The sequence below is a fragment of the Panthera pardus genome, unplaced genomic scaffold (assembly GCF_024362965.1).
Source record: "Panthera pardus isolate Hobbes unplaced genomic scaffold, ASM2436296v1 HiC_scaffold_12, whole genome shotgun sequence".
In the NCBI taxonomy this organism is placed as follows: domain Eukaryota; kingdom Metazoa; phylum Chordata; class Mammalia; order Carnivora; family Felidae; genus Panthera; species Panthera pardus.
The window spans coordinates 102,633,481-102,705,569 of NW_026526677.1; the positions used below are offsets into that span (position 1 = coordinate 102,633,481).

Consider the following 72,089-nt stretch of genomic DNA (forward strand, 5'->3'; position numbering starts at 1 on the left):
TCTTAGAATCAGTTTGTCACTATATACAAAGCAACTTTCTGAGATTTAAGATTGCACTGAATCAATAGATCAAGCTGGAAAGAATTGATGTAACAATATTGAGCCTTTCAACCCATTAACTTGGAACATCTTTTTATTCCTTCCATCTGTGTATTGTAGTTCCTCATACAGATCGTGTACATATTTTTTAGCTTTATACCCAAGTACTTCACATTTTTTTGGTGCTATTGTAAATGGTATTTTTTTTATTTCAAATTCCAATTGTTAATGCTAGTATATAGAAAAACAAATGAATTTTATATCTTTCATATTCTCCCACCATGCTATATTCACTTGTTCCAACATTTATGTAGATTCTTTAGGTATTTTTTTTTTTACATAGAATAACCATGTCATTTGTAAACAGTTTTATTTATTCCTTTCCAATTTGTGTGTGTATGTTTGTTTGTTTGTTTATTTATTTATTTCTGCACTCTTGGACCTGAAAGAGAGCACTCTTTCCTGTTTTCAGTTTTGAAAGAAAATGTTCAATCTCTCATTATTAAGTATCACTCTTATTTTTTACTCTTTCTGAATTTTCGTTTCAGGTGGGTCTTATATAGACCATAGTGTTGAATTTTGCTTTGTTAAACAATCTGAAAATAGGTTTTTGGGTTTTTTTTTAATTTTAGTTGACACACAATGTTAGATTAGTTTCAGGTGTATGCCACAGTGATTCAGCATCTCTATACATTATACTATACTTTTCACAAGTGTAGTTAGCAACTGTCACCATAGAATGCTATGACGATATCATTGACTATATTCTCTATGCTGTAACTTCTATTCATTCCACAACTGGAGAGTGTATCTCCCACTCCCCTTTACCCATTTGCTCATTCCGCTACCCCCTTCCCTCTGGCAGCCATCAGTTCTCTGTATTTATACAACTGATTCTGCTTTTTGTTTATTGGTTTTTTAGATTTCACATATAATTGAAATCATGTTATTTGTCTGAGTCTGACATACTTCATTTAGCATAAGTCCTAGGTCCACCCATGTTGTTGCAAATGGCAAGATCTTCTCCTGTTTTATGCTGCCTAATATTCTAACGTGTGTGGATAGATGTATCCATTCATCTATCTATTGACGCTTTGGTTGCTTCCATATCTTGGCTATTGTAAATAATGCTGCCATAAACATAGGGGTGCATAGATCTTGTTGAATTAATATTTTAATTTTCTTTGGGTAAATACTCAGCAGTGGAATTATTGGATCATATGGTATTTCTATTTTTGACTTTTTGAGAAACCCCCATACTACTTTCCACCGCATCTGTACCAATTTACATTCCCACCAACATGCATGAGGGTTCTTTTTTCTACATCCTTGCCAAGGTGTTTGTTTTTTTGTTGTTGTTTTTTACTTTAGCCATTCTGACAAGTGTAAGGTGATATCTCATTGTGGTTTTAATTTGCATTTCTGTGATAGTGATACCACCTTTTCATGGGTCTATTGGCCATCTGGATGTCTTCTTGGAAAAATGTCTGTTCAGGTCTTCTGCCTATTTTTGAATCAGATTGTTTTTAGTGTTGAGTTGAAGTTCTTCATATATTTTGGATATTAACTCCTTTTTGGATATATCATTTGCAAATATTGAACAATCTGAAAATTGTTGTTAGGACAAATCCATTTATATTTACTGATGCAATTGATATGTTTGGTGCTAACTTTGGCATTGTTTTAGGGTATAATTATATATATTTACATCTTTATAATATCTATTTGCTCTTTTATTTTTGAATATTTTTCTGTTACTTAGAGATGTTTCTGTTTTTGTTCTAATGGTTACTTTTATTCCAATCCTTGTGTATAACCCTTTTTGTCACTTGGTTAATGTCTATTGGTCCCTTACCATCAGCAATATTGAAATTAGCTAGTAACATCATTTTTTCCCAACCCTGACTCTTCCTTATCTGACTTGAAGTAATACCCTTTTACTTCAGTTAATGACTCTCAGTCAGCTACCTAATTCTGCTTTTTCCATCTCTTCCCATTCTCCAACTTTTTTATAGTTTTACTGCAATTACATTAGAATACATAGCCATTGCATACCATACCCTATATCATGTAATCATTAGATTTATGTCTGTGAGTAAATATATATTTTTTCTTAACACAAATCGTTATATCAAATTGTCCAGTCATTTTGGTTATTTGAAGTTCACTCTGTTTAATAAATTCCTTAGGAAAGACCTTAAGGGAAATAGTTCCTAAATTATAATGTGTTAAAAGAAATTGTGCTTTTTAAATTGAAAGTCAAATTGTTTTACTTTAAAATTTCTGGCTCATATTTCCTTCCTTTGAGTTTCTTAAACATTTTACACCATTGACTTCTGGTGTAAATTGTTGATGTTAAAGAGCAAAGAAAAGACATAAACATAAAATGAGATGCTACATAAGGAACAATCTACAAAAAATGTATAATAATCACACATTTGGATGATCCTAGCAAAAACAGAATTATAAGCTAAAATTGATATCACCACAGCCATAGTGGGAAATTGTATTATATCTTTCAGAAACTTATAAACCAAACAGACCTGAAGTTAATAAATGTATATAAAGTCTGAATACAATTGATATGCATAACCTTGATCTAATAGAGAAACACTGAGAAGTGGGGAGGCAATTTAGTAAAGTGGATTAAGGAGTGTATTTTTATTTCAGATACTGTTTTTTGTTGTAATTCTGTTTGGTTCTTTAATATTTCTGTCTTTGCCGAGATTCCTTATTTTTCCATTCATTACAGTATCTTTACTTCATTGAGCATAGTTATAATAGCTGTCTCAAAGTCCTTGTCGGATCATGCCAACATCTAGATTATCTAAGGGTTGGCTTCCATTAATTGTCTTTTCTTTTCAGAATGATTACATTTTTTCTGGTTCCTTCAGTGCTGAGTAATTTTGAATTGTATCCTGGACATTGTGATAGTTATTTTATGGAGACCTAGATTCCATTTTACTCCTCAGATTGTGTTGAAATTTTTGTTCTGGCAATCAATTAACTCGGTTCAACTGAAACTGCAAATACTGTTTCACCTGTGGTTGGAAGTAACTCAAATCTCAGGTGAGTTTTTTGGCTTTAGCAATAAATTGCTTTGTGTCTACCCCAAAGGCATGCTTCAGGGATCAGTAGAGATTTGAGTACCATTCATACTCACAATTTGGGGCATGCCCTTCTCTGGTTCTTACTGTTCTGGGATTTCATTCTCTTTCAGTGACTGTGGTTGCTGCAGACTCTGCTCTCAAATTGTTGAAGCCATTTTAAAAAATAGTAGGTTTCTATTGCATTTCAGTACTCCATGCTTCTCTGTAAACTGTTCTCAGGTGAAAGCTTCAGAAACAGAAAACTTGCCTTTTCGTGGCTCCTTCTTCCAAGTTTCATCTTTCAAAATTTGCCTGCCCCTGTTCACTCTACATAGCCTGCAGGTACTTGTTTTTAGTATTTTCTCAGAGTTGATTATTGTTATCTGAAGGAAAGTCAATCTATCTTAAGCTACATGGCCGTATATGATTTTTTTGTTGTACTTTTTTCATTCATTCTCCATACTCTCATTCCCTTTTTCCCATGGTCACCCATTACATACTATTGTTCCTCATAGCATTCCAGTTTTTATTCAACACATATATTTAGGCATGTATGTGACCTTGAAAGGCATACAGTATTGTGTTAGTATTTTTATTTTACTTACATAAATGCTTTAATTTTTTCATTCAAAATTATTCTTTGATGTCTAATCACATTGCTACATGTAAATATAATTCATGATCTCTGAGAGCTGCATGTATTCTACTGTATGTACATGCAAAGTGTAACTTATCTATTCTCCTAAATGAAATGCATCTCTTTCCTAATGTGCCCAATAAGGTGATAAACATTTTGTCTATTTTTCTGCTGAGCTTACCGACATGTTCTTTATTTTCCGTAGTAACTCTTACATTCTACATAATAATTCTTCATTAGTTTTAAATGTTCCATATATATTATCCCAGTCTGTCATCAGTGAATAAAACTTTTAACTTTGAGTAACTGAATATATAACTACTTATAGTTTCTGTTTTGAGATCTTTTTAAAAAATACTTCCTAATTTGAGATCATAAAGAAACTATAAACTTCTTTATATTGCATTTTCATTCATAGTTAGGTTTTTATTTCATTTGAGCTTCTCTGCATGCAGCATGAGATAGGAATCTTTGTTTTTTCCAATTTGTCACAAGTGAGACAACTTTTCCATTATGGTTCACTAAATATAATTTTCTGATTTGTGATGTTACCAATGACATATAGCAAACTCCCATCTATAAGCAGGTCTGTTTCCAGAGGACCTATTCAATTTGATTGGTTTATTTGATACTACAATACTGTTTTATTACTATAACTTATGGTAGGGGTAGTCATATTTTTTAAATGTTTCCCAGGTATTCACAGACTATTACATTCTGCAAGATTTTACAATCAGGTTTTCTCTCCCAACCCAAGAAATCCTCGTGGGAACTTAATTTGAAATACATAGAATTTTTTTTTAAAACATGGACACAGTTGGCAGATTTATTCTTTCTGGTTTCAAGACTTATATAGTGGTGCCTAGGTGGCTCAGGTCACGATCCCATAAGATAGATCCCTGCATCAGGCTCTGTGCTTATAGTGCGGAGGCTGCTTGGGATTCTCTCTCCCTCTCAAAATAAATAAACGTGGTTTTTTTAAAGCCTTCTTATAAAGCCACAGTAATTAACAAAGTGTGGTATTGGCACAAAGGCAGACATAAAAATAAATCGAGCAGAACAAATAGTTCAGAAATAAACATTAATATACAGGACCAATTGATTTTCAATTTAAGTGCCAAAGAAATTCAGTGGTGAATAATCTTTTTAATAAGTGGCCAGAACACATATGTATATCCATCTGCAAAAAATGATCCACAAACATTCCCTCATACCATAAACAAAATTTAACTCAAAATGGAAAAAAAGTTGGTAAATATAAGTGAATGATTGCTTCAAAAAACAAAATAATATGCTGTTGATTTTAAAATATACATAGAATTAAAATACTAGACAAAAATAACAAAATACAAAAAGGGTAAGTAGTGTTAAAGAATTCTAAGTTTCTATCATAATCAAGGATGCAAGGTGTAATTTTTAAGATAGCCAATAAAAGATACTAAGATAATGTAAAACCCTTAGTTAAATAGAGGAATAAATGGAATAATTTAAACTATTTGATTAATCAGGTCCCTGGGTGGCTCAGTTGGTTAACTATCCAACACCAGCTGAGGTCATGATCTCACGGTTCATGAGTTGGAGCCCCGCACAGGGCTGTCAGCACAGAGCCCGCTTTGGATCCTCTTATCCCTCTTCCTCTTCTCCTCTCCCACTCGTATGCTCTCCCTCTCTCTCAAAAATAAACCTTTTTTAATTTAAAAAAATACTTGATAAATCCAAAAGGAGGCAGTAAAATAGGTGGGTCCTGTAGGGAAAAAAAAGATTAAATATACTAAAAACCAAGATTTGTCTCACCATATTAAAACAATAAAACTTTTATGTTGATTACAAGTGCCATATTATAAAGAACTTAATGTTTGAAAGTAAAAGAGGGAAGCATTTACCATTTCTCCTCCATCCCCAAAATAAACCAAACACTAACCAAAAAGAGAGGCAAACCAAGAAACAGACTCTTAACTATGGAGAACAGATAGTTACCAGATGGGAGGGGGTGGTGGGAGATGGGGATCAAGGAGTGCACTTGTTGGGATGAGCACTATCCTGAACACTTGAAACCAATATGATACTGTATGCCAACTGACTGGAATTTAAACAAAAACGTTAAAAAAAAAAATGCTTCTTTTCTCAAAGCCTCTTTTGCCTTTTGTTATTGTAACTACACAAGCTTTTTTTTAGTTTATTTCAAGAGAGAGGGAGAGAGCACATGTGCATGCATGCAGGATAGGAGCAGGGAGAGAGAGAATCCCAAGTGGGCTCCATGCTGTCAGCAGAGAGCCCAACATAGGGCTCAAGCCCAGGAACCATGAGATCATGACCAGAGCTGAAATCAAGAGTTACCTGCTTAATCAACCGAACCACCTAGGCGCCCCCAAACAGACCTTCTTAATGATAATATACCAAGAAAATATAATCAGGAAGATAATATACTCAGATAATCCACCAAGAAGTTATAATGATGCATGTACTAATACTATGTCCTCAAAATATATAAAGCAAAAATTGATAAAAACAGAGACAAATCTACAGCCATATTAATAGACATTAACCTCTCTAAGTAATTTTTAACAAATGAAACCTATGTGAAATACAATTGTGAACTGCATATTCTTGTAGGTGCACCTAGATCATTTATGAAATTGGACCATAGCCTTCACATAATGTAAGTCTCAGTTTCTAAAGGTTAAAATTGTTGAGCGTATGCTTTCTGATATAGTGAAATTAGACCAGAAATCAAAAACTGTAAGTAGAAAGGGGCACCTAGGTGTTTCAGTCGATTAAGTGTCCGACTTCGGCTCAGGTCATGATCTCACTCACAGTTCATAGGTTTGAGCCCCTCATCCAGCTCTGTGATGACAGCTGAGAGCGTGGAGGGTGCTTCAGATTCTGTGTCTCCCCAACTCGTGATCTCTCTCAAAAATAAACATTTTAAAGAAACTTTAAGTAGAAAGCCATCAACAGTTTGAGAACTAAATACATCAAGAGAAATACATAGAATTTTAAAGTTATTTAAGGGAAAATTAACAAATTTATAATATTAAGCCACCCTATTTTTCAAAGTGTTAGAGTTTTTCACTCAGGTCTTTTCAAAATGCCTCCATCAAGTTCAGAACCTACCTTCTATTATATTGTTTTGGTGATTATTACTGGTATAGGTAAGTGCTATTGATTTTTGCAAGTTTATTTCGTATCCAGTTCCTTACTGACTCTCTTAATGCACATAATTTGCTATGTTTGGTCTTCTTTGTGGACAATCACAACATCTGCAAAAATAAGGACAGTTTGCTTTTTCTCTTAAAATTCTCATACCTCTGATTTTTTGTTTTATTCAGGGTTTCTAAAATTGCTAACCTCTTTGTCTTCTTCTGACCTCAAAAAGAAGGTATTTAGGGCTGTGTGGGTGGGTCAGTCGGTTAAATGTCCAACTTGGGCTCAGGTCATGATAACACAGTAATGTAATTGGAGCCCCACATCAAGCTCGGTGTTGACATCTCAGAGCCTGCTTCAGATTCCGTGTCTCCCTCTCTCTTCCCCTCCCCTACCCCACTCACACTCTGTCTCTCAAAATCAAACATTATTTTTAATTTTTTAAAAGTATTTTACTTTTTAAATTGAATTTTAATGTTACATTAGTTTCGAAATATAGCAAATGTGATTTTGGCAACTGTACTCCTAATTTGAGAACAGTAAAAAACATGAAATGTTTGTCTTTAAACCACTAAGAATAAATTATATTGTAAGATTTTTCTCTCTGGGGCCATTTGTTAATCCTAAATTAATACATAATTGACCATGATGAATAAACACACATACATACTCAGGCTACATCTGTATCTACATTGATGGATATAAAAGAATCTTAAAGCCATGTTCAACATATTCAGAAGGGAAGGAAATAGGCCTATATTTTTCTTATATTGTGCTTGTGAAGTCTTAGCATAAAACATATTTCTAACTCATAATATTAATTGGACAATTTTTTCTCATTATGTAACCTAGGGATATCTGCACCCACTGATAAAATAATCTCAGCCTGTGACTTCTAGAAGTGGGGAAAATGGTAACATGTTTATCATTATCACAATTACATTATTATTACTGTGATTATTATTTATGTGTATTGAATGGTTATTCTCCATCCAATTTTTCTATTCCCTTTTGTGCAAATTAAGGTTTTTAAAATTTTCCAGAAGTACATGAAAAGATTCTTGTTTGGGGTTTTATTTATTTGCATCTCTATTTCTTCATTGATCTTGTCAGAGGTTGAATCTTGGGTTCCTTTAAGCTTTATTTTTTATAACATCTCATCTCCTTGGGTTTTTGTTTGTTTGTTTGTTTTTGTCCCTTTTGGTTTGCTCTACTGCTTTCTACCAGCCACAAGGATTTTATTGATTGTTGCTGGGGTGGAGACATATTTTGGTTAAGCTTTATGTGTGTTGTTAACTTTTTTTTTCTTCTGGTTTGTTAGTGTACAGGAATGTAAAGATTTATGTAATTTTCTACCCTGCAACTTTAATGAATTCATTTATTCTGTTTGGGCTTTTTTCTTTTTTTTTCACAGGGTCTATTTCCTCTATACAGTCATATGTCATCTGGAATTAGTTAAGGTTTTACTTCTTCCTTACCAATTTGGATGCATTTTATTTCTTTTTCTTTTCTGATTGTTGATGCTAGAACTTCCAATAGAAGTGGTGAAAGTGGACATGTGTGTCTTGTTCCAGATCTTAGAGGAAAAGCTTTCACGTTTTTACCACTGATTATGATGTTAGATGTGGGTGTGTCATATATGACCTTTATTATGTTGAGGTACGTACTCTCGACATCCACTTAGTTGAGAGTTCTTATTGTGAACACAAGTTGAATTTTGTCAAATGCTTTTTCTCCATCTGTTGAGATCATATAATTTTTAATGTTTTTATTATTGGTAATGTGGTATATTACATGGATCAATTTTGGATGTTAACTCATCCTTGCATCCCTGGAGTAAATCCAACTTGTTCATGGTGAATGATGCTTTTAATATATTACTGGACTCAATTAGTTGCTGAGAATTTTGGCATCTATGTTTATTAGGCATATTATGTAGTTCGGCAGATTTTTTTTATAGTGTCTTTAGCTGTGGTATCAGAGAATAAATTTGGCATCACAGAATAAATTTGGAAAATTTGTAAAGAATAAGTATTAACCCTTCTTAAAATATTTGGTAGAATTAGCCTGTGAAGCCATCTGGTCTTGGACTTTTGTTTTTTGGGGAGATTTTTGGATTACTGATTCACTTCTGTTACTAGTAACCAGTCTGTTCTGATTGTCTATTTCTTCCTGATTGAGTCTTGGAAAATTTTATTTTTCTAGAAATTTTTCCACTTATTCCAGTTTCTCAGCATGTAGTTTTTCATAGTAGTCCTTTATACTCCTTTGTATTTGTGTGCTGTTGTTATTTCTCCTCTTTAACTTCTGATTTAAGTCCTCTTTTTTCCTGTTGAATCTGGCCAATGGTTTATCTTCTTGAATTTACTGAGAATTACTTTGTAGCCTAACATGTGATCTATCCTAGAGAATTGTTCCATAGGCATTTGAAAACTGTACTCTGCTGTGTGGGGATTGGAATGTTTTGTATATAATTGTTAAGTATATCTGGTCTAATGTGTCATTAAAAGTCAGTGTTTTTAATTGACTTGCTGTCTGGATGATCTATCCATTGATGCTGGGATGTTATAGTACCCGACTATTATAGTATTCTGGTCAATTTCTCCTTTTATGTCTGTAATATCACTTTATATATTTAGGTGAGTCCATGTTTGGTACATAAATATTTACAACTATTTATACTCTTGTTGAATTGATCCCTTTATCATTATGTAATTTTCTTCTACCTCGTGTTACAGTATTTGTTTTAAAGTCTATTTTGTCTATTAATATTTCTACCCTGACTTTTTGTTTCCTTTTGCCTGGAATATATTTTTCCATTCCTTCACTTTCTTTCTGTATGTCTTTAAGACTGAAATAAGCTTCTTGTAGGCAGCATATAAATGGGTCTTTGGGTTTTGGTTTTTGTTTTAATCTCTTTAGTCTCCCTTTGTCTTTTGATTGGAACATTTAGTCCATTTACATTAAAGTAATTATTGATAGGTATGAACTTACTGCTTTTTTGTTAATTGTCCTCTCGTTATTTTTGTAGCTCTTCTCTGGTCCTTCTCTTGCTTCCTTCCCTTGTGATTTGAAGGCTTTATTATTATGGATTCCTTTTTCTTTATTCTATATCTATTAGAAGCTTTTATGTTTGGTTATAATATAGTTCATATATAGCCCCTAAGTGTATAGCAATCCATTTTAAGTGGATGGCCACTTAAAATGTGTTCCAACTTAAAAGCACTATATTTTTCTAGGTCTCTGAAAGTTTAATATATATTTCACATCTTATTTTCTGTAGCTCTTAGTTATTATGGATATAATTGGTTTCACTACTCATGCTATCAACATTCATATGTTATTGATCTATCTTCATTATGTTTCCTTTTGCCAGTGAAATATTTTTGTCATAATTTTCTTACTATACTTATGGCCCTTTGTTTTCCCCTTTGAAAAGTGTCATTACTATTTCTTGTAAGGTCAGTTTAATGGTGATAAACTTTCCTACAATTCTGAATCATTTTGCCGGTTAGAGTATTTTTGCTTGTAGGTATTTTCATCATGTTGAATATACCATGTCAGTCTAGTCGGGTCTGAAACATTTCTGTTGAATCTCTTCTAGGGTTCTCTGTAAGTAACTAAGATCTCCCTTCACCTTTTTTTGTTTTTTGACACTTTAATTATTATGTGTCTTTGTGTGGACATCTTTGTGTTCATCTTGTTGAGTTTTCTGGTCCTTAATATCTGTTTCATTGCCCAGGTTTTCAAGTAAATTGTATGCCCCTCTCTTTCTCTGTCTCCAGAGGGGTCTGTAATGTGAATGCTACTATACTTGACGCTGTCCCAGATCCCTGAACCTATTCCCATTGTTCTCTTTTTGTTATTCAGCTTGGGCAATTTCCTGTCTTCTAGATCACTGATCCATTCTTCATCCTCTAATCTGTTGATTCCTTCTACTGTATTTTTTGTTTCAATTGTTATTCTATTCTGCTCTGATGGGTTGGGTTTTTATTTCTATCTCTATACTAACTTTCTCACTCGAGTCCTGTGAGCATCTTTTTGACGGTTATTTTGAATTCTTTCCCAGGTAGATTACCTCACTTGTTTGTTTGAAGCAATTTCGTCTGCCTCTCCGTATTAGGTAGGTCAGCTCTATTTCCTGTTCTTGAAAGTAGCAGCCTTGTGTAGAAAATGTCCTGGGAGGCTCAGTAGATTCTGATCACCAGGGGTGACTCCTGCATGTGCCCTCCTGTTGTAATTCAGCAACTATTGGGGGGTGGCTGCCCACCAGCATGCCCCCAGTAGTCATGGCTATCAGCTTGCCAGGAGGTGGGGTTAGCTCCCAGCATAGCTGGCTCCCTTCCCCCACCACTATGACAGGAGTTATTATGAAAGGACACCTGCAGTGGGGGGCAGCTTGGGTGATGTAGATCAGCACAAAAATACCAGGGTGGGGTGAGAACTAGTAGCAAGGTAGATGGAAAGTGCCTGAACTGCCTCCTGCAAGGCTAGGCTGAAGGAAGGAAATGGCACTCCCTGATATTCCCAAAAAAGCTCCTACAGATTTCTGCCCCTCCAGCACATGCCCTAAAATTAGTCAGTGAGCCTCCTTCACATATAATCCAGACATGTTTCAAAGTGCTGCTTCTGTGCAAGTGATAGAGTGTGCTTGTCCTTTAAAAGAGGAGTCTTTATTTCCTATAGCTCCCTCAGGATCTGCCAAAGCCGGACATTATGGGTGCTTATCTTTTTAGTGAAAGCTTTCCAGGGCTGTGGGCACCTAATGTGGAGCTTGATCCTCTTGTTCTTCAGGGAGTAAATGCACACCTGTGATATTTCTACTGCAAGGGGTCACCACATTGGGAGTTTGGTTCACGACCACCTCCCTCCCCCTCCTATTCTTGTCAACGTGACCTTCTCTTTATACCTTCAGTTGTGGAGATCTATTCTGCCAGTCACAGGTCATTTTCAGAGTGAGTTGCATTATATGTAGTTATTGCCTCGGTGTGTCCCTGGGAGGAAGGGAGCTCATTTGCCATCTGCCAGACCAATAATCTTTTAGATTCAATATATTTACCCACAACTGTTCAAGCCTTCCATAAAATATGGAAGTTAAAATATATATCGCAGAGAATACTGATGAATAATTAATTGACTCAGGTGCATTTACTCTTCCTTTACTTATACAACTCATATCCTGCCATAACTAAGTTCTGTTAGTTCTACCTCAATCTAGTTGTTTTTTTTTTCTTTTACCTATGTCTAATAGTCTTTTACTAGTCAAGAAGAGAAGTGAAGAATCCGAGCTCAATTCCTCCTGCAGACACAAGGCTGCAACGGCATATAGTATACCTCATTCTGAGAAAAACCCGAAGACTGTGCAGGACAGCTTTTCCACAGTTAAAGATACGAAGACAAAGCTACATCTAGAAAGGTACGATGGGCAGAGATGCAGTCCTGACAAAACCCGCAGTGACCAACCAGCAGGAAGGATATCACAGGGGTGGAGGTCCTCCCTGAAGGATGAGGGTTTGAAGTCCCTCATTGGGCACCCTCAGTCACAGGGATCTGCATTGGCTTGATGAGCCCATAACATCAGGCTTTGAAAATAAGCAGGGGGTTAACTTCAGTAAGAGTGGAGGGCTATCAGAAAGAGGGATATACCCTTAAAGGGCTCAAGTACAATGAGACCACAGAGGCAGCAGTTTGAAAAGTGCCCAAGCTACACATGTAGGACATTTATAGACTAGGACATGTGCCAGGGGGGCAGGAACTATCTCCAGGTACAGAAGTGCTGGCAGGTACCACTTTTCTTGCCCCTCTTGAGCCTAGCTGGCCTGATACAGGTAGGTGCCAGTTGGTCATTCGACATCTATCCTGTGGACTTACCATTGCAGGTGTTCCACCCTGCCATGCCTTGGGTCAACCCGGTCCAGAACCAGCACCACTCCAAAGCAAGTCTTGCCCTAGTGAGAGAAGGAGGCAGCCCTGCTTACCACCAAACCCGTGGCAAGTTGTACCCAGGACTTTCACCCAGCTGCAAACATAGGAGACACCACTGGAACATCTGGTTCTACTAAACAGTAAGTACTGCACTAAAGGAAACCCCAAGATTTCTTCTATATAGGGCCAGTAACGTTAAGACCAGGAGACGTAGCTGACCTAATACATAGAGACAAACAGAGTCAGACAAAATGAGGAAAAAGAGGAGTATGTTCCAAATGAAAGAACAACACAACTTCAGAAAAACAATTAACAATATGGAGATAAATGACCTACCTGATCAAGAGTTCAAAGCAATAGTCATGAAGATGACCACCATACTTGAGAGAAGAGTGGATGAGCAGCTTGAAAACTTCAGCAAGGAAGCAGAAAATATAACCAATCAGAGCTGTAAAGTACAACAACTGAAATGAAAAATATAGTACAGAGAATCAACAGCAGATAACAAGATGCAGGACAGATCAGTGATCTAAAAGAAGAAACCTCTAGGACAACATCAAGGATAATGCAATTCACATAGAAAACTTAAAGAAATAATCACTGAAAACTTCCCTACACTGGGAAATGAAACAGACATCAAGCTCCAGGATCGACAGAGAGCTCCAGTGTGAACCCAAAAAGGCCCACATCAGGACAGATACTAATTATGACATAAAAATTAAAGAGAATTTTTAAAGGAGCAAAAGAAAAGCAATTGCTTACTTGCAAGAAAACCCATTTCAAGCTTTAAGTTGATTCTTGAGCAGAAACTTTGCAGGCCAGAATGCAGTGGTATGGTATATTTGAAGTACTGAAAGGAAAAAACCTACAACCAAGTATACTGAAACCAGCAAGGTTAGCATTCAGTATTGAAGGAGACATAAAGAAGTTTCCAGATGAACAAAAGTTAGAGTATATTACCACTAAAATGGCCATATATTAGACTTCTTTGAAAGGAAAAAGCCAATAGAGAAAAAGCAGACCAAAAATACCAATTTTATATAGTTAGTTAAGAGATACAAAAAAGATAGGAAATATTTCATATACATGGAAGAGGGAGTAAAAAAATAATTCTTTTAGAATGTGTTCAAACTTAAGCAACAGTCACCTTTACATGAAGTGCTATATGCATAGGATGTTATATACGAACATCATGGTAACCACAAATCAAAGAAAGGAATCACAAGAGAAGAAAAAAGGAAAAGAAAATTAACAAAATGGGAACAAGCACATCTATATTAAATAATTACCTTAAATGGACTGAATGTTCCAATCAAAATAGACAGACTGAATGGATTTCAAAAAGAAAAAAAAAAGATCCACCTATAGGTTGTTTACAAGAGACCCACTTCAGACCTAAAGACACATACAAACTGAAAGTTAAGGAATATATAAAGATATTCCATGCAAATAGAAGCAGGGGGAAAAAGCCAGTGTAGCTATACTTATATCAGACATAATAAACTAAGAAAAAGACTATAGCAATATACAAGGGCAATGAATAATAATAAAGTGATAAACAAGAAGATACAATTGTAAATATCTGTGCACTTATCATAGACACACCTGAGTATATAAAAAAAATATTAACAGACATAGGGGAGAAAGTGACAATAACACACTGATAGTAGGGAACTTGAACACTCCACTTATAGCAATAGAAAGATCATCCACACAGTCAATAAGAAAGAGTGGCTTTAAATGATACATTAGACCAAAGGAACTTAAAATATACACATAAAACACTCTCCAGGATAGATTATATGTAAGAACACAAATTTAAATAAATTTAAAAAGATTGATCTTTTCCAAACACAATGGTATGAAACTAGAAATCAATTACAAAAATAAAACCAGAAAAACAAGAAAACAGGGATGTTAAACAACATACTACTAAACAACCAATGGGTTAATTAATGGAGAAAACAAGAAGGAACTTAAAAAACTGGAAATATCATGGTCAAAAATCTTTGAGACACAACAAAAGCAGTTCCTAGAGGGACATTTATGACAATAGAGCCATCAGAAACAACACTTAATGGAGTTAGAAAAATAAAAAACACACCCAAAATTAGTAAAAGGAAAAAAACAATGAAATACTTTAAAACAGAGTTCATTATTTGAAAAAAGAAACCGGGGATAAAAAAATGAACTCTTACCTTTTGCAACAATGTGGATGGAACTAGAAAGTATTATGCTAAGCCAAATAAGTCAGGCAGAGAAAGACAAATAACAGATGATTTCACTCATTTGTGGAATTTAAAAACAACAGATGAACATAGGGGAAGGGAAGGAAAAATAATATAAAAACAGAGAGGCACACCATAAGAGTCTTAAATATACAGAATAAACTGAGGGTTGCTGGGGGGGAAGGATGGGCTAAATGAGTGATGGACATTGAAACTTCAGACTGTTTTCCAGAGTGGCTGCACCAGTTTGCATTCCCATCAACAGTGCACAAGGGTTCCCCTTTCTCTACTGTTTCCTGAGTTGTTAATTTTAGCCATTCTGACCAGTGTGAGGTGGTCAGAATTGGTTTTGATTTGTATTTCTCTGATGATGAGTGATATTAAGCATGTTTTATAGGTCTGTTTGCCATCTGGAAATGTCCATTCATTTCTTCTGCCCATTACTTAACTGGATTATTTGGGCTTTGGGGGTGTTGAGTTTGGTAAGATCTTTATAGATTTTGGTTACTAACCCTTGATCCAATGTGGCATTTGCAAATATCTTCTCCAATTCCATTGGTTGCCTTTTCGTGTTGTTCCCAGCAACTGCACTACTAGGCATTCATCCAAAGGACACAAAATACTGATTTGAAGGGGCACACTCATGCCAATGTTTATAGCAGCACTATCCAAATTCGGGTAAGAGCCCAAATGTCCATCAAGTGATGGATTAAGAAGATGTGATATACATATATATCTCACACACACACAATGCCAAATGATGAAAAAGAAAGAAGTCTTGCCATTCGCAACAATGTGGATGGAACTGGAGGGTATTATGCTAAGCGAAATAAGTCAGAGAAATAATATCATATGATTTCACTCATGTGGAATTTAAGAAACTCCACAGATGAACATGGGGGAAGGGTAGTAAGAATAAGATAAAAACAGGGAGGCAAACCATAAGACTCAAATATAGAGAACAGAGGGTTGCTGGAAGGGAGGGTGGGTTAAACGGGTGGTGGGCATTAACATGGGCACTTTTCAGGATGAGCACTAGGTATCATGGAAGAGATGAGTCACTGGATCCTACTCCTGAAACCATATAAAGCACTTGACAAAATTCAGCATTCATTTATGATAAAAACTCTTAACAAAGTATGTGTACAGGGAATATACCTCAACATAAGAAGGGCAGTACATGACAAATCCTCAGCCAACATCATACTCAGGGATGAAAAACTAAAGCCTTTCTTCTGAGATCAGGAACAAGAAAAGGATGTCCAGCTTCATGTCTTGTATTCAACATACTACTAGAAGTACTAGCTGCAGCAATTGGAGAAGACTAAGAAATAAAGTTATCTAAATTGGTAAGGAAGATGCAAAACTGTTACTATTTCTAGATGACATGATACCATATATGGAAACCCTAAAGATTTCAACACACTGTTAAAACTAATGAATTCATCAAAATTCAGGATACAAAATTAAGAATATAATCCCACTTAAAATTGCATTAAAAAGAATAAAAAACCTAGGAATAAATATAACCAAGTTGGTGGAAGACCTATACTTGAAAACTATAAGACCCAGAGGAAAGAAACCATGCTCATGGTTTGGAAGAATTAATATCGTTAAACTGTACCTTCTACCCAAAGCAATCTATAGGTTCCATGCAATCCTGATCAAAATACCAACAGTTTCTTTTCCCACAGAACTAGAACATACAATCCTAAAATACTCATGGAATTACAAAAGTCCCCAAATTGCAAAAGCAATTTTGAAAAAGAACAAAACGAGAGATCTCAGAATCACAGATTTAAATATATACTACAAAGCTACAGTAGTCAAAAATATCAACACATATCAAGGGAACAGGGTAGAGATTCCAGGAATCTACACATTTATGGTCAATAAATATATGACAGAAGAGGCAAGAATATACAAAGGAGAAAACATAGTCTCTTCAATAAATAGTGTTGCAAAAACTGGACCACTTTCTTACACCATAAACGCAAAATGGAAGATATGAAACCACAAAACACTTAAAGAATAACCTGGACACTAGCCTTAGCAACATTTTATGGACATCTCCTCAGGTAAGGAAAACACAGCAAAAATGAACTACTGGAACTATGTCAAACCAGAAGATTTTGCCCAGTGATGGGAATTTTCAACAAAATGAAAAGGCAACCTATTCAATGGGAGACGATATTAGCAAATGATATATCCAGTAAGGTATTAATATTCAAACTATATAAAGAACTCACACAACTCAACACCAAAAATAACAACCTCATTTTAAAAATGGGCAGAGGACTTTTTTTTCGACAGTCATTTTTCAAATAAGTCAGACACATGAAAAGATGCTCAACGTCACTCATCATCGGAGAAATGCAAATCAAAAACACAATGAGCTATCACCTCACAGCTGTCAGAATGGCACCGAGACAAGAAACAACAAGTGTTGGCAAATATGTGGAGAAAAAGGAACTCTAGTGCACTACTGGTGGGAATATAAATGCATCCTGTAGGCAAAAACAATAGGAAGATTCCTTGAAGGTTAAAAATAGTAATACCTTGGGTCACCTGAGTGGCTCAGTCCATTGAGCATCTGACGCGGCATAGGTCATGATCTCGCGATTTATGTGTGTGGGCACTGCATCAGGCTCACGGGTGTCACCGTGGAGCTGTCTTGCCTCTCCCACCATTGGTACCCTCTCTCTCAAATAAGCTTAAAAAAAACATAGACAAGCCATCCAGTAACTGTACTTCCGGGTATTTACCTGTAGAAAATGAAAACCCTCATTCAGAAAGACATATGCACCCTTATGTTTACTGAAACATTGCTTACATGAGCCAAGATGTGGCTAAGTGTCCATCAATTGAAGAATGGATAAAGAAGATACAGGGTACATACAAAATAGAAGATTACTCAGCCATGAAAAAGAATGGAATATTGCCATTTGCATCAACATGGATGGAACTAGAGGATATTATGCTAAATGAATTAAGGCAAATACCGTATGATTTCATTTATATGTGGAATCTAAAATATAAACCAATAAAGAAAAGCAGAAATCGACTCAGAACTATTGGTTGCCTGAGTAGGGATAACCGTAACACATAAAGGGGATTAAGAAGTACCATCTTCCATTTATAAATAATAATAGTATAACAACTTTGTATAGCGACACAAGGTTACATTGACTGTGGTGAACATTTTGTAATGTACAGAAATGGCAAATCGCTATGTCATATACCTGACAGAAATATAACAATGTATATCAACTAAAGTTGAAAATAAATATTTAAGATATTTATATGTCTTTCAAAATTATCAGTTTAAATAATACTGATTATAGGCAAATAAACATTACAATTCATAACTAAAATGACTTGAAGAGGTTCATTTCATTATGTCACATACCTGGTAATGTCAGCTTGGGTCTGGTCTAAACTTAGTGATCTCATTCTATCAATGGAACACTTCAATGAAATCCTTATACCCTGAACTATCACTGATACTGTTAAAGTCACCAACAGAGACTGAGCAAAGAATAAAGGGAATCAGAGAGAAACTAGACCCGCTGACCCCACTCAGATCTTTCACCCGCATGAACACCACCCCTAGTGCTGCACACAAAACAGCACCGTTCTCCACGGTGGGGGGAGGGGGCAGTTAGACATCCTAATGGAGGTGAGGGACCCCTGGGGATGCAGGAAGGAAATTGGTGGTGATTCCCGGAGGGCTGGGATATGCTCCCCATCTCAAAAAGCAGGCACGACACGAATGGAGGCAGACTTCAACAACAGCACCTACCTTGTCAGCTTCAGTCTGTTCTGGGAAGGCCAGGTCTCCATCTCTCCTGATCATCCACCCCAGTGAAGGAGTATTCTGGAGGGCAAGGAGCCAAGGCTACGACAGGGTTATTTTCAATGGTAAATTTGTTAATGGAACTACTCATGTCTTCATTGAATTTGGCCTGACCCCAAACTCACGTATGAGCTGTGGGAGTACTTGTATACCCAAGACCAAGAAGCCTTCTACTACCTGAAACCTCAGCACACACACTGTGAGGCTCTGACTCACAGGGCCACCAGGAATTGAGAAATGTCTTATCCTGCTGTGAAGGAAAAAAGCCTTTTTGTACACATCAATATACTTTTAGATAACCAGGAAGTTCTGTGGGCAGAGCTACATTCAATTAATATTGAACATAACACTTTCAGATAGCTGTCCTACTCGATATGTGGAGTGTTTAGGAGACCTCTTTTTATGATTTCCACTCCCAAGGTTGGCATTCTCACCAAAATGTTCCTGCCCAAAGTGGAACTCCGTATTATATGTACCTGTACTTTCCCATGAAAACACACATCCTTTACCACAGACCTAGGTCTTACAAAATATGTTCAGTGTAAAGGTATTCTGATATGTGTTTAAAATGTTATGCCAAAAAAAAAGGATTCTTTGATGAAGTATGGAACGTCCATGTACGTTCATCCCCTGTATCAAATTGTGTAAATTCTACCTCTTAAATATCTTTTGCATTTATCCACTTCTCTCCAAGCCTAGTGCTGCTGAGTTCAGATCATCATCATCTCATCTAGATTGCTTGTCACAGCTTCCCTCCCACCAACTCTACCCCCCTAATCCGTTGTCTATACTGCATCCTAAGTAATCTTTCCAAAAATCCAACTTCTACTGGTCATCTCCATTTGATCTCAAGATCAGATATTCCTCAGCATGTACTGCTCAGGCTGAAGGAGTCCATACTCCCCAGGTTGCAATGGAGTGATTCTTAAAATCCCTCAAACAGTCCTCCACAAACTGGGTTGAAAGCCTATTTCTCCTATCAGAGCTGCATCAAGGCCATGCCTTTCTTCCCTTACTCACAAACAGATGCTCACTTCCTGGCCTCCTGGATCTCTATTAAGCTGGAAAATGTCATTGCTTAGAATGAAGTATCAGGGTCTCTTCATAAGCCACTTTGCGAAGGGTAACTAGGTACCACCACAAATCCTTGAACTTGGTCCAAGCCCTGAGAAAACCTGTCAGTTCCAGACTCCTTTGCTCCTTTAATAACTTCCTGTAAGTTTCAAGGGCTCAGTCCATTTCCTCTTTTCATTCCTGGGGATTCACTTTTCCTAAAGTTGATGACAGACTGTAATGTTAGCTTCTCAACAACACCTTTCTTGGTGGTTTTCAAAGTCAAGTTTGCAGTTTTCCTCCCTTACACTTTCAAAAAATATGCTGAGAGGAAGTAAAGTATGGATAGCAAACACGGAAAAACAACACACATTTCAGGTCTTACGTACTTTTCCAGGTGTTGATCTGTAGTCTCTGAAAGAAGTAAAAGTTCAATTGGGTTTCTGGTCTTTCCCTTTTATCTCTGATGGTGTACCTCACCAAATCTTTTCCTACCCACTAACCATCCTGAGGCCTAAAGTCACAGTAATGGATGAAAATGTGATCTCTTCCTTTTTCTGACTTGAACCTAAGGAGTCATCCACAGCAGAAAATTAAGTACCACTTCTATCCATTGTACCTAGCACCTGGATCCCCGTTCCCCCTTTATCCCCTTTCTGCTTGCTATCACTTACATACACATGTACACAGGTTTGAAACAGTGAGTCAAAGGGAGGATAAGAGCTTTGAAGCAGGAAGGTAGTCTTTCATCAGCTGGAGGAAAGAAATACAATGTACATTGATTCATGCATCAGACTAAACACCACTTTCTGCCAGCCACTTTGATAGATAATAGGGAAATAGCAGATCAGAAAAATGCATTACCTTCCTTGATAAGGTTTACGATTGTCAGAAGGTAAATTTCTAGGAAAAAATGGGAGGTAAGCACAGCAAGAAACATGTATAAAGAAATAAGCAGCAACCCTGTGACAAAAGGTCTGCAGACCATGCTAAAGAGCCTGAACTCCTCAAGGAAGAGGTTGGGATTTTAAAGAGTAATGAATACAGTTACATTTGCAACTAAAAAGGGTGTTCTGGAAGTTGTGTTGAAAATTTAGGTGGGGTAAAACTGAGACAGCTTGGTTAATTAGAGGCCCACATTAATCCAAGAAAAATATTATGTGAACTTCAAAAAATGATGTGGAAACGAGAGAAGATAACTTGCATATCAGGTAAATATTTTGAATCACAAATTTCGAGGACACACTGATTGCATGTGGCAGATGAGCAGAGTGGCCCTGGACTTGACATGCTCTCAGACAGGGAGAGAATTTTCCAAAATGCTAATCCACATACAATGCCCAATATATGCAAAATTCACAACAATAATAGTTGTCAGTTGTAGAAAATTTTAAGTTATTTCTTACAAGCAAAAGAGTTCTATTACCTGTATTGTGTGGACAGACAGAAGGCCAATTTATGATCTTATTTTTTGAAGGTCCAATGTGGCAGTTGAAATGATGAAACCTCCTAAAGTCATTGACATCTCCCAGTGTAACAGTAAGTTTGCTCTGTCCTATGGTAGGTGGTGCTTGTCCTGGATCTTCCAAGAGTCATTCTTACACAGGGGGATGGTGATCAGTACCAGTCCTAGTAATCATGGATGTCCTGGAGCTCAAGTCCTAGCAGGTGTCTGTGGTATCAATCACCTTGTATTTTAAAGAGAGAAATCAGTTCAAAGAAATTATTTCCAACTTGTTTTATAGCAGATTTCATAGCCATTTTTCCTAAAGGGGAAAGTATCAATATTCTACATTCATATTTAAACATGGTAGTGCATCTCCTAGAGTTGGTGATTCTGTCTGGGGCACTGTGCAAATGTCTTTGATGGTTACCCACGGCTTCAGAGTTGGAACATTTTGGTTTGGTTGGCCGAATTCTCTGTTGGCATAACTTCCTAACCTTTAGTTTATGCACTTAGCAATTTTAGATGGAGTTTCCATTTTATTAAATGTGTTTTAGTGGCAACTGTAAAGCCATGTTACTTAGAATAATGTTTATACTAGGCTTTAAAATAACTTTCTTTAAAGCTTATCTGAGTTTACCAATAACATTCATTTTGAGATTTATTTCAACTAATGATTTATTGCCTAATATTTATTCATGTATTCTGCAAATGTTTATCAAGGTTCTAATAGATATGAGGCATTATGGGCAAATGGAGAAAAATAAATGTTCAGCAAGGTTGCAGTCTGAAAGACATTCAATGTAGCAATTCTATAAAGAAAGTAAAAGGTAGAGGGCTTATGTTAAAGTTTATATTTGACTTAGCCCTGAAGGATCTCTGTAGACAAAGAATGAGGCAAAAGAGAAAACTCATAAGGATCATGAGTAGGATTTCCAGGCTTAGCAAATAATAATCTAGGATATAATTTAGATTTGAGTAATTTTTAATTTTTTATGCATATTACATGAGATAAAGGGTAAACACTGCATGGGAAATTACTAAAAAAATTTATTGTTAAAAATAATTCAAGTTTAATTTGGTATCAATAGGCCAATGGAGTGGAAGTGTTTGAGGAAATACAGCAAAGGAAGAGACTAGAAAAAAGAAACTAAATCATGGAGGTTCTCATATACTATGCTGAGAACTTGAGGGTTCATTCAGAAGGCTTTTGAAAGCTACAAAAATCAACTAAGGAAGAAAGTGATACAATCCACTTTGTGCTTTAAAAGGCCATTTCACAAATTTAACAAAATGTGTATGACCTACAGAAAAAATGTTTTAATGTTACTAAGGGATATAAAATAAGGGTGGTTTTTTTTCTTCTATTTATATAAATTTTGTTGTTGGACGGGATGATTTGATGTTGAAAAGTGTCATAGTGGCTTAAAATAATACAAATATATCATCTTGCAGTTCTGTAGTTCAGTAGTCAAATATCTGTCTCACTGAGCTAAAACAAAAGTTGAGCAGGGCAGCATTCCTTTCTGGAGGCTGTAGGGCAGAATCAGCTTCCTCACCTTTTCCAGCTTCTAGAGGTGCCCTTGTTCTGCACAGCCCCCTTCCTCCATTTTCCAAAGCTACAACAGTAGGCCAAGTCCCCCATAACATCTTTGTGATCCACTCTTCTGCCCTCCGTCTCCCACTTTTGAAGACTAATGAGATTTAGGTTGGTCCCACCTAGATCATCCAGGATTATCTCTCATCCCAAAATCCATACCTTTCATCACATTTGGAAACTCCCTTTTGCCATGGAAGGTAACACATTCACAGGTCCCAGGAATTAGAATGCAGATATCTTAGCAGAGGGGGGGATGCTAGTCTCCCTGCCATAATCTTTAATCAACAAGTCTAATGGAATCTTAATAATTCTGGAGTAGGCTTAACAGTATATTGATAATAATGTTAAGTAAAATAAACATTAAGACTAATCATAAGAAAATTTGTCATAGGGGCACCTAGGACCTCATTGGACCTTCAAGAGTCAGTTGAGCAACTGACTCTTGATTTTGGCTCACGTCATGATCCCAGGGTGGTGGGATAGAGCCCCACAACAGGTCTACCCTGAGCATGGAGCCTTCTTAGGAATCTATCTCCCTTTCTGTCCCTCTCCTGCTTGTACTTTCTCTAAAATAAATAAAATGAAAAAAAATTTTAATTTTAATTAAAAAAATTCGTTATGTATTTGAGATAGTCTTTCAAAGCACTTAGTTTGACACATGGCAAAATGAATACTCTGACATATATATATTGTACAAGATATGGTTTACAATAATAAGCACAAAGGCTATATCTTCCTACCAAAGTATGCCAGTACATTAGGATTATTAAGATTCCAGGGTTATGATCGTCAGTCATCCAGGCGCAATGCTATCAAACCTCATAGAACCCCAAACATGTCACACTGAAGTTTTGATATAATTATAGGATTATGGAAACTCTCATGAGCAAGCCTAATCACTATGACTTAACAATTCTTTCAGGTAATCCTGGAATAGTTCAGAATTTTCCAATTCTTCCACTAGCACCATTTTTCCACTTTGTCTGTAGGTTACAAACACAGTACAACCATGCTTATGAATATTCTGTGGAGACAGACAGCCAGAGACTGCAAGGCCTCTGGGGGTGCTAAGCATGCAGAGTAAAGCAAAGACTGGGTGTGGTCTTCCACTTCCCATTCTCCCTTCCCTCTGTGGTAATAAAACACTGCAATTTTAGCTAGGCCCGTGATCACCCAACTACAGGCTGTCTTCCTTGAAGCTGGTGGTAGCCATAACTAGATTTTTGACTGGATTATGAGTGCAAGTGATATGGGAAACTTCTGGGTCATGCCTTTAAAAGTAAAACACCTTGACCTCTGCTTCCTACCGGCTGAACTCTCAATATAATGCTGAGAGATGAAAGATCCATGTTAGACGATGAGACTGAAGTCATAAGTTAAGAATAGCACCTCCATTGTGACGGTGGTATCATGGGTGCATGCATATGTTCAAACTCGTTCAGCTGTGTACATTAAATACATGCAGTAATTTGTATGCCAAGTATATCTCAATATAGCTATAAAAAATTAAAAAGTTAAGATTATCATACCTTCTCAAAAAAAAAAAAAATTAGCAGAACAAGACAGAAAGTGTCCTTGAAAGCATGTAATGTCATATCAGCCCTAGCTTGCTCAAGTTAGGACTGTTTTGTGAGGGATAAATAAATGTATATGCTTAAGTCATTATTATTTGCTTTCTAGATAATACAGAATATGATATCAGTATAGAAATGCTTTGTAACAAACCTAAAATACAAGGCATGAACTCAGTGGTGGGGGAGGGGGGCATGTACTGAGTGAAAAGGAAACAAGACAGGTAAAATATCTGAGGATTTTCATTATGCCATAGCAAAACTTTCGGTGCATTGCTACCTGCAATGCCTTGGAAAGCAGACTATGTGCCAACAGAGCCTCTAAATCTAATGGAACTTGCTGGAAAATCTCAGAATATTGCTTAGCACTGTCGGCTGTATGTTAGTTTTTGTGAAATCCTATCTAAATATATCCATTCAAGCTACGTATTTCATAGTGTTTGGACTTTTTAAAATGCAGACATACTATATTTTAAGCTATTTTGTTAACAAAAAAAAAATATTCCTATAAAAATTTCATAGAAAAAATAAGACCACTGCTTCACTAATGGAACAAAGGTAAGTAATTTGGTGCAAGGACACCAACTGTCAGATCACTAATATTCAGGTTAGAGACAAAAGCCTAAGTCACTAAAGAGTCTGCAGTGATGGCAAAACTTCAAAACTTAGCTAACAACCAGATTTGGGAGAAAACGAACAAGGAGGAGTCAAGATGACTCAAAATCTTAAAGAAATGCATACAAGTGGCTAAAACAAAGCTGGTGATCAAAGAATAGTAGGAGGAAGGAATTAGGAAACAGGAGTATGAGAAAGAAATCAAAAAGTGAAGGACAGAGAAAGATTAGATATTTAACTTACGCCAATAAAATCACTTACCACAAGTGTCTCTGTTATTAGAGTGAAAAATTAAAAGGATAATGCCAAGTCAGAATGAAGACTCCTGTCCCTGGTGGTTATACTTCAGAAGGAAGGTGGATTACATTTTGTAACCAGATTCAGTTAAATACAATGGAGATAAATGGCTCTTTGAAAAGAACATTCATTTATCTCCTGGGAGACTCTACCTTGCATCACTGGATCGAATACTTACCCAAACTTGTAAAATAGTATGTAATTATGTTATATTATTTTAGAAATTCAGGCTGATATTAAAGTACTATTAATGAGATCTCTATTCTCTCACTTTGTCTTATTTTCAACTTCATTTCACTTTCTAGGTTTGAGCCTTTTAATTTAAAACGTTTTATTCCCATTTTCACAAGAAATGGTGTTTCTCCTTATGAATTCCAATGAAAACTTTACATTTTGATTGATATTTCACACATACGAACAGATAATCTACCCCAAAGCGTAGGATGTTCCAGTAAGAAATAATCTAGATGGATGACTATTTTAAATGATAGAATAATCATTGCCTTCAAGTTAAAATTTTATTTTTTTATAAACTTTTTTCATCTTCCTGGAACTGGAATTTTTGAGAAGCATTTATTCTTGGGTGCAGAAAGACACATTCAGATTCAGTGGCAAAAAACATAGGTACTCTTTTGTCACCCTTCAGCTCTACTCTGGGATAGACGAGGGTTATATTCCTCAGGAAAATGATGGGATATCAGATGACAAAAGCACAGCCATCGTCATCACACGTGGCCAACACTTCAGGCCCTTCCCCAGTGACATTTTCATTTGCAGGGCCATGAATGCCCGAGAAGCTATTACACTACTATTCCTAAGAAGCCCAGCCACTAAAGTGACCTTTAAGACAGAAAACAGGAAGATGCACATACACACAGTCAGGTTTGGAAACTTCCGTGGTTACATTCAATATCGTACCATGAGGACATTTTCAAAGATCTCGGTGTGTATGTCACTGATGCCTGGGACATGACTATTACACAAGGCACTAATATTGTCTACCCACATGACTATGTAATTAGAAATCAGATCAACATGTTTTTAAACTCCGTTTGCTAAAGCATAAATATACAGGGAAGATGGCGGCGTAGGAGGACGCGGGGCTCACAGCGCGTCCTGCCGATCACTTAGATTCCACCTACACCTGCCTAAAGAACCCAGAAAACCGCCAGAGGATTAGCAGAAGGGAGTCTCCGGAGTCAAGCGCAGACTAGAGGCCCACGGAAGAGGGTAGGAAGGGCGGCGAGGCGGTGCGCGCTCCACGGACTGGCGGGAGGGAGCCGGGGCGGAGGGGCGGCTCGCCGGCCAAGCAGAGCCCCCGAGTCTGGCTGGCAAAAGCCGAGGGGCCGGACGGACTGTGTTCCGACAGCAAGCGCGACTTAGCGTCTGGGAGGTCATAAGTTAACAGCTCTGCTCTGAAAGCGGGAAGGCTGGAGGACAAAGGGAGGGAGAGCTGCTGAGCCCCCCGACGGCAGAGCTCAGCTTGGCGGGGAACAAAGGCGCCAGCGCCATCTCCCCCGCCCATCCCCCAGCCAAAATCCCAAAGGGAACCAGTTCCTGCCAGAGAACTTGCTCGCTCCGCGCAAACACCCAACTCTGTGCTTCTGCGGAGCCAAACCTCAGGCAGCGGATCTGACTCCCTCCCGCTGCCACAGGGCTCCTCCTGAAGTGGATCACCTAAGGAGAAGCGAGCTAAGCCTGCCCCTCCAGCCCCCGTGCACCTTGCCTACCCACCCCAGCTAATACGCCAGATCCCCAGCAACACAAGCCTGGCAGTGTGCAAGTAGCCCAGACGGGACACGCCACCCCACAGTGAATCCCGCCCCTAGGAGAGGGGAAGAGAAGGCACACGCCAGTCTGACTGTGGCCCCAGCAGTGGGCTGGGGGCAGACATCGGTCGGACTGCGGCCCCGCCCACTAACTCCAGTTATACACCACAGCACAGGGGAAGTGCACTGCAGGTCCTCACCACGCCAGGGACTCTCCAAAATGACCAAACGGAAGAATTCCCCTCAGAAGAATCTCCAGGAAATAACAACAGCTAACGAACTGATCAAAAAGGATTTAAATAATATAACAGAAAGTGAATTTAGAATAATAGTCATAAAATTAATCGCTGGGCTTGAAAACAGTATACAGGACAGCAGAGAATCTCTTGCCACAAAGATCGAGGGACTAAGGAACAGTCACGAGGAGTTGAAAAACGCTTTAAACGAATTGCAAAACAAAATGGAATCCACGATGGCTCGGCTTGAAGAGGCAGAGGAGAGAATAGGTGAACTAGAAGATAAAGTTATGGAGAAAGAGGAAGCTGAAAGAAAGAGAGATAAAAAAATCCAGGAGTATGAGGGGAAAATTAGAGAACTAAGTGATACACTAAAAAAAAATAATATACGCATAATTGGTATCCCAGAGGAGGAAGAGAGAGGGAAGGGTGCTGAAGGGGTACTTGAACAAATTATAGCTGAGAACTTCCCTGAACTGGGGAAGGAAAAAGGCATTGAAATCCAAGAGGCACAGAGAACTCCCTTCAGACATAACTTGAATCGATCTTCTGCACGACATATAGTGAAACTGGCAAAATACAAGGATAAAGAGAAAATTCTGAAAGCAGCAAGGGATAAACGTGCCCTCACATATAAAGGGAGACCTATAAGACTCGTGACTGATCTCTCCTTTGAAACTTGGCAGGCCAGAAAGGCTTGGCACGATATCTACAGTGTGCTAAACAGAAAAAATATGCAGCCGAGAATCCTTTATCCAGCAAGTCTGTCATTTAGAATAGAAGGAGAGATAAAGGTCTTCCCAAACAAACAAAAACTGAAGGAATTTGTCACCACGAAACCAGCCCTACAAGAGATCCTAAGGGGGATCCTGTGAGACAAAGTACCAGAGACATCACTACAAGCATAAAACATACAGACATCACAATGACTCTAAACCCATATCTTTCTATAATAACACTGAATGTAAATGGACTAAATGCGCCAACTAAAAGACATAGGGTATCAGAATGGATAAAAAAACAAGACCCATCTATTTGCTGTCTACAAGAGACTCATTTTAGATCTGAGGACACCTTTAGATTGAGAGTGAGGGGATGGAGAACTATTTATCATGCTCCTGGAAGCCAAAAGAAAGCTGGAGTAGCCATACTTATATCAGACAAACTAGACTTTAAATTAAAGGCTGTAACAAGAGATGAAGAAGGGCATTATATAATAATTACAGGGTCTATCCATCAGGAAGAGCTAACAATTATAAATGTCTATGCGCCAAATACCGGAGCCCCCAGATATATAAAACAATTACTCATAAACATAAGCAACCTTATTGATAAGAATGTGGTCATTGCAGGGGACTTTAACACCCCACTTACAGAAATGGATAGATCATCTAGGCACACAGTCAATAAAGAAACAAGGGCCCTGAATGATACATTGGATCAGATGGACTTGACAGATATATTTAGAACTCTGCATCCCAAAGCAACAGAATATACTTTCTTCTCGAGTGCACATGGAACATTCTCCAAGATAGATCATATACTGGGTCACAAAACAGCCCTTCATAAGTTTACAAGAATTGAAATTATACCATGCATACTTTCAGACCACAATGCTATGAAGCTTGAAATCAACCACAGGAAAAAGTCTGGAAAACCTCCAAAAGCATGGAGGTTAAAGAACACCCTACTAACGAATGAGTGGGTCAACCAGGCAATTAGAGAAGAAATTAAAACATATATGGAAACAAACGAAAATGAAAATACAACAATCCAAACACTCTGGGATGCAGCGAAGGCAGTCCTGAGAGGAAAATACATTGCAATCCAGGCCTATCTCAAGAAACAAGAAAAATCCCAAATACAAAATCTAACAGCACACCTAAAGGAAATAGAAGCAGAACAGCAAAGGCAGCCTAAACCCAGCAGAAGAAGAGAAATAATAAAGATCAGAGCAGAAATAAACAATATAGAATCTAAAAAAACTGGAGAGCAGATCAACGAAACCAAGAGTTGGTTTTTTGAAAAAATAAACAAAATTGACAAACCTCTAGCCAGGCTTCTCAAAAAGAAAAGGGAGATGACCCAAATAGATAAAATCATGAATGAAAATGGAATGATTACAACCAATCCCTCAGAGATACAAACAATTATCAGGGAATACTATGAAAAATTATATGCCAGCAAATTGGACAACCTGGAAGAAATGGACAAATTTCTAAACACCCACACTCTTCCAAAACTCAATCAGGAGGAAATAGAAAGCTTGAACAGACCCATAACCAGCGAAGAAATTGAATCGGTTATCAAAAATCTCCCAACAAATAAGAGTCCAGGACCAGATGGCTTCCCAGGGGAGTTCTACCAGACATTTAAAGCAGAGATAATACCTATCCTTCTCAAGCTATTCCAAGAAATAGAAAGGGAAGGAAAACTTCCAGACTCATTCTATGAAGCCAGTATTACTTTGATTCCTAAACCAGACAGAGACCCAGTAAAAAAAGAGAACTACAGGCCAATATCCCTGATGAATATGGATGCAAAAATTCTTAATAAGATACTAGCAAATCGAATTCAACAGCATATAAAAAGAATTATTCACCATGATCAAGTGGGATTCATTCCTGGGATGCAGGGCTGGTTCAACATTCGCAAATCAATCAACGTGATACATCACATTAACAAAAAAAAAAAAGAGAAGAACCATATGATCCTGTCAATCGATGCAGAAAAGGCCTTTGACAAAATCCAGCACCCTTTCTTAATAAAAACCCTTGAGAAAGTCGGGATAGAAGGAACATACTTAAAGATCATAAAGGCCATTTATGAAAAGCCCACAGCTAACATCATCCTCAACGGGGAAAAACTGAGAGCTTTTTCCCTGAGATCAGGAACACGACAGGGATGCCCACTGTCACCGCTGCTGTTTAATATAGTGCTGGAAGTTCTAGCATCAGCAATCAGACAACAAAAGGAAATCAAAGGCATCAAAATTGGCAAAGATGAAGTCAAGCTTTCGCTTTTTGCAGATGACATGATATTATACATGGAAAATCCGATAGACTCCACCAAAAGTCTGCTAGAACTGATACACAAATTCAGCAAAGTTGCAGGATACAAAATCAATGTGCAGAAATCAGTTGCATTCTTATACACTAACAATGAAGCAACAGAAAGACAAATGAAGAAACTGATCCCATTCACAACTGATCCCATTCACAATCTCCATCCCTGGAGATTGTCTACATGTGATAATAAATGTTCATATTCCTTAAGCAGGTTTGGGTCATACTTTCTGTTACTTGTGGCTGAAAGCATCCTAACTTGACACTTTATTAGGGTAAAAGAGAATAAACATGTGATCGTCTTGATGGTCTAAAACATACATTATCTAACATTTTCTGTAAAGGACTAGATAATAAATGTTTTACACTTTGTAGTCCATTCATCTCTCACAACTGCTCAATTCTTCCATTGTAGGGTGAAAACAGCCATAGACATGTAAATGAATGAGTATGGCTATATTCCAATAAAACTTTATGACAACGAAAGCCAAATTTCGTATAGTTTTATTCTTTAGATTTTCTCCCAGCTTAAAAAAAAATACAAAACCATTCTTAAACTTCCAGGGAAAATGGCAAAGTAGAAAGATCCTAGGCTCACCTTGTCCCATGGATACATCTAGGTAACACTCACATCAGTATAAATAACCCAGAAAAGGACCCAAAGACTGGCAGAACAGACGCTCCACAGCTAAATGTATAAAAAAGGCCACATCAAAGAGGGTAAGAAGGGTGGAAACACAGGAGCCAAACTCACCAATGGGAGAGGGGAAAAGAACAGATCCCACACCGGGTACCCAGGCATAGGGAACTACACTGGGAAGATGAATCTCCATATTTGGCTTTAAAAACCAAAAGGCCTAACTTTGTGAACTCCCTCAGTCAGTGGTGTTAACACATGGAACTTTAAACATCAGCAGGCTCAGCTCAGGGAGAGCCAAAGGGTGACAGGAAAGGGAGTCCCTGCCTTTAAAGAGGCAGCACAACACACAGCCCTTTTGAGATACAATAGACAAGCAGCAGTTTGAAAAATGCCTGGGGTATACAGGAGAGAAATTTGTTTACTAAACTCAGAGTATGTGCTGAAGGGGTAGAGATCTTTGGGAGACTTCTCTAAGACAAAAGAGCTGGGAGATGCCATTCCCTCTCCCACCACCCAGCTTAGATACACAGACATCTCCCAGAAACAGCCCAGCATGAAAACCCTCGACCTAGCTTGCTAACAGCATGCCCTACGCCCACACTCTTCTGTGGACTCACACCCTGCAATCCAGCATCAGTGGGAGTTTTCCCAGGTGGCTGCAGATCGCCTCTTGTGGCAGAACAGGCACGCCCTGTTGGTACCTTGTCTTCTGCCCCTGTGTTCTCCTGTGGATCCATCTCCTCCAATGTGCCCTTGGCAGGAGTCCATCCAAAGCAGTGCTACCAACATGGCAGTGTACAAGCAGCCCCAAGAAGGAGCTAGCACAACACCAAAGTGATTCCTGCCCCAGCAAGAGGGGAAGATAACCACACACACCTCTCCAGCTGTGGACCCAGTAGTGGGCTGGGGGTAGACATCTGGTCTCACTACAGGCCCCACCCACCAACAAAAGCTTCACAGGAGGATGACACAGGAACAGCACACTGCATTTTGGTTCTACTTCAGCTCTGGCAAATGCCTGGTCTGACTCAACTCAAGCCCAAAGCAGCCCCAGACTGGCCCACTAATAACACAGGAGTAAACTCCGCTTACAATGAGCAAAGAGAACAATTGCAGATAACTGGACTAAAGGCAAACATACATCAGCCCAACAGTAAGGTACACACAACACACACAAGAAACATGACTAAGTGCCAGGTTCTGGTGAATGGGAACACTACACTGCAGGACACTGTAGGATCTCTTTTTTATTAAGGCCACTACTTTCAACAGCAAGAGAATGTAGCTGACTTCCCTAACACATAGAAACAGAAGCAGTGAATTAGAAGAAACGAGGAGGAGCGGGGCGCCTGGGTGGCTTGGTCGGTTAAGCATCCGACTTCGGCTCAGGTCATGATCTCACGGTCCGTGAGTTCAAGCCCTGTGTCGGGCTCTGTGCTGACAGCTCAGAGCCTGGAGCCTGTTTCGGATTCTGTGTCTCCCCCTCTCTCTGCCCCTCCCCTGTTCATGCTCTGTCTCTCTCTGTCTCAAAAATAAATAAACGTTAAAAAAATTAAAAAAAAAAGAAACGAGGAGATAGACAAATATGTCTTAAATGAAAGAATAGAACAAAATCACAGCAAAACAGCTAAATAAAACAGAGATGAGCAATACACCTGATAGAGAATTTAAAGTAATGGTCCTAAAGGTACTCATTGGACTTAAGAGTGGAGGATCTCAGTAAGACCTTCAACAAAGAGACAGAAAATATGAAAGAGAACCAACCAGAGTTGAAGAACTCAATAGCTGAAATTTACAATACACTGCAGGTAATAAATGGTAGAGTAAAGGAAGCAGATCATATCAGCAAGCTGGAAGACAGAATAATGGAAAGCAACCAAGCTAAACAGGAAAAAGAAAAAAGAACAATAATAAATGAGAATAGGTTAAGGGAACTCTGCAACACCATCAAGCATAATAACATTTGCATTACAGGGATCCCAGATGAAGAAGAAAGAGAAAAGGGAGCAGAAAATTTATTTGAAGTAATAATAGCTCAAAACTTCCCTAAACTGGAAAAAGAAACAGACATCCAGATCCAGAAAGCACAGAGAAACCCAAAAAAATCAACCCAAGGAGGTCTACACCACACAACACATAGTAATTAAAATGGCAAGAAGTCATCATAAAGAATTTAAAAGCAGCAAAAGAAAACAGTTACATACAAGGGAAACCCCAAAAGGCTATACACTGATCTTTCAGCAGAGTTTTGCAGGCCAGAAGGGAGTGGCAAGATACTGTCAAAGTGCTAAAAGGAAAAAACCTGCAACCAAGAATACTCTATCCAGCTAGGCTATCATTGAAAATAAAAGGCAAGACAAAGAGGTTCCCAGACAAACAAAACTTAAAAGAATTCACCACCATTAAACCAGCCTTATAAGAAATGTTAAAGGGGGGATTCTTTGAGTGGAAAGAAAGTACCATATGCAGAAGTAAGGAAAAAAATTCACAGGTACACATGAACATAAAAGGTAGTAGATTAATCACTTATAAATCCTGTATGGAAGTTAAAGCACAAAAAGAGTACAATCAAGTACATCTATAAAAATCAGTCATGGGATTCACAAAATAAAAGAACATAAAGTATGACACCATATACCTAAAACATGGTGGGAGAGAGTAAAAATTCTCTCTTTTAGAGCACTTTTAGAATGGGTTCAATCATAAGTGACCACCATCCTAATATAGACTGCTATATGCACAAGATATTATATATAAACCTAATGGTGACCACAAATCAAAAAACCTGCAAAAAATAAAAAGGAATCCAAGTATGTCACTTAAAAAAGCCATCAAGCCACAAGAGAGCAAGAGAAAAAAGGGGCAGAGAAAAAGTACAAAAACAACAATAAAACAAGTGACAAAATGGCAATAAGTAATACCTAACAATTATTTTGAATATTAATGGATTAAATGCTCCAATCAAAAGACATAGGGTGACTTAATAGAAAACAAGACCCATTCATGTACTGTCTACAACAGCCTAATTTCAGACCTAAAGATACATGTAGATTGAAAGTGAAGGGATGATAAAACATTTATCATGCAAATGGAAGTGAAAACAAAACCTGGGGTAGCAAAACTCATATCAGACAAAAGAGACTTTAAAACAAACACTGTCAAGAGCCAAAGAAGGACATTACATAATCATAAGAGAACAAGCCAACAAGATATAACAATTGTAAATATTTGTGCATTCAATATGAGAGCACCTAAACATATAAAGCAGCTGTTAACAAACATAAAGAAACAAGTAGTAATACAATAATAGTAGGGGAATTTAACACCTCACCTATATCAGTGGATAGATCATCCAAACAGAAAATCAACAAGGAAACAATGGTTTTGAATTACACATTGTACTAGATGGAGCTAACAGATATATTCAGAACATTCCATCCACCCAAAAACAGCAGAATACACATTCAAGTACACATGGAACATTCTCCAGAATAGATCACATACTGGCAAAAAAAAACCTGTCTCAACAAATTTAAAAAGATTGAAATCTTTTCATGCATAATTTCCAACCACAATGGCATGAACTAGAAATCAACTGCACGGAAAAATCTGGAGAGAACACAAACACATGGAGGTTAAAGAACATGCTATCAACACCAATGGGTCAAAGATACAAAACAATCAATGGGTCAAAGATACAAAAATACTATTTTGAAAGAATACATGCACCCTGATGTGTACAGCAGCATTATCAACAATCACTAAATTATGGAAAGAGTCCAAATGTCCATCAACATTTGATGAATAAAGGAGAGATGTGGTATATACGTACAATGGAATATTACTCAGCCATCAAAAAGAATGAAATCTTGCCATTTGCAATGACATGGATGGAGCTAGAATGTATTAAGCTAAGTGAAATAAGTCAGAGAAAGACAAATACCATATGGTTTCACTCATATGTGGAATTTAAGAAACAAGACAAAAAAACAAAAACAAAAACAAAACATGGTGGCAGAGGTGGAAAGACAGGAAAACCAAGAAACAGACTCGTAACTATACAGAACAAAATGATGGTTACCAGAGAAGAGGTAGGCAGGGGTTATGGGTTAAATAGGTAATGGGAATTAAGGAGGGCACTCGTGATGAGCACCAGGTGTTGTATTTAAGTGTTGAATCACTAAATTCTATGCCTAAAACTAATATTCTACTGTATGTTAACTGATATTTACATTAAAATGTGGAAGAAAAAATAGATTTTAAAATAAAATTTTAAAAAAACCAACTGATAAGAAATCAAAGAGGAAATTTTAAAAATACATGGAGGGGCCCCTGGGTGGCTCAGTCGGTTAAGCATCTGACTTTGGCTCAGGTCATGATCTTGTAGTTCATGAGTTCGAGCCCTGCATCAGGCTCTGTGCTGACAGCGCTGAGTAGGGAGCCTGGTTCGGACTTTGTGTGTGTCTCTCTCTACCCCTCCCCCACCTCTCTCTCAAAAATAAAGAAAACATTTAAAAAAATAAATAAAATTTAAAAAAATAAAAATAAATGGAGATAAATGAACATAAAAAAAGACAATGGTGTGAAATCTTTAGGATGCAGCAAATTGTTCTAAGAGGAAGGTTATAACAATACAGGCCTACCTCAAGAAGAAAAGTCTCAAATAAAAAACCAATCTTTATACCTAAAGCTAGAAAGAAAAGAAGCAAAACCCAAAAACAGGAGAAAGAATGAAATAGCAAAGATTAAAACACAAATGAAATAGAAATTAAAAAAAAAAAGAACAAATCAACGAAGCCAGGAGTTTGTTCTTTGAAAAGATAAAACTAATAAGCCTTAAGCCACACTCATCAAAAAAAAAGGAAAGGGGCATCTGGGTGACTCGGTCAATTAAGTAAACAGCAAGGTCATGATCTCACAATTCATATGTTTGAGCCTCTCATCAAGCTCCATGCTGATGGCACAGAGCCTGCTTGGGAAGTTCTCTGTCTCCCACTCTCTCTGCCCTTCCCCTCTGTTCAAGTTCTGTCTCAAAAATAAATAAACAGACTTAAAAAAAAAAGGAGAGAGAGGACTCAAAATCACAAATCAAAGAGCAGTATTAACAACGAACATCACAGAAATGCAAAGGATTATCAGAGATTATGAAAAATTATAAGCCAGCAAACTGGATGACTTAGAAGAAATGAATACATTCCTAAAAACATATAACCTCCAAAAACTGAATCACAAAGAAAAAGACAATTTGAACACACCAAGTACTAGCAATGAAATTGAATCAATTATCAAAAAACTCACAACAAACAAAAGTCCAAGAACAGACAGCTTCACAGGTGAATTCTACCAAGAAGGTAAAGAAGAGTTAATAGCTATTCTTCTCAAACTATTCAAAAAAAGAGAGGAAGGAAAACATCCAAATTCATTCTATGAGGTCAACATTATCCTGATACCAAAACCAGATAAAGATACTACAAAAAAGGAGAATTACAGGCCAATATCTCTAATGAACATAGATACAAAAATTCTCAACAAAATATTAGCAAACTGAATTCAAAAATACATTAAAAAATCATTCACTACAATGAAGTGGGATTTATGTGCAGACCAACAAACATGACACCTCACATCAACAAGAAAAGGATAAAAACCATATGGTTATCTTAATAGATGCAGATAAATCATCCGATGAAATTCAATATTCTTTCAAGATAAAAACTTTCAACAAAGTAGGCTTAGAGGAAATAAACCTCAACATAATAAAAACCATATATGAGAAACCCACAGCTAATATCATTCTTAATGGCGAAAAACAGAGCTTTTTCTCTAAGGTCAGGAATGAGATAAAGATTTATACTTATACCGCTTTTTTCCAACACAGTACTGGAAGTCTTAGCCACAGCAATCAGACAAGAACAAGAAACAAAATGCATCCAGATTGGTAAGGAAAAAGGAAAATTTTATCATGACATGATACTACATAGAGAAAACCCTAAATATTCCACCAAAAAAAACTATAGAACTGATAAACGAATTCAGTAAATTCACAGAATATGAAATCAACATACAGAAATATGTTGCATTCTGTACATTAATAATAAAGTAGCAGAAAGAGAAATTAAGAAAACAATCCCACTTACAAAAATTGCACACAAAAATAAAATATCTAGAAACAAGCTTAATCAAGGAAGTGAGGGGCACCTGGGTGGCGCAGTCGGTTAAGCGTCCAACTTCAGCCAGGTCACCATCTTGCGGTCCGTGAGTTCGAGCCCCGCGTCAGGCTCTGGGCTGATGGCTCGGAGCCTGGAGCCTGTTTCCGATTCTGTGTCTCCCTCTCTCTCTGCCCCTCACCTGTTCATGCTCTGTCTCTCTCTGTCCCAAAAAAAATAAATTAAAAAAAAAAAATCAAGGAAGTGAAACACCTGTACTCTGAAAACTATAAAACACTGATGAAGGATACTGAAGATGACACAAATGGAAAGATATACCATGCTCATGGACTGGGAGAACAAATACTGTTAAAATGTCGGTACTACCCAAAGCAATCTACAGATTTTATTCAATCACTATCAAAATACTAACAGCATTTTCACAGAGCTAGAACAAACAATCCTACAATCTGTATTAGAACCATAAAAGACCCCTAAAAGCCAAAGCAATCTTGAAAAAAAGGACAAAACTGGAGGTATCACAATCCCAGTTTTCAAGATATACTACAAAGTTGTAATTAAAACAGAATGGTACTGGCACAAAAACAGACACAAAGATCAATGGAACAGAATAGAGAGCTCAGAAATAAACCCATGATTATATGGCCAATTACTCTATGACAAAGGAGGCAAGAATATGCAATGGGAAAAAGTCTTTTCAATAAATGCTGCTGGGAAAACTAGACAGGTACAAGAAAAGGAATGAAACTGGACCATTTTCTTAAACATACACGAAAGTTACCTCAGAATGGATTAAAAACCTAAATGTGAGACTTGAAACCATAAGTAACCTAGAAGAGAGCACAGGCAAGTAATTTCTCTGACATTGGTCACAGCAACATTTTTCTAGATATGTCTCCTGAAGCAAGGGAAATGAAAGCAAAAATAAACTATTAGGACTACATTAAAATGAAAAGCTTTTGCACAGCAAAGGAAACCATCAACAAAATGAGAAGGTAACCTACCAAATGGGAGAAGTTATTTGCAAATGATACATTCAATAAGGGGTTGATATCCAAAATGTATAAAGAACTTAATACAACTCAACACCAAAAAAAAAAAAAATCCAATGAAAAATATGAACAGATTTTTCTCCAAAGACATACAGATGTCCAACAGACGTGTGAAAAGATGCTTAACATCACTCATCATCAGGAAAATGTAAATCAACACCATAATGAGATATCACCTCACACAAGTCAAAATGGCTAAAATCAAAAACAAAACAACAAATGTTGGCAAGGATGTGGAGAAGAAGGAACCCTCACACGTTGTTAGTAGGAATGCAAATTAGTACAGCCACTGTGGAAACAGTATGGAGGTTCCCCAAAAAATTTAAAATAGAATTACCTATGATCCAGGAATTCCAGTACTGAGTCTTTACCCAAAAAAATGAAAACATGAATCCAAAAACATATATGCACCCCTATATTTATTGCAGCATTATTTACAATAGCCAAGACATGGAAACAGCCCAAGTGTCCATCCATGGGTGAATGGATGTGGTACACGTATATACAAGTATATATGTTGTATGTATGTGTGTGTGTGTGTGTGTGTGTGTGTGTGTGTGTATATATATATATACACACACACACATACACATATATATACATATACATATATATGTATGTGTATATACATATGTATATATGTATATGTATATATATGTGTATATATATATATATATATATATATATATATATACACATATTCACTCAGCCATAAAAAAGAATGAGATTATTCCATTTGCAACAAAATAGATGGACTTAGAGAGTATAGTGCTAAGTGAAATACGTCAGTCAGAGAAAGACAAATACCATATGATTTCACCTACATGTGGAATTTAAGAAATAAAACAGATAAACAAAGAAAAAAGACAAATGAAAGAGACAGACTCTTCAATACAAAGAACAAACTGGTGGCTGGGGGTGGGAGGATGAGTGAAACAGATAAAAGGGATTAAGAGTACACCTATCTTGATGAGCATTAGATAATGTACAGAACTGTTGAATCACTATATTATACACCTGAAACTAATATAGCACTATGTTAATTTTATTTCAATAAAAAAAGAAGGGAAAAAACTTGGAAGAATTGAACACAAATTCCTTGGAGGTTGAGGGAAAAACTAGAGAAAAAGGAGAAAATTCCTATAACTTGAGAAAGTTTATCTACTAGAAAACTGCAATAAATATCACTTAGTGAAAGAAATATAACAAACACTTTCTGTTAATGTCAGGAAGAAAATATGAATGACTTTTACTCAACAATGCTGTGGTGTTCCATGTCAGAAAGGAACAGAAGTAAAAAAAAATAATAATAATAATGAATAAAAAACAATTAAAAAAAAAAGAACAGTAATAACTGTTTCTGGTTAGTTGCTCACTCCCTTACAAAAAAACCAAGAAGCAAAAAAAAAAAAAAAAAAGAGGTTAGAGTGGAAGAGAGCCAAAGCATAAGAGACTCTTAAAAACTGAGAACAAACTGAGGGTTGATGGGGGGTGGGAGGGAGGGGAGGGTGGGTGATGGGTATTGAGGAGGGCACCTTTTGGGATGAGCACTGGGTGTTGTATGGAAACCCATTTGACAATAAACTTCATATATTGAAAAAAAAGAAAAGAAAAGAAAAGAAAAGAAAAGAAAAGAAAAGAAAAGAAAAGAAAAGAAAAGAAAAAGAAAAAAAACAAGAAGCTAAATATAAAAATTTAGAAGGTGACATAACACAAGCTCAACATAGGAAAATTAAGTTTTTGGCAGAGGTGCGATAATTAGACAATATAATCAAAATTGCATGGTATCTCTGCATAGAGAATGTGAACATGTTTTATTGTATTTAATCCTAGAAATTTGGTACTTTTTGATCCATTGTAAATATATCGTTTAAAATCTTTAGTATTGTAGAGGCACCTCGGTGGCTCAGTAAGTTAAGCATCTGACTTTGGCTCAGTTCATGAGTTCAAGCCCCGCATCAGGCTCTGTGCTGACAACTCAGAGCCTGGAGCCTGCTTTGGGTTCTGTGTCTGCCTCTTTCTCTGCCCATCCCCCGCTAGTACTCTGTTTCTTCCTCCCTCCCTCTCTCTCTCTCTCAAAAAGAAATAAAAACATTAAAAAATTTTTTTAATAAAATATTTACTATTGTAAAATACGCCATATTTTTAGAAATGTGCACTCAGTGAACTATCAAAAACACTGAGTAGCCAGATGGTCGGGAATAAATACAACAAGGGGCAAAAACACACACAAGCACAATCTAACACAAATTGAAATGCTAAACAGACCTACATATTCAACACAATTACAAAAAAATCTGAGTAAGTTGTATATGTGGCGGAGGACAGGGTATCATGTGACAATATAATTCTAAAATTTCTAAGGAAATTCAAAGGGCCAAAAATAATAACACCTCTAAAACAGAAAGCTGCAAAACTTACATTTCCATATAGCAAGACTTTTTATTTTAATTTTGTTAGAGAGTACAAGGGGGGAGAGGGACAGAGGGAGGAAGGGAGGGGGAGGGATGGGGGGGAGAGAGAGAGAGGATGAGAGAGAATCTTAAGTAGGCTCCACACTCAGGGTGGAGCCTAACACGGGGCTCAATCTTACAATCCTGAGATCAGGACCTGAGCCGAAATCAGAGTCAGGCATTTAACTGACTGAGCCATCCAGGTGCTCCAAGACTTCTTTTAAAGCTATATATAGATATATGACATTGTAGCATGGGTGCACAGAGAAATAAAAGATCAATGAAATAGAATATAGAGAACAGAACTCTTGGTTCATGACAAATAGACCACTACAGAGCAGCAAGGGAAGGGCAGCCTTTTCAATAAATAATTCTGGGAAAACAGGATATCCATGGGGAGAAAAATAAAACTGGAACCCTATATTACAACACACACACACACACACACACACACACACACACACACACACACACACACACACCAGTCCTGGAAAATCATAAACTTAACTATGAAAAGCAAAGCAAATGGCTTGTCAGAGAGTACATCTCACACTACCTGTAGTGAAGAGACACTTTTTAAAAATATCTAAACTGTCAAGGACCCATGTTTGGTCCTAATGCACATGACTAGTATACCACTTATGAAACCTGGCTCATCCCATGAGTTTGAAAACACTAGAACTGTCAACAAGGTGAATCTGCTAGTCACACACTTGCGTGCCATGGTGACATCACATTCCCACAACAGTTTCTGGATACTTAGTCTCAGTTTCTATACTCATCTCTTCATGGACCACTAAAAAACACTTTAGAACTAGCACAATTTTTCAGATGACAGTTTGGCACAATAATAAATAGCTCTTGGGCTGTTGAAGATAATATAAGAAAATACCTTCATGAATTCAAGGTAGAATATGTCTTCTTGGACTGAATTCCAAAGGCATTAATCATAAGGAAAAATACTGGTAAGTTTTAGCACATTAAAATCAGGAACTGCTTATCAAAAGATACCATTAAGGGAGTGAAAAAAATTAAAACTGTGGGGAAAAAAATCTGTAATACACAGAATAAAGGACTCTCTCTTTTCACTGTGTCCAGACTGGTAACTTAAAATCCAGATTTCTAAGTCAGACTATGTGAAAAATAAAACACATATCCCCCCAAGAAACCATAAGCAAAGTCAAAATGTAAATTATAAACAGAGAAAAAAACACTTGCAATTTATATCCAGGCAACAAGCTAATATGCCTATTATATAAAGAGCTCTTAAAAATTGAAAAGAAACAGGCCCAGAGAGAAAAATTAGGGAAAGTTGTGAGTAGTCAATTTAATAGAAAAATGAAATTGGCCCTTAAACACAAAAAAAGAAATATATGTTTAAACAACACTGAGAGACCATTTCTTATATATCAAGATAGCAAAAATTCCAAAGATTAAAAACACAATATTGATAAGGCTTTGGAGAAATTGGCATCCTCAAGCATTGCTGATAGGAATCCAAAATGGCACAGCCCTTGTGGAGAGAAATTTAATAGTATTGAGAAAAATTACATATGTATTTACCTTCTGACCCAGCATTCTCAAAGACACCAGAAAAAATATGAAATGACTATGCATAAGATTATTCAGTGACACATTCATTTCAGACAAATTCATTGCTAAATAGCAAAAGACTGAAAATACAATACAGCCTAAAAAGGAAGGGGAGGGTGCCTAGAAAAGTCTGAAAGGTCCTAGAAAAGGCACCTGCTGTAATCTCCAGGATATGTTAAAGGAGAAGAGAAAGTGTGCCACCACTCAGGTAATAAAAAGGGAAGGACATATATAAATGTATTTGCTCATACTTGCAACAATTAAAAAAAAAAACCACTGGAGGGGCGCCTGGGTGGTTCAGTCGGTTAAGTGTCTGACTCTTGATTCCAGCTCAGGTCATGATCTTATGGTTCATCAGTTCGAGCCCTGCATCAGGCTCTGTGCTGACAGTGTGGAGCATGCTTGGGATTCTCTCTCTCTCTCTCTCTCTCTCTCTCTCTCTCTCACTCACTGCCCCTCCCCTGTTCACATTCTCAATCTCTCTCTCTCTCTCACTCACTCAAAATAAATAAAGTTTAAAAAATTAAATTTAAATTTAAAAACCCACTGTAATATAAATTAAAGACTAATAAAAAGTTTCATATAAAGGCATGTAAACTTCAGAGTAGAAGGAACATGAATAGAAATGAAACTTCTTTTATGCCTTTTTATACCATTTTGGAACCACATACATGATTTACATATCAAAAATTTTACATTAAAAAAACAATAGGGCTCATGAGATCAAGAACTGCATCGGGCTTGTGCTGACAGCGTGGAGTCTGGGATTCTCTCTTCCTCTCTCTCTCTCTGCACATTCACCTGCAATCTCTCTCTCTCGCTCTCTCTCAAAATAAATAAATAAGGCTCACAAAATGTGTATGGGCTGTGCTTTCAAAATTGTTAACTTAGTCCTTTCTCCTTGTCTGCAACCTTGGTCACATTATGCTTAGATGTTCTGGCTTTGTTCTTGGGGTCTTGCTGACAGATCTGGACTTGTAAAGACCAGACATATCATCCCTGTTATTAGGACACATTGGTTAATTTGCAAACAGTGAGTGGTAAGTTTCCTTTCTCCTTTTTCCCAAAACACTTTCCCTTAACTCAAAGTCCTCCCCTGGAATAGTCAAGATATCTTGACATACTAAGGCATCAACACAGACCAAAAGATGGTTTCCCCATTCCTCAATATTCCCCCATTCTATTTCCAACAACGAAGATCTTAATTTCAAGATACATCCACAAGATCTTCCAAAAATGTTTTTAAAACATGCAAAAATCCCATTCACAAAAGCAAATTACCTTTATCCGCAATAAAAACATTCTTTTTTCATCAAGGTTTATTTTTTCAGTCCTCAACTAAGGCTGGTAGCTGGCAACATCTTCCTTAAAGATAGGAGTTTTCTTCACTGAAATATCTCATGTGGCTCCTTGGCCATGTAAGTTTGTTTCCAGCCTAAACCAATAAAAGTTAAAAAGCAAGGGCCCCATGGCTACATGGCTGAACATGCTGAGCCAGTCCTAAGATTTTCTGTACCTCTCATCAGACTTTGGCTGATTTTGTGGAGCACAGCTTTCTTGCCACTGATCCTGATCTCGAAGCCTCAGTCATGGTGACTGGCACTTGGTAAGGAAGGGGTGCCAATGCAAAGGTGAATACCAAATAGCTGAGAGCCATTTTCAACCTGAAGGTTTATTACCACAATGTAGGAAGGCATCAGTTCCACCACTACACATGAACAGAACCCATGTGACCTCTCAGAAGGTCTGAAGCTTTCAGGTACCTATGTACTTTGTGAACTCCACCCCCAATATTCTTTAGGGTCACTCTTTAGTCCACAATCTGTGTATCCTCCTGGCACTTGTGTGGCTACGACAAAGAGGACTGGCAGAGACAAAGTTATAGGAGTAGAACCACCAGGGTTACAGCTGAGACTTTTGTCAGAACATAGGGTTCAGGGGTGCCTGGGTCGCTCAGTGAGTTAAGCGTCCAGATTCAACTCAGGTCATGATTCCATGGTTCGTGGGTTCGAGTTCCAAGTCGGGCTCTGTGCTGACAGCTCAGAGCCTGGAGCCCACTTCGGATACTATGTCTCCCTCTCTCTGCCCCTCCCCTGCTCACACTCTGTCTCTCTCAAAAAACAAACAAACAAACAAAAAAAAAAAAAAAAAAAAAAAACCATGGTATTCAAAGTCTCCCAAGTGGCCCCATACACCATTTGGATACCCTTTCCTGCTCAAGACTCCTTTTCCTCTACTTCCTGCTCCCCAACACCAACTCTCTCTGTCCTCCTCCATCTCTCCAGAGCACAGAAGACACCCCTCCACAGAGATGCACAGTCATGACCCCAGCACCATCCTTGGAATGGTTTTCTTCATCTCTAGTTCTTTAAGTAGGAGCACATGCATAATAGCATCAATCAGTATTTGTCAAATAAATGATGCTACACCTCTATACTTCCAGAACATGTTGTAAAACAGAACACAGAAAAGGGACATGGCCCATTTTAAAAATCAAATTAATATAATCTTCTGTAAGCTGAGAGGAAGAGAAACAAGGTAAAAAAGAGTAAGCACCACAATCATCCATGAAGAAGAAGAAGGGTGATGGGGTCAAAACTCTGTTTACAATTAGAATCACTGTTGACACTTCTTTACAGCTACTCCTTCCTGGGTTAGGGAGGAGTGATATGGAGCAGACATTACAATGTAGGAAATGGAGAAACAGTCCAAGCATGAGGAAGTCCAGGTTTTCAACAAAATTCACCTACAGCCACTAATCACCTTGTTTTTTTTTATTTCCTTCCTTTTCGATTATGCTAATGATACATATCGAGAACCTAAAAGATTCCAACAGAGAAGATACTGACGCAACTGTAGGAAGAACAAAGCTCTGTTCTGAGTATCATTCATTAAATGCAAACTTTTTTTTACTCAATAATGACCTTAAGATGGGGATATAACATTAAACTGCTGTGGTCCCTGTCCTCATAAAACGGACTGTCAAGAATGAATACCAGTAAATGTCAAGCTATTGCAATAGGTATAAAGGAAGAGAAATCTAAAAGAAGACGAGAAGAATGAGTAGGATTCAGGGATGCAAAAGAGGAGGTACAAGGAGAGCAACCTAAAAGAAAAGCATTCCAGAAGGAACAGCATAGACAAAAGGCCTCATCTTTCATGTGTTTTAGTAGGCGATCCCTCTCTTGTTTGCTGTCTTGTTTCAAATAAGATGATTCTTAAAACATCACCGGTACTTACATATGCATGTACATACACACATACGTATGTATGTAAAAATGTGTGAATCATTTTTACAATGGACAGGATTCACAAAGACTGGAAGAAAAAAAAAGGTTTTGTTACTCTACTTATTCAATATAACCTCTCTCAGTATTCAATCTACCCTGGGCCAGACAAAGAACACAGCATTAAATTGGTGATGTACTGTGGTCTTTTTTAATTAAGAAAAACAATATTCCCTCAGTTCATCCATAACTTGGTAGCCTGGGAGACCAAAATAAATGAGCTGGGTAGAGTTAAACCTACTTTGCCTTAACACAAGTCCCCAACTAAATTTTAAATTACTCTTGAGTAGAGAACTTGCCTTGAATGCCATGTACTATATACCTAGCACAAGACAGATTCTAAAATGTTTGTTAAACAAATGGATATATTATTCAATATATTTTAAAGAAATATCATGGTTTTTGAGATGCCTAAGAGTTTTTGTAAATGTCAGTTTCCTCCCCTTGTGACCCAGCTGTGTGAGGGTAACTGTGGAATGGAAAAGTCTCTTTCAAAACTATACAGACAGAATAGAGTTCAAGAGCTCCCTGAGCTGCTCCACAGGACAGCTCGGGTGGATGTGACAGAATCCAGGCGTTTCATGCTGCTCGGTTTCCGCACCAACCCCTAGGGTTTTATTCATATAAAGTAGCAACACTTGCACCACCACCACCACACACACACACACACACACACACACACACACACACACACACACGAGGGACTGCACAACGGTTAGATCACAGGCTTGCAAGCCAGACTGCCCATCTTTGAATCATCACGCTGGAAGTTGTTAATTTTATGGACCTAGGCAAATTACTTACCATCTCCCTGCTTCATTTCCTAATGTATAAAATAAGTATAAGATAGGACCTACCTGACAGACTTGACTGCTCCCCCATACTCACTGAGTAATTAAGTAGGCAGCTGGCTGTCTTCATCTTCTCCCCACAATCCTTCCAGTGCCCTGAAAGAACTGAGATCTCACATCTAAACCAACTCAAACCTTGAGCTTTCTGGTGACTGTGTCCCCCAGTAACAGTGACCTTTACACCTCATATATTTTGACAACCCACTTTGATGGCCACACCTTGAACCTTGTCATCTCCAAATGACACCTCCCACTTCCTTACACGTTCAAACCACAGACTCTTACTCTTTCGTATTTAGCTTCTCACTCTTATTATGCCTCCCAGAAACCTTGAATTCACTAATTCACTAAACAAAAATGTACTGAATGCCTTTTATGTCCCCAGCACTGTTTTCCTGGATTCTTCCAACCCCTTTCAACTTATAAGACCCCTGCTAGCCCCAATTTCCTTTTCTTCCCAACATAGGTTCTGTGGTTAATTACTTGAACTATTTTCTCCCCTACACCCTCATATTCATGAAACATGTTTGTTTTTTTCTGTTTGAAGTCTGTTTCCTCAAAGGAAAGCATATATTAATTCTTAATTTGTTAATTCTTAAGTCTCAGTTTCATCTTCCCAAAGGTTAAAGGAGTAAAATCAAAATTATGTCAGTAGATATCACACATTCCTGGAGGTTACAAGTTAATTTGTATTCTCACCTTATACCACATATCAAATAAATCTCAAGTTATTTATAGGTTCCACCTTTTTAAAACATCTAATTATTACAACAAACTCATGGGATATAGTCTCTATGAGCTCTTCTTTTAAAACTGTACAAGATCAACTTCAGCTAAACAAAAGATAAATGATAAGAACTCTTACAGACAAAATGATGACAATTACCAAATCCACATGACTATACAACTAGCCAAACACAAAATAAAACTATGGAGATTACAGGTGGAAAACAGAATATAAATATTTTAGACTGAGACATCAAAGAAATATTATAAATGACATTATATACATATGTATTAAAATACTTATATGCACTTATATTAAATATTTTATATATACTTATACATATTTTAAAAATATTTTTAATAAAAAGGTTATATATAAATATATACTACTGTATAAGGCATATTAGATATAGTATATATGTTATATATAATAAATATAGTACATACTATATACTATGATATCTAGTATATACTATATTATACTATACTTCATCCCATATAGTATATATACAATATATTAGACTATATACTATAGTCTATATATACACTACATACTATATATATAACACACACATATACATATATGTAGTATATAATATATACTATATAGTGTTATATATATATTATAGTATATATATAAAAAACTTATTTTTTGAAAAACATACATTTCTAAATAAGAGTAAACACAAAGGCAAATAATTTAATAAACAGATATATAGTAGTAGAGAGGAATAAAATAGGGTAAAAGAGTGTAAACAAATCATTTGGGGAGCACCTGAATGAATCTGTCAGTTAAGTGTCTGATTCTTGGTTTTGGCTCAGGTCATTATCTCACAGTTTGTGAGCTTGAGCCCCACATCAGGCTCTGCACTGGCTGTGCAGAGCCTATTTGGGATTCTTATCATTCCCTCTCTCTGCCCCTCCTCTACTCACACTCTCTCTCTCTCTCAAAAATAAACATGAATAAACTTTAAAAAGAAAGAAAGAAAGAAAGAGAGAGAGAGAGAGAGAGAGAGAGAAACACTTATATACTCAATCTACCACAAAGGAGGCAAGAATACACAATAGGAAAAGATAGTCTCTTCAGTAACTAGTGTGGGAAACTGGACCACTTTCTTATACCATACACAAAACAAACGCAAAATGGACTACAGACCTTAATGCGAAACATGAAGCCATAAAATCCTAGAAGATAACATAGGCAATAACCTCTTTAATATCAGCCTTAGCAACATTTTTCTAGACATGTCTCCTGAGGCTAGGGAAACAAAGGCAAAAATAAACTATTGGCACTACACCAAAATAAAAAGCTTTGCATAGCAAAGAAGACTATCAACAAAACAAAAAGGTAACCTACTGAATGGGAGAACACATTTACAAATGACAAACCTGAAAAGAGATTAATACTCAAAATATAAAAGGGCTTATACAACTCAATACCCCCCCCCCCAAAAAAAAAAAACCCCAAATAATCCAATTTAAAAAATGAGCAGACATCTGGGGCATGTAGGTGGATCGGTCAGTTAAGTATCTGACTCTTGATCTTGGCCCAGGTCATGATCTCACGTTCATGAGATCAAGTCCTGCTGTCAGCACAGAGCCTGCTTGGGATTCTTTCCCTCCCAGTCTCTGCCCCTCTCCCAGTCACACTCACACACTCTCTCAAAATAAATAAACAAACTTAAAAAAAAATGAGAATACATAAAGAGCCATTTCTCCGAAGAAGACATACAGATGGCCAATAGAAATATAAATAGATGCTCAAATTTTCTAAGAATCAGGAAAATGCAAGCCAAAACCACTATAAGACACCACTTTACATATGTCAGAATGGCATGTGATAAAGACATAGAGAAAAAAAGAACCCTCCTGCACTACTGGTGGAATGCAAACTGGTGCAACCATATTGGAAAACAGTATGGAAGTACCTCAAAAATTGAAAAATAGAATTACCATATGATCCGGTAATTCTACTACTTGGTATTTACCCAAAGAATTAAAAAAAATTAATTCAAAAATGTATATGCACCTCTATGTTTATTGCAGCATTATTTACAATAGCCAAGATATGAAAGCAACCCAAGTGTCTGTTGATAGGTGAATGGATAAAGATGTGGGGTGTGTGTGTGTGTGTGTGTGTGTGTGTTTGTGTGTGATGTGATGTGTGTATATACATACATACACATATATATACCCACATGTGCAATGGTATATTAGTCATAAAAAAGAATGAACTCTTGCCATTTATAACAACATGGATGGATCTAGATGATATAATGCTAAGGAAATGAGTTCATCAGAAAAAAACAAGTACCATGTGATCTCCTCTTATGTGGAATTTAAGAAACAAAACAAATGAGAGGCACCTGGGTGGCTCAGTCAGTTAAGCATCCAACCCTTGATTTCAGCTCAGGTCATGATCTCATGTTGTGAAATTGAGTCACATATCAGGCTCCGTGCCAACAGCACAGAGCCTTCTTGGGATTCTCTCTCTCCTCTCTCTCTCTGTCCCTCTCCCTATTTGTGCTCTCTCTCTCTCTCAAAATAAATAAATAAACATTAAAAAAGAAAAAAGAAAAACAAATCAACAAAGGGAAAAAAAAGAGACAAACCAAAAATCAGACTCCTAACTATCTAGGACAAACTGATAGTTATCGAAGGGGAGGTGGGGGGGGGGGGTGGTGGTGGTGGGAAGCATGAAATAGATGAAGGACATTAAAAGGACAATTTTCATGATGAGCACTGAGTAATGTATAGAATTAATGAATCACTATATTGTACATATAAAACTAATATAACACTGTATTTTAACTATACTGGAATTAAAAACTTTTACAAAGAGGATAAAACAAACCCAAAAATGCACACGCACACACACACACATTTTTAATAATCAAAGAAGTGAAAGACTTGTACTCTAAAAACTATAAAACACTGATGAACAAAATGGAAGAAGACACAAAGAAATGGAAAGACATTCCATGCTGGTGGATAGGAAGAACAAATATCGTAAAAATGTCAACAATACCCAAAGCAATCCACACATGTAATGCAATCCCTATCAAAGTACCAACAGCATTTTCACAGAGCTAGAACAAATAATCCTAAAATTTTTATGGAACCACAAAAGACCCCACATAGCCAAAGCAATCTTGAAAAAGAAAAGCAAAGCTCAAAGCATCACAGTTCTGGACTTCAAGTTATATTACAAAGTTATAGTCATCAAGACAGTATGGTACTGGCATAAAAACAAACACATAGATCAGTGGAACAGAATAGAAAACTCAGAAATGGACCCAACTAATCTCTGACAAAGCAGCAAAGAAGTTCCAATGAGAATAAGACCATCTCTTCAACAAATAGTGTTGGGAAAACTGGACAGCCACACGCAAAAGAATTAAACTGGACCACTTTAATACACTATACACAAAGATAAATTCAAAATGGGTTAAAGGCCTAAATGTGAGACAGGAAACCATTAAAAGCCTAGAAGAGAACACAGGCAATAACCTCTTTGACATCAGCCATAGCAACTTCTTACTAGAAATGTATCCTGAGGAAAAGGAAACAAAAGCAAAAATAAACTATTGGTATACATCAAAATAAAAGGCTTTTGCACAGTAAAGGAAATAATCAACAAAACTAAAAGGCAACCTAGGGAATGGAGAAGATATTTGCAAAGTACATATTGAATAAAGGGTTAGGATCCAAAATGTATAAAGAACTTATAAAACTCATCACACAAAAAACAATCCAGTTAAGAAATTGACAGAAATGAATAGACCTTTTTCCAAAAAAGACTAGCAGGACATGAAAAGATGCCCATCATCACTCATCATCAGAGAAATACAAACCAAAATGACAATGAGCTATCACCTCACACCTGTCAGAATGGCTAAAATCAACAACACAAGAAAAATAGGTGTCACTGAGGATGTGGAGAAGGGGGAACCCTCGAGCACTGTTGGTGGGAATGCAAACTGGTATGGCCACTTTGAAAAACCGTATGGAGTTTCCTCAAAAAGTTAAAAATAGGACTTAGTATGATCCATCAATTGCACTACTAGGTATTTACCCAAAAGATACAAAAATACTGATTCGAAGGGATATATGCACCTCGATGTTTATTAGCAGCATTATCAGCAATAGCCAAATTATGGAAAGAGCCCAATGTCCATCAACTGATGAATGGATAAAGAAGATGTATACTTCAAACACACACACACACACACACACACACACACACACACACACACAAAATGGAATATCACTCAGCCTTAAAAAAATGAAACCTTGCCATTGTAATGTCATAGATGGAGTTGGAGAGTATTATGCTAAATGAAACAAGTCAGAGAAAAACAAATACCATATGATGTCATTCACATGTGGAATTTAAGAAACAAAAAAATAAACATGGGGGCGGGGGGGGAGGGGAGGCAAACCAGAAAACAGACTTTTAACTATAGAGAACAAACTGAGGGTTACTGGAGGGGAGGTGGGAGTAGGAATGGGTTAAACAGGTAATGGGCATTAAGGAGGGGACTCTTGATGAGCCCTGGGTGTTGTATGAAAGTGATAAATCACTAAATCCTTCAGCTGAAACTAACATTACACTGTATGTTAACTGGAACTTAAATAAAAACTTGAAAAAGGAAAAAGAAAAAAAAAAGAAGTTGCATTCACACTGCATTCCCTTTCATAACTTTTGAATTTTGAGTTGGGTTTACATGGTAACTATTCCAAACTTCGTAAATTTTTACAAAAAGGTAACTTCATAGTTCATTGTTTAAAATGTTTAATTTTTACTATGATTTTTCCTTTTATTCTATTAGGATTTACATATAGGAAAACACTTCTTAAATATTTACTTCTTTCAATTTAGTTATAACCATTTCTTAAAACAAAATTTCTTAGGCATATATTTTTTATAATTTTTTTTCAATGTTTATTTTAGTTTTGAGAGAGAGAGACAGACAGACAGAATCTGAAGCAGGCTCCAGGCTCTGAGCTGTCAGCACAGAGCCTGATGCAGGGTTCAAACTCATGAACCGTGAGATCATGACCTGAGCCGAAGTCGGACACTTAACCTACTGAGCCACCCAGGCGCCCCTCTTAGGCATACATTTTTAATTTCAATATTTTTAAATGAGTTTTAGCATCCTATAGAATAGTGGTTTAAATAAAAATGGAACAATCAATTCATATGTTTTATCTAAAGTTTTAGTACTTTTCAAAAAATGTTTATTAATTTATTTTTGAGAGAGAGACAGAGAGAGAGAGCATGAGCAGGGGAAGGGCAGACAGACAAAGAGAGAAAGAGGATCCTAAGCAGGCTCCATGTTCAGCGTGGAGCCCGAAATGGGGCTTAATCCCACGACAGTGAGATCATGACCTGCGCCGAAATCGAGGGTCGGACAGTTAACCACCTGAGCCCCCAGGCACCACTAAAGTTTTAGCACTTCAATTATGGCAATTGCTGGGTTGGACATTTGGTGGTTAACATATGAATAATGGTACAAGTCCAACATTCAGGTTAGTAGAGACAGGCTCAGCCATGTACATACATTCCGTTACATTCCTTGCCAGTTTCAGTGTGGACAAAAGATGCTTACCTTTCTGCATCACAGGATTACCTTCGCAGTGCTCTTACACCGTGAAGTGCCATTGGACCCGGCCAGTTTCATCAGCAGAAACTGAGCTGAGAATAAAGGGAATCGTGGAGAAACGACACCGGCTGATCCCACCCAGACCCTGCACCCATGTGGTACCATCACCAGTGCGACGCACAGCAGACCTACCACCCTCCACCCCGAGACATCTACTGCAGGTGGAATCAGTGAACCATCCTGCTAGAGGTGAGAGACTATTTGGGACGCAGGGAGGAATATGGCAGGATCTCCCTGAGGGCCAGGATGTCCTCCTCAGCCCTGAAGACAGGTGCTTCAGAAAAGGTGAGACAACCGAATCTACCTGGTCAGCTTCACTTTATTCTTGGGAGGGCTGGGCCTCTGTGTCTCCTGCTCATCCACCCCAACAAAGGAGTGTCAGCTCTCTGGAGAGCAAGGAACCATGGCTATGACAGAGTGATCTTCACAGCCCACTTGGTCCAAGGCACCTCCAGGGTCTTCTCTGAGTGTAGCCTGACCCTAACCACAACTGTTGAACGGTGTCAGTACCTGGATGCTGGAACCCAAGAAGCAAGAGGCCTCATCACCTGCCCTTTGAAGGCCTGACCCACGTGACCACTAGTGACTTAGCCAAGAAGAACCTTTTATGTAAGGTTAGCAGGCCGTCAGACATAATGTGCAATTCGAAGGTACTTTATTTTTCTACATCAATTACCCCAATCACTTTAATTAACAGTGAGCCCTGCACTCTCAAATACCTATTGGTTATCAGCTTTGTTTTACTAAAGTCCACAGTTCTAGATCTATCAAAATGTTCCAGGCAGAGAAAATGTGCAAAAGTCAAACTGAGCTAACTATAGTATCAGCCATACCAAACCTCATCATTTCCCACTATAGTCTCCCTTCCCCCAGATGCAACTGCTTTGAATTATTTTTTTTTAATTTTTTTAATGTTTGTTTCTTTTTGAGAGAGAGAGGGGACGAGTACAAGCTGGGAAGGGGTAGAGAGATGGAGACAGAGGATCTGAAGGAGACTCCACATTGTCAGCACAGAGCCTGACACAGGGCTAGAACTCGCAAACTGTGAGATCACGACTTGAGCTGAAGTCACTTGAGCCGTGGATTACGCTTAATCCACTGAGCCACCCAGGCGCCCCCGCTGTGAATTATTTTAAATGTTTTAAACACTATTTACCACCATACTTTTTAAATATTGTGCTTATGTAGCTTGGTCAGCTACACAAAGCTCAATTTTCTGAACAAATGAGGGATTTTTCTCAGGTAAGGAAGCCTAGAAGAAACGCAGGGCTGACACAGGACCCGATACGCCCTCCAGGACCCATCTGAGACCCTTCTGTTCTGCCTCCTCAGCATGTGGCTCTCTCAAGCTTGTCACCTCAGCATCTCAAGATGGACATGCCACATCTACAATCTCAACTGTGTCCCAGGAGAAAAGAGGAAGGATAAACGCAAAGGCACATTCCAGCTGCATCTGCTACCCAGGGACTTTTGATCATCCATCACTGGCCAGAATCATGTAAAATAACCACCCTTACTGACAAGAAAGGCAGGGAAATAGAACCTTTTGCTAAGCATGCTGCCACTCTGTGTTCTGTAAATAAGGAGAGAGGAGGAAGGACCCTGAGTCGGTCACGAGTGGTATTACCACTCTGCTATCCCTTGATTTTTCCTTTTTCCATTGACTATCAATTTCCAGGGTTCGTTGTAAAAGCACCAGTTCTCTTACATCACACTTGTACCCCATTTGCCTTCACGACATTCTTCCAACTTAACAACAGTTGATCCTTGAACAACAAAGGTTTCAACAGCACAGGTCCACATATATGTGGATTTTTTTCCCCATAAATATATAGAAAACTATTTGGAGGTGTGCAACAATTTGAAAAAAAAAAACTCACACATAAGCCACATAGCCTAGGGATATAGAAAAAAAAATTAAGAAAAAGGTAGGTCGTGAATTCATAAAATATATGTAATATATGTAGCTACTAGTGTATTTTATCATTTGCCACCATAAATATATACAAATCTATCATTAAAAGTTAAAATGTGGGATGCCTGGATGGCTCAGTCAGTTGAGCGTCCGACTTCGCTCGGGTCATGATCTCGCGGTCGGTGAGTTCGAGCCCCGCATCAGGCTCTGTGCTGACAGCTCAAAGCCTGGAGCCTGCTTCAGATTCTGAGTCTTCCTCTCTCTGCCCCTCCCCCACTCATGCTCTGTCTCTCTCTCTCTCTCTCTTTCTCTATCAAAAATAAACTTAAAAAAAAAAAGTTAAAATGTATCAAAACTTACACACATAAACACAGATCATCCATGGCATCATTCATAGTCAAAAAGAACTGTAAACCAAGATGCCGCATTAAATCCTAACTGTATACAATTAACCGTAGTAGATACTGCCCTGTTGGAATAATTTTGTAGCCACCTCCTGTTGCTATTGTGGTAGTAGGCTCCAGTGTTGCATCCATTTAAAATGCCCTATGATGGTAATCATCTCTGGGTGAGCAGTTTGTCTCTCCAAAAAGTGATCTCTTAAGGTTCTCCAAAAAGTGTTCTCTTAAGGTTCTCACATGTTTTTTTATTGTGTTTGGTGCAACACCATAAACCTTGAACAACACCATGGGACTCATACAGAGTGCCACGAGCGAGGCTGGAAGTGCTCCCAAGAAGCAGAGAACAGTCGTGACGTTAGAAGGAAAAGTTGAATTGTTTGATATGTTACCACAGACTGAGGTCTGCAGCTCGGTGGCCCGCCATTTCAGGATAAATGAATCCAGCATAAAGACCACTGCAAAAAATAAAATAAAAGGAAATTTGTGATGCTGTCATTTGTAGCTCTGCCAGCAGGAACAAAAACTTTGCACATTTTGTGAAATACCTTTTTATCCCAAACTGAAAATACAGCTTTTATGTGGGTGCAGGATTGCTATAAGAAAGGCATACCTAACAACTCTAAGGATTCAAGAAAAAATGAAGTCATTATAAAGTGAAAGGAAGGTGAAGGATCTGAAGCTGGAGAATTTAATGCCAGCAAAGGACAGTTTGATAACTTAAGAGAGAAGTTTGGCTTTAAAAAAACATCAAGCTAACAAGGGAAGCTGCTTTGCCTGACCAAAAGACAGCAGATGGGTTTCCAGACACTATTTGCCTGAACAGGTTTTTAATATAGATGAAAGGGCTCTATTCTGGGGGGGGGGGGGGGTAGCGGGGGGTGAAATACCATACAGGACATGTCTCAGTGAGCACGGGGATTTAAGACAAGAAGCGATACATTAACTCTACTATTTTATGCAAACGCAGTTAGGTTTGCGATCAGGATTGCCTTGATCTATAAAGCTGCTAACCTCTAAACCTTGAAGGGAAAAGATAAACACGAGTTGTCAGTCTTTTGGTTGCACAACAGAAGACCCAGACAATGAGAACTCTTCTGGGTTGTTTCTACTGATGCTTTGTCCCTGGAGTCAGGAAGCACCTTGCCAATGAGAGACTGCCTTCTAAAATTCTTTTGATATTGGGCAATGTTCGTGGGCATGCAAAACTCTATGTGAGTTCAACACCAAAATTATCAAAGTGGTCTACCTGCTCCCAAATACAGGATCTCTAATTCAGCCTCTAGATCAGGGAATGATAAGGACCTTTAAAACTCAAAAAGCTACTCCACGAAAGACTGTCAACACTATGGAAAAAACCCTGACAGAGAGAACATCGAGAAAGTCTGGAAGGGTTATACCCTTGAAAATGCCATTGTTTATAGGAGAAAAAAAAAAAACCTTGGAAGCCATCAAACCCAAAATAATACATTCCTGCTGGAGAAAACTATGTCCAGATTTTGTGTGTGTCTTTACAGGATTTAAGACAGGGCCACTCAAAGAAATCATAAAAGAGACTATGGATATGAGAAAAAAAAAAAAAGTGTGTGTGTGTGTGTGTGTGAAGGGTTTCAAAATAATGGACCTTGGAGAAACTCAAGAGTTGATAGACACCACACCAGAGGAATGAAGAGAAAAAGATTTAATGAAGATGAGTCTTTCTGACCCAGTGCCAGATGGTGAGGAAGAAGACGCAGAGGCAGTGCCAGAAAACAAATTGATATTGGACATTCTGGCAGAAGGGTTCTGATCATTCAAGATTGCTTTTGACTTTTGTAACGCCAATCCTTCCATGATATGGGCATTGAAACTAAAGCAAATGGTGGAAGAAGGATGGGTATGGAGAGACACATTTTTAGAGAGACTAAAAAGCAAAAGGTCAGACAGAAATTATGATGTATTTCTATAAAGTATTTCCAGATTTTATTCCACCTCCGCCACCTGTTCTGCCTCTGCTCTCCAAAACAGCAAGACCAACCCTGCCTCTTCCTCCTCAGCCTATTACATTTGAAAACGATGATGATGACCTTTATGATGATCTCCTTCCTCTTACCAATAATCATGTTAACAAAGTAAATAAGTTCATAAACTTATCTGTTGTATATATGAGTACCTTTGTGTGAAAATCTAATAACCATACAGCGAGAACTGTAGATGTTTTCTGTTGTCATTATCATCATCACCAAAGTATTCGTTAGAACATCACATGCCAGACTTGCATGGAAGTGGATAGCTTATCCTTAATAGGCATCAAGTGGGTGGTATTTAACATAAAATTTCTAATATGTTAGTTTTCTTGCTGCTTCATAACTTTGCTTCCAAAGAATTGTATCACAGTACAGTATGCCTCCCTCTCATAATGGGAGAAATTGCATTTCAGCCTATCATCACAGGCAAGTGGGTTTTTATAATGTAACAATGTTTCCAGTATTATCACGGTGACTATGCCATAAAATTTTTATAACAATGTATTCATTAGTTGTGTAGGCGAGGATATGGTGAAGCAATTGTATCAAATGACACGAGGCTACCACAAAGCAATCATATTGCTGGTTCTTCATTATCAGTGCATGAATCATTAACATGAAATCATTACAATAATTACACAAAATTCATCATTTTCACGTTATTTTTTCATTTTTGATGTCTAGTGTTAGCAACAAATTTCACAGCTACAGTGTTGTGTATCATAGAAGACAATACTGATGTTGGTACTGACAAACAGTTCATCTTGTAAGCAAACAACATTAACTTATAGTAGCTCTGCAGTACAGGACTCTAAACATACTTTCTCCTTATAATTTCCTTAAAAATATTTTTCTCTACCTTCCTTTATCGTAAGAATACAATAGATAATACATATAACATACAAAGAATGTGTTAATTGACCTTTTATGCTAATCAGTAAGACTTCTGGTCCATAGTAGATTATTGGTAGTTGAGTTTGGGGGAGTCCAAAGTTTTGTGCACATTTTTGACTGTGCATATGGTTGGTACGCCAACCCCTGTGTTCAAGGATCAACTGTATATACAAGGGTTTTTTAAATGAGTACTGTACACATTGCTAATTAAATGTGCTATCTGTTGTGGTTTATATATACAATGGAATACTACTTGGCAATGAGAAAGAATGAAATCTGGCCATTTGTAGCAACGTGGATGGAAGAGTGTTACGCTAAGCGAAATCAGGCAGAGAAAGACAGACATATGTTTTCACTCATGTGTGGATCCTTAGAAACTTAACCAAAGTCCATGGGGGAGGTGAAGGGGGGGAGGGGAGTTATAGAGAGGGAAGGAGGCAAACCATAAGAGACTCTTAAATACTGAGAACTGAGGGTTAATGGGGGTGGGGGAGAGGGGAAAGTGGGTGATGGTCATTGAGGAGGGCGCCTGCTGGGATGAGCACTGGGTGTGTATGGAAACAAATGTGACAATAAACTATATTTAATATATTAAAAAAAAGGGTGCCTGGGTAGCTCAGTTGGTTGAGCGTCTGACTTTGGCTCAGGTCATGATCTCACGGTCTGTGAGTTTGAGCCCCACATCGGGCTGTGGTCTGACAGCTCAGAGCCTGGAGCCTGCTTCAGATTCTGTGTCTCCCTCTCTCTCTCTGCCCCTCCTCCGCTTATGTTTTGTCTGTCTCTTTCTTTCAAAAATAAATAAACATTAAAAATATTTTTTAATATACATATTAAAAAATATACACTGAGTCTAAGTAAATAAATAAATAAAATTAGGTTTAGTAAACAACAACAAAAAAATGTGCTATCTGTTGACCCATGTAGCACATGTTCCTTCCACCTCTTCACCCCAATCACTAATTTTTGGTTTTACTGAAATTTCATTTGTTTAGTTGACTATGTATTGGTCTGTCATTTGTCCACATCCTCCACCATATCCTTGAAAATTCTTCCAACTTTATTTTCTAAAACATCACTAACATTAGACAGTGTTTCAAGTCTATCGTTAGCCATCAGAATCCTTCCCCAGAACATTTTATCCATCTATTCTCGTCAGCAATGACCACTTTCTACCTGCTGCACAGTGTAGAGGACCTGGAACTCTCCCTGACCACTTTCCTGTGTAGCATCTCCCGTCTCCTGAGTTTACTGCTCATTCTGATGAAGTATATCTTCCCAAAACTTTATAAGGGAAAATTTTTAATTTTTACTTCTTACCTGTCTAAAAATATCTTCATTCTACCTTGGTACTTGTTGAATAGTTTGGCTGAGTTTAGAATTCTGAGTTGATAATGATTTTCCTTCAGTTGTCTTTAACTACAGAGAAGTTCAGATTCATAATCAGAAGTTCTGATTCATAAACACGTCTATGTTATCTGTTTCTCTCCTCATCTCTTCAAATCATCTCTCTATCCTGATGTTACGATTATATGGTTTGAGGTGAATAGGAATAAAGACTTTTTCATTTGTTGGCTGGACACCCAATAGATCCTTTCAAACTAGAGGGTAGTGTTCTTAATTTCAGAAATATTTATTATTTCTTTGATAATTGCCTGTCACTTAATCTCTTGTCCCCTTCTGGAATAGTCCAACATTAGATCTCCTAGATCTATAATACCTTCCAAATTTCTTCATTTTTATATTTTTTAACAACTGTACATTTTCGCTATATTTTCTGCAAGATTTTCTTGATCTTATCTTTGGCATTTCTGTTTTTTAGTCACCAATGTTTCTTTTCATTTTAAAGCTCCTACTTTTGCTTTGAATATACTCTAACAGCACCCCATTATTTCCTGGATGCAATATTTTATTATACTGTGAAGATATTCAGATTATTATGTTGTTGTTTAATCTTTTTTTTTGATTCCTTTCATCTGTATGATTATTGGTCTTTCATGAAGGATGTGACATCCTTTAGATGTCTACTTATATCTGTTCATTATGCACTAAAAAGCCACTTGGATGCTCTACATGCATGGATGCGACTAGTCAACAGGACAAACTCACTGTGCACTGATAGGATGACAAACAAGGAAAGCCTTATAATACTGAGTTTGATGACAATTTCTTGGATATGACACCAAAAGCAACAAAAAGCAAAACAGATAAATCTTACTACACCCAATTTTAAGACTAGGGTGCCTGGGCAGCTCAGTTGGTTGGCATCTGACTCTTGATTTTGGCTCAGGTCATGACCTCACAGTCATGAGATCAAGTCCCACATCGGGCTCCATGCTGAGCACATAGCCTGCTTAAGATTCTCTCTCCCCCTCTCTTTCTCCGCCCCTCCCATACTCACACTCTCAAATAAACTTTTTTTTTTTTTAATTTTAAAACTTGTGTGCATCGAAGACACAATCGACAGGGCAAAAAGGTAACCTATGGAATCAGAGAAAATAATTACAGATTATGTATCCAATAAGGAGCTGATATCCAGAATACATAAATAACTCCTACAACTCACCAACAACAAATATCCAAATAACCTGATTTTAAAATAGGCAAAGGACTCGAAAAGGCGTTACTCCAGAGAAGATACACAGATACTGGGGCGCCTGGGTGGCTCAGTTGGTTAAGTGTCTGACTTCGGCTCAGGTCATGATCTCATATGGTTTGTGAGTTTGAGCCCCGCGTCAGGCTCTGTGCTGGCAGCTCAGAGCCTGGAGCCTGCTTCAGATTCTGTGTCTCCCTCTCTCTCTGCCCCTCCCCTACTTGTGCTCTGTCTCTCTCTGTCTCTCAAAAATAAATAAATGTAAAAAAAAATTTTTTTAAAAAGAAGATATACAGATATCAACAAGCATAAAAACGATGCTCAATATCATTCATCATTAGAGAAATGTAAATCAAAACCACAAAGATACTATCTCATACCCATTATGATGGACGTTATTTTAAAAAACCCATAAAATAACAAGTGTTCACAAGGATGTGCAGAAATTAGAACCCTTGTATATTATTGGTGAAAATGTAAAACAATGTAGCCATGATGGAAAACAGTATGGCAGTTCCTAAAAATAAAAATAGAATTACCATATGACATAACAATACCTCTTCCAGGTATAAATCCAAAAGAATTGACAGAAAGGTCTCAAAGAAATAGTTGCAAACTCACAGTCATAGTCACAAAAGCCAAGAGATGAAAGCAATTCCAATGTCCATAGACAGATGAGCGAATAAACAAAATGTCTGTATACATGCAGTAGGGTATTAGTCTTAAAAAGGAAGGAAATTCTGACATGTGCTGTAACATGGATGAAACTTCAGGATATTATGCTAACTAAAATAAGCTCATCCTAAAAAGACAAATGCCTCAAGATTTCATTTATGGGAGGTATCTAGAGAAGTCAAACTCATCTAAATGGAAAGTGAAATGGTGATTGCCAGAGGAAAAGGGGAAGGCAGAGTTATCATTTAAAGTACACAGAGTTTCCGTTTAGAAAGATGAAAAATATCTGAAAATTGGTTGCACAACAATGTGAATATTCTTAACAAAACTGAAATGTACACTTAAAAATGGTTAAAATGGTAAATTTTACGTTATGTGTATTTTACCACAATTAAAAAAAAACATACTTCTATTTCTCCTACTATGGTAGACAAATATAATCCAAAACCACATCTGTTGCAAAATACTTAGAAATTCTAGATGACTTATAACAAACACCTTTTTTAAAAGCATAATCTTACAAAGTCCCATGGAATTTCATACCATATATAACCTGACAATTCCCAAATTTACGGGTATAATGTAGGCAATTTCCTCTGAATGCTTCCAGACTGATATATTCAACTGCCAATCAACATCTCAACTTGATACATCTCAAGCTTAAGATCTAAGTGTCTAAAACCAAACTCTTTATTTTCCTCCAAAAACCTGTTCTATCCTGTCTTCCTCATCTCAGTAAGTAGCAGTGCATTTCTTGCCAGTTGCCCGGGTCTGAAAACCTTGAAGTCTCTCACATATGCTCTGCATTAATTCCATCATCAAATCCTATTTTCTTCCCCTTCAAACTATATCCAGAATTTGATGACTTTTCTCCACGGTCATTGTAACCATGTGTAGACCACCATCATCTCTCACCCACACTATTTCCACAGCATTCAGTTTTGTCTCCTTGTTTCCAATCTTGGGCCCTATAGTCTATTTTCAAGTGTATCCAGAAAAATCCACATAAAATACAAATTGGGTCAGGGCGCTTCGGTGGCTCAGTCAGTTGGGCGTCCGACTTCGGCTCAGGTCACGATCTCAGCCTCCTGAGTTTGAGCCCCACATCGGGCTCTGCGCTGACAGTTTGGAGCCTGTATGGAGGCTGTTTCGAATTCTGTGTCTCCTCTCTCTGCCCCTCCCCAACTCCCGCTCTGTATCTGTCCCTCAAAAATGAATAAACATGAAAAAAAAAGTTTAAAATATAAGTTGGGTACATGCCACACCCTTGCTCAAAACCCTCCAATGATTTTCCATCTCACTCAGAATATGAGCAAAAGATCTTGTCCTAACTCACAAGGTCCTACATGTTCTTGCCTCTCATTACCTCTCTGGCTTCATATCCTACCACCCTGCCCCTTATTTATTCCTTCCGGTCTTACTAGCTTTCTTGGCTTTAACTCAAACAGGATACAAACTTATATACAAACATATACAAGGTATGGGACCTGAAATCCCTGCATAAGCCTAAATTTCCAAAGGGCTACTCTCAGAGAAAGGGTCTACTGGAAAAAACATACCTATTGATAATGAAAGATGACAAAGAAGCTTCTCAGTTTTGTCCTAAACTCTCAGAAGGAAGGCACAATCTCCACCTGAGAGTCAGTAAGCACAGTCCTGGCTTGGTAAAGAAATTCTTATCTAGACTACCTGTTCAATTCAGGAAACCCCAATCCAATAACCAAGAAAGTAAATAAGCAAGCTGGGGAGGACTCCTTAGGGTAACTTAACAGAAACAAATGCAAACTTTTCCTGAATTCATGCACTCAAAACAATCCACATAGGATTCTCATAAAATCACAGTCCAAAAGTACACAAGAAAACTATCTTACAGAAGCAAGAATAGGAAGATATCATGCAATTTAGATCTCCAATAACATCAGATGGAAGTTTTCATTATTTAAAACACCAAAGAACGCTAGTAAGACTGGAAGGTAATAAATAAGGGGCAAAGGTGACAGGTTATGAATTATTTAAAATTACTAAGGGAAGGGGGGTGGGGCTTGGGAAGATGGCAGAGTAGAAGTGCCCTGGGCTCACCCTGCCCCACATTATGAACTAGGTATCATCCACCTCCAAGTCAATAAACTGGTGAGCAACCCAAAGACTGGCAGAACAAACTCTACAACTAAATACAGGGAAGAAACTGCATCTGAAAGGTTAGGAAGGTCAGAGAGACGGAGAGAGGCTGTCCATAGGAGTGAGGGTGCTGTGCACAAGAAGAGGGCAGAGAAACAGCCTTCACACCCGGGAGCTCACACAGCAAAGACGAACCCTCACCATGTTTGGCTTTAGAAAACAGAGGGGATGAATTCCTTGAGTTTGGAAAACCAGTGGGATTTGGAGCCTGAAACTTTAAAAGAGCTGACCTAGCGCTGAGCACACCAGGGCAAATGGGAGACAGCTCTGCTCGTATGGATTCTGGAGTGTGTTGGGGGCCCTCTCCAAAACGAGGGGGCTGGCATCTTCCTCCCACATCCCGCATCACAAACACAGAGACACCTGTGCGAGTCAAGGCCGCACAGAGCCTTGCCGCCCAAGCAGCTAGCACTGCGCCACGCCCACAAGTTCTCCAGAAGGCTCACCTACTCCAAGCCTGCCAGCCTCCGCCCCGGGCTCAGGGCAAATTTTGTTAAAACCTCCCATGTGCCCCGCCCAAGTGTCGAACCACGCCCATGTGCTGCACCCGGCTCAGCCACGTCCCCTCAGGCAGCGTTGCGTGCTAAGGACAGCCGCGCGCCCCCTGGTCAACAAGGTACGCTGTGCCCGGGCAACAGGTGCACTGGCGCCATCGCACACCGCGCTCAGCCACCACACCAGGCCCAACCGCCGCACCGTACCTAGACGTGTGCCCTCGCCGGGTGCCACGCTCAGCCTGTCACCCCAGCTGCCCCGGCGCACAGTCCCCAGCTGCTGCAGCGCTGCAGAGATTTCGGCATAGGACTGGTGGCCCGGTGCAAATTTTGCTAATACTACCTCCGCGCTCCCAAGTCCCCCCGGCAGGCACGCTCCCTCAGAGCTGGCCTCCTGGCATCCCGCTAACACCACAGAGAGCAAGCACAGCCCACAACAAGGGGAGAGTCAGTGTGGACGAGCGCACCAAAAGGAACAGCGGCTCACACACAACAGCAGGGTATAAGCAACACGCGTAGAATAATCTCCTGAAGTGCCAGGTTCTGGTGAACAGGGGACACTGCACGGCAGGGCACCACAGGACCTCCTCTTCATAAAGCCACTACTTCAAGAGCAGAAGACACAGATGGCTTTCTTAACACAGAAACAGACACAGAGGAGCAAAGAAATTTTTAAATGAGGAGACAGAGAAATCCTAAATGAACAAAGAGGACAAGGCCACAGCCAGAGATCTAAGTGAAACAGATGTAAGTAATGTGCCCGGTAGAGAGTTAAATGCAATGATCCTCAGGATACTCACCAGACTTGAGAAAAGAGTGGAGGACACCAGTGAGACCCTTAACACAAAGATTAAAAAGTTCATGAAATACACAGCAGGCTAGAAGAAACAGAGGAATAAATTAATGACCTTGAAGACAGAGTAATGGAAAGTAATCAAGCTCAACAAGCAAGAAAAAGTATTCAAAATGAGAATAGGCTTAGGGAACTCACTGACTCCATCAAGCATAATAACATTTGCATTACAGGAACCCCACAAGAAAGAGAGAAATAGGGGCAGAAATTTTATTTGAAGAAACGATAGCTGAAAACTTCCTAGATACGGAGAGAGAAACAGATATCCATATTCAGAAGGCACAGGGAATCCCCCAAAACTCAACCCAAGGAGGTCCACAACAAGACACATAATAACTCAATGAAAAAAAGTAGTAATAAAGAAAATTTTTTCAAGCAGCAAGAGAGAAAAAAAAATTATGTATAAAGCAATCTCCATAGAACCATCAGTGAATTTTTCAACAGAAACTTTGCAGGCAAAAAGGGAGTGGCATAATATATTCAAAGTGGCTCAGTCGGTTAAGCAGCCGACTCTTGATTTCAGCTCAGGTCACAATCTCACAGTTCATGTGTTTGAGCCCCACATGGATCTCTTAGCTGACAGGGCAGAGCCTGCTTGGGATTCTTTCTTTCTCTCTCTCTCTCTCTTATATAAACTTTATTAAAAAATACATATGATATGATATATGATATGATATGATATGATATATGATATATTATATATGTATTCAAACTGATGAAAAGCCAAAATTTGCAACCAAGAATACTCTATCCAGCAAAGCTATCACTCAGAATAGGAGGAGAAATAAAGTTTCTCAGATAAGTAAAACTAAGCAAGTTCATGACCACTAGACCAGCCCTATAAGAAATATTAAAGGGGACACTTTGAATGGAAAGGAAAAGCCATAAATGAGAATATGAAAAGTAAAAAACACAAAAGCATTAAAAATAAGTGTATCTGTAAAACTCAGCCAATAGATTCACAAAATAAAATGATGTAAAATATGGCAGCATATACCTAAAACATGGCAGGGTGGGTAGGAAGGAGTAAAGAATGGGTTCAAATTTAAGTGACCATCAACTTCACTTAGACAGCTATATGCATTAGATATTATATACAAACCTAATACTGACCACAAATCAAAAACCAGTGATATGCAAGGAATAAAGAGAAAGGAATCCAAGTTTATCACTAAAGAAAACCAGCAAACATTGAAAGAAAGTAAGATCACAGAAAAACTACAAAAGTAATCACAAAACAAGTAACAAAATGGCAATAAACACATATTTACCAATAATGACTCTCAATGTAAATTAACCAAATGCTCCAACCAAAAGAAATAAAGTGACAGAGTGGATGAAAAAAAAAGACCTATCTATGGGGCGCCTGGGTGGCTCAGTCAGTTAAGCATCCAACTCTTGATTTTGGCTCAGGTCATGATCTCACAGTGAGTTCAAGCCCTACATCGGGCTCCATACTGACAGCGTGGAGTGTGTTTGGGATTCTCTCTCCCCTTCTCAAAATAAAAAAACTTAAAAAAGAAAACAAAACAAAAAAGAAGACCTACCCATATGCGGCCTAAAAGAAACTTATATGAGACCTAAAGACACTTGCAGATTGTGAGTGAGGGGATGGAAAAACATTTATTATACACACAGAGGTCAAAAAAAAAAAAAAAAACTGGGGTAGCCATACTTATTAGCAGACAAAATAGACTTTGAAACAAAGACTGTAACAAGAGACAAAGAAGGACACTATATAATAATAAAGGGAACAAGCCAACAAGAAGATGAAACAATCATAAATATTTATGCATCCAACATGACAGCACCCAGATATATAAAACAGTTCATGACAAACATAAAGGAAATAACCCAAAGTAATACAATAATAGTAAGGGACTTTAACACCCACTTACATCAATAGACAGAGACTCGAAACAGAAAATCAACAATGAAACAGTGGCTTTGAATGACACACTGGAACAGATGGATTGCACAGATATATTCAGAACATTCCATCCTAAAACAGCAGAATACACATTCTTTTCAAGTGCACAGGGAACATTCTCCAAAATAGGTCACATATTAGGCCACAAAACAAGTTTCAACAAATTCAAAAAGACCAAAGTTATACCATGCATCTTTCTGACCACAACGCTATGAAACTAGAAATTAACCACAAGAAAAAAATCTGGAAAGACCACAAATACATGGAGATTAATTAAGAGGCTACTAAACAATGAATGGGCCAACCAGGAAATCAAAGAAGGAATACAACATTACATAGAAACAAGTAAAAATGAAAACACAATGGTACAAGGTTTGGGATGCAGCAAACATGTTTTAAAGCGGGAATTTTGTAGCGATAATGGCCTAACACAAGAAGCAAGAAAAATCTCAAATAAACCTAACTATATACCTAAAGGAGCCAGAAAAAGAAGAACGAAACCCAAAACCAGCAGAAGGAAGGAGACAATAAAGATTAAAGCAGAAATAAATGATATAGAAATTTTAAAAACAATAGATCAGTGAAACCAGGAGTTTGTTCTTTGAAAGATCAATAAAATTGATAAACTATTAGAACTGATCAATGCATTCAGTAAAATCACAGGTTTGAAGATCAATCTACAGACATATGCTGCATTTCCGTACACCAATAATGAAGCAGCAGAAAGGGAAATTAAGGAAGCGATTTACAATTGCACCAAACATAATAAAATACCTAAAAATAAAATTAACCAAAGAGGTAAAAATCTCTACTCTGAAAACTATAAAACACTGATGAAAGGAATTTAAGATGACACAAAGAAACGGAAAGACGTTCCATGCTCATGGATTGGAAAAACAAATATTGTTAAAATGTCCCCAAAGCAATCCACACGTTTAATGCAATACTTATCAAAATAACAAAAGCATTTTTCACAGAACTAGAACAAACAATCCTAAAATGTGTATGGAACTACAAAAGACCCCAAAGAGCCAAAGCTATCCTGAGAAAGAAAAATAAAAGTGGAGATATCACAATCCCAGATATCAAGATATACTACAAAGCTGTATAATCAAAACAGTATGGTACACACACACACACACACACACACACACACACACACACACACAGGTCGATGGAACAGAACAGAAAACCCACAAATAAGCCCACAATTATATGGTCAATTTATCTTCGACAAAGGAGAAAAGACAGTGCCTTCAACAAACGGTGTTGGGAAAACTGGACAGCAACATGCAAGACTGAAATCGCTCTGCTTTTTTTTCATCATACACAAAAATAAACTCAGAATGGATTAAAGACCAAATTATAAAAACCCTAGAAAAGAGAATAGGCAATAATTTCTCTGATACTGGCCCTAGCAACATTTTCCTAGATACTAGGTCCCCGAGGCAAGGGAAACAAAAGCAAAAATAAACTACTGGGACTACACCATAATAAAACACTTCTGCACAGTAAAGGAAACAATCGACAAAACCAAAACTGAATGGCACAATGCTCTCTGGGCGGTCAGCTTCAGATTCTGTTTCCTTCTCTCTCTGCGCCTCCCCTGCTCACGCTCTGTCCCTCTCCTTCTCTCTCTCTCAAAACTAAACAATAAATTTTTTTTTAATATTTAAAAATAAACATTTTAAAAAATATATAAAAATCATTACACTGAGGGCAAGAAGTTAGACAAAAAAGAACACATACTGTGTGATTTCATTTACATGAAGTTCAAGAATCAACAAAATGACTCTGCTGATAGAAAACATTATTGAAGGGCTGTGCGTCAGCAGCTCAGAGCCTGGAGCTGCTTCAGATTCTGTCTCCCTCTCTGCCCCTCCCCCACTCATGCTCTGTCTCTCTCAAAAATAAACATTAAAAAACAAACATAATTGTGGTTGCTGGGGGTGGGATGGGAGCATAAGGAACTCTCAAAGGATGCAAAAGTTCCGTGTTTGGCTTGGTTTGTTCGTTACAAAGATTTGTCAAAAACCCATCGAATTGTACAATTAAGGTATGTGCATTTTATTGTTTGTAAATTATACTCCATTTTTACAAAATCTGAAAGCAATGCAATTACATTAAACCTATAAAAACAACACAATCTGCAAGTCAAAAGTGATATTATGAGAGCAACTATATTCAGAAGTCTCAGCAAATATATTTATTTTTAAACATAAAAATAAAAATAATTTGAAAAAATTTTTTTAACGTTTATTTATTTTTGAGACAGAGAGAGACAGAGCATGAACGGGGGAGGGTCAGAGAGAGAGGGAGACACAGAATCCAAAAGGGGCTCCAGGCTCTGAGCTGTCAGCACAGAGCCTGACGCGGGCTTGAACTCACGGACCGCGAGATCATGACCTGAGCCGAAGCCGGACGCTTAACCGACTGAGCCACCCAGGTGCCCCTGAAAAAAATTTCAAAAAGAAAAGAAGCATATAGGTTGAGGAGAAATAAATTAATAATATAAAAGCAGACATTATTTGAAAATAAAAAAATAGATAAAAATAAATCCTAGAGCTAATTTCTTTGAAAATACCAATGAAATGGAAAAGCATATAGCAGTTTTGCATAGAAAACACATTCAAATCATTAAAGTGAGAAATAGACATTATTCACAGATATAGAAGTACTTTATAATGATATAAGAAATTTTCATGCACCACTCTAAGCTACAAATTCTGAAAATACAGATGAAACACACAATTTTCTAAGAACACATAAACTTCCAGAAATGACTTGAGAAAGTAGTCCATCTGGGTACAAATAACCATGGAAGAAATAAAAAATTTGCCTAGGGAATAACTCCAAATGCTGTACCATATCTAAACAATTTAACTAGAGAATTCTAGCAGAGCTTCAAGGAAAGATATTTCACATGTAATTTAAACTGTTCCAGAGCACAGAAAAAGATGGCATGTTTCCCAATCATTTTCCCAAGCCATCAATATTCTCATTTCAAGCCCAACAAAGAGAGCACAAAAACAGAAAACACAGATTAATCTCCCTATTGATGTAAATAACACACCAATCCAGTAGCATATTAAATATACCAGTCAATTAATTAACCACTTCAATACCTCAGAATATTGAAAAGAAATGAAAGATTAAAAATAATTAAAATAAATGCAATATTAAAGTAAATTCAAAAGCTTCCTGATAGACTAGAGCCCATTCACATTAAATTCAACAAGAGCAGTGTGCTTAATGTCGAGCACTTTTCTGGAAATTCTAGCCAGTTCAATAAAGGACAGAAGAATTTGTTTAACTGGTAACTTTTAGAAGAATGGAGACAAGTTTCAGAGGATGCTTCTCTAAATAGAAAACCCAAGTCAATTAAATGAAAACTACTAGCAGAGGTAACTACTTTAGAAATATACCAAACCTACCATTTTTTTCTATATACAAGTAATCCGTTGAGAAATTTAAAAGGAAAAAGAGCACCCCATTTTAAACAACAACCAGAGACATAAAATGCCTAGGAAACATCTTAATAAGAAATGTGAAAGAGCTTATATGAGAGCTATCAAGCTTTACTAAGGACCAGAGAAGAAAACCTCTTTATGAGAAGGTTTAATATCATGAACATGTTAATGAAAATACCAACAGAATGTTTAAGAAGTTAACACAATAATTCCCATGTTCATTTGAAAGAATAGACAAGTTCTAAATGGCAGAAATTACTTTGAAACATGAGTAATAAGTTAATAATAAAAGATGCAGAATATTTGTCAAATATTAAAATGTACTATGAAGACACAGGAATTAGAGTAAGAGCATTGCAACAGGAATAGACAGAAAAAGAACCAATTACATATAACCATTTTCTCTAGATAAAAATGCCATCTGGAATCAAAAGAACCCTGTGTAGGAGGAGGAGTTAACCCCATTTAACAGAAGAGGAAAGAGAGGATCACAAGTAGAGTAACTTGCTCTATATCATCGTTAGCATCCAGCTGGAAAACGTTATTAACAGTGATTATTTCTTGGAGATGGGATTACAGATAATTATTTTTCTACTTTGTGATGATCCCTTTCTAACAAATAGAAATAATAAGGATAATATTTGAAACAGTAAATGGATGCAAATTTCATTTCCCATATGTTGTGTTCCCTAATCAACAGTGTTCATCATTTTGGGGAGAAAAAAGAAGTATTGCTCAGTTTTGATCTTCAAACCAGAATTCTAGCACACAGAAACAGGAAACTTGAAAGCTAGATTTGTTTGGTTGGTTTTTTTTTTTTGTGTTTTGTTTTGTTTTTTTTTTTTTGGTTTCTGAGAGGACAATACCCTCAAAAGGACATTTAATGCCCTTCATATATCAAGAGAGTTAAGTCTGGTCAACTTAATCAGAGTTTGACAAAATCCATGACGATAGAGGACTTCCAACACATAGACAGGAAAAGAATAGAGCCCTTTAGCCACTAGGAAAAGCAGCTGGGAGACGGGAGGGAAAGAAGCCATCAAGGAAGTCCTCGATTCTGCCCCTACAACTACCATAGTCAAACCTTGAGGAAAGTACAATCAAAATAGCTTGAGATAGTTTGAGGTCATACCAATGGGGGGACTTGGATTTCACGTTCCATTTTGAACTTTGATAAAAGCATGGCTAGCAGGTATTTCGCCAATGTACAATAGAGTGAAAACAATGACATAAAGAAACAACACCAAGGGACAGGGGAGGGGAGAGGTGAACAATGATACTGGGTCACATAAGGTCATCAGCATTAGTAAGATTCAAATGGGAGCAGAGTCATCAGTGGGACATGATCGAGAACTTCCCCAAGAGCCACCATCTTGCATTTCCCTTGACTGGAAAACAGGCAAGGACAGCAACAGATGCTCAGAGATGAGGTGCAGTGAATCTCATGAATTAGAACAGTCAGGACCAGCAGAGAAAGCTTTTTCTTAGGACAGAAATTCTCCTGCTACCAGGAGGTCATATAACCATCTCTCTGTGCCAGGATAGAAACCAGAGAAAGAGAAGAAGAAAAGGAGGGTGATCAAGAGGGATAGGGCAAGAAGAAGACTCCTCCAACACTGTCCATTTCACAAAGCAAGAAATGGGGAAATAATCTGAATGATACCATTTTAAACTGCAAGAGAC

The 72,089-nt window shown here is 37.7% G+C and overlaps 1 long non-coding RNA gene and 2 pseudogenes across 1 annotated transcript; 2 read left to right on the forward strand and 1 right to left on the reverse strand.

The window, feature by feature from the left end:
- Positions 1–4,394: 4,394 nt before the first annotated feature.
- On the reverse strand, positions 4,395–13,459 carry LOC109278618 (uncharacterized). The gene is made up of 3 exons (XR_002085765.2): positions 13,171–13,459; positions 12,781–12,857; positions 4,395–7,025 (listed from the first exon to the last, which is right to left on the reverse strand). It is a non-coding gene; the product is annotated as an uncharacterized LOC109278618 (long non-coding RNA).
- Positions 13,460–17,176: 3,717 nt separating this feature from the next.
- On the forward strand, positions 17,177–26,557 carry LOC109278725 (NXPE family member 1-like; annotated as a pseudogene).
- Positions 26,558–52,891: 26,334 nt separating this feature from the next.
- Positions 52,892–55,806, forward strand: LOC109278619 (NXPE family member 1-like; annotated as a pseudogene).
- Positions 55,807–72,089: the final 16,283 nt, after the last annotated feature.